The sequence below is a fragment of the Hippopotamus amphibius genome, chromosome 6, assembly GCF_030028045.1.
Source record: "Hippopotamus amphibius kiboko isolate mHipAmp2 chromosome 6, mHipAmp2.hap2, whole genome shotgun sequence".
NCBI lineage: Eukaryota > Metazoa > Chordata > Mammalia > Artiodactyla > Hippopotamidae > Hippopotamus > Hippopotamus amphibius.
This window is the reverse complement of record NC_080191.1, coordinates 39,346-109,617: the sequence shown is the minus strand read 5'-3', so window position 1 is coordinate 109,617 and position 70,272 is coordinate 39,346. Positions and strand designations below refer to the sequence as shown.

The 70,272-nt window shown below is 45.1% G+C and overlaps 3 protein-coding genes across 13 annotated transcripts; 1 reads left to right on the top strand and 2 right to left on the bottom strand.

Annotated features, from left to right (window-relative positions):
* Window positions 1-26,190: 26,190 nt before the first annotated feature.
* Window positions 26,191-42,015, bottom strand: PSMB1 (proteasome 20S subunit beta 1). Its single transcript, XM_057740332.1, has 6 exons — window positions 41,746-42,015; window positions 38,255-38,362; window positions 35,315-35,396; window positions 32,765-32,894; window positions 27,472-27,578; window positions 26,191-26,478 (listed from the first exon to the last, which is right to left on the bottom strand). Exons 1-6 carry the CDS (start codon window positions 41,856-41,858, stop codon window positions 26,293-26,295), a joined length of 726 nt encoding a protein of 241 aa, XP_057596315.1. The 5' UTR covers window positions 41,859-42,015; the 3' UTR covers window positions 26,191-26,292.
* On the top strand, window positions 41,986-57,151 carry TBP (TATA-box binding protein). 11 transcript variants are annotated; one of them, XM_057740327.1, is made up of 9 exons: window positions 41,986-42,283; window positions 46,255-46,307; window positions 46,796-46,975; window positions 48,545-48,930; window positions 51,250-51,337; window positions 53,198-53,289; window positions 54,308-54,475; window positions 55,673-55,767; window positions 56,465-57,151. In XM_057740327.1, exons 3-9 carry the CDS (start codon window positions 46,922-46,924, stop codon window positions 56,542-56,544), a joined length of 963 nt encoding a protein of 320 aa, XP_057596310.1. In that variant the 5' UTR covers window positions 41,986-42,283; window positions 46,255-46,307; window positions 46,796-46,921; the 3' UTR covers window positions 56,545-57,151. The 11 variants fall into 11 exon arrangements, with proteins under 11 accessions (XP_057596310.1, XP_057596301.1, XP_057596307.1 ...); XM_057740318.1 differs by having other exon boundaries at window positions 46,773-46,975; XM_057740324.1 differs by having other exon boundaries at window positions 46,770-46,975.
* Window positions 57,152-59,054: 1,903 nt separating this feature from the next.
* PDCD2 (programmed cell death 2) lies at window positions 59,055-67,445 on the bottom strand. Its single transcript, XM_057740317.1, has 6 exons — window positions 67,140-67,445; window positions 66,375-66,617; window positions 65,881-66,012; window positions 64,388-64,491; window positions 63,084-63,197; window positions 59,055-61,848 (listed from the first exon to the last, which is right to left on the bottom strand). The coding sequence occupies exons 1-6, from the start codon at window positions 67,420-67,422 to the stop codon at window positions 61,690-61,692; spliced, it is 1,035 nt and encodes a 344-aa protein (XP_057596300.1). The 5' UTR covers window positions 67,423-67,445; the 3' UTR covers window positions 59,055-61,689.
* Window positions 67,446-70,272: the final 2,827 nt, after the last annotated feature.

Genomic DNA, 70,272 nt, shown 5'->3' with positions numbered 1-70,272 from the left:
CCTGCTACTGGAAAGCACGGCCTCCTTGTCTCCACAAGACACAGTTTGTCTTCTCTCAGGAGGGAGTTGCGGGTGTGGCTGTAGCTGTGCAGAACCCTCGAGGGCCCAGGACCCTGGAAGAGTCTCGTCTGCTTTGAAACCCAGATACAGAGGGGGCTCCTTGTCAGGGGCCTTCCGGAGACTTCAACAGGTCCTCCCAGTTCCTGGGGAAATTCCCAGGCCCCTGTCTACTCGGCCTGGGGCAGCGTGGGGCTGGCCTCCCTTTCCCGGGTGATTAAACGGAGGTCTGCGAAGCTCTTCCTTTGCCCAAAATGACGCAGCTAACAAGTGGTGGGTCTAGAATTCCAACCCAGAATCCAAACCCAGGTCTGCGCTCAAGTAGACAGGCACTCGAACACACGTGCACACATGGACGAGGGCAGCCCAGAAGGCTGTCCAGGCACGCGGACCTTCACGCAGGTACAACGGCCACAGAGTGTCCAGGGTCGTGCCTGGGGGTTGGGGAAAGCAGCTCTGTGTCTAGTCCCATCACGCAGACGCCATGTAGCAGAGGAGCCCTAAGTCCCTAAAGATCACTCCTTACTGTTTAAAGAACAAGGAAGGTGGGGCCTGGAGACCCCAGGAGGCGGGCCTTTTCCAGAAGCCCAGAGGCTACCAGTGCCCTCTCCTGAGGTCTGCATGCCTGCAGGGCACCTGACGGTCCTGTGTTCTAATCCTGCAGCCCAGGCACGGCTGGACCACGGCTGGAAGCAGAAGCACCAGTCGTCTCACCGGGCCAGTCCTGGCGGGTGGAGTAGGGTTGTTTCTGGAAGGTCAGTCTAGAGCCTGGTCCTCTGCTTGTGTTGGTGATTCTGGAAGTGCCTGTCCCCAGTGTTACGTCCTCTTCTGCTTTAACCAGCTCAAACAGATGCGGATATCTGCAGCTAAACTCTGACCCAAAAAACCCTACGTCTGCCCCCAGTCGGGCCTAGCCTTGCCCTCTTTCTGGAGGTGAAGAAAGTTAGTGAATGTCTCACTGCTCAGGGAGTCCTCACCCCACCCTGCCCTTTATGGCAAGGACGTGCCACCCCTGAGCTGGGCCCGGAGAGCTCCCCTGTCATCCCAGGAGGGGACCTGCCAGGGCTTCTGCCCACAGCCCCGAGCAGAGCCGCCCACGCAGCCCTCAGACTCTGAGTGAGAAAAGGAGCTTATGGTCCAATGCCACCGAGCACTGGGTGCCTTGGTGCCCAGCGTTGTCTTAGCAGAGCCGTCTACTGCGCCCGAGGATGGTTTTGAGAGTAAAACGAGAGATTAGACGGTTTCGTGCGTCACACACACACGAGCACTATCGTTGAGACTCCATCGCTTGACCGTCTCCACCGGTGTCTGCGATGCAGCTGTTTGCTGGGAATTCCGTTCTCCCGGGTTCTTCTCTCCCCTCCGTCCACCTCAGGACCGTGTGCGGCTCTGATCACAGACGCTGTGCTTTGAGGGCAACTCCCTAGCATCCACCTACCTACCCGCTGGGTGCTGTTCTCCTGCCTTTGGTGGGGCAAGGCGCCACCAGGACAACGGCCGCAGACGGAACGGGAGCCGGGAGCCCGGAGAAGCCCTCCTGGGCCGCCATCTCCGCTCCTCCCTGCCCCGCGGCTCGTCCTGTGTGTCTGTTCACTGGCTCAGCTCTGCCAGCTGTGTTCCCAGCCGGCCCCGTGACATGCAGGGATCTCTTCCACACCAGCGAGTCCCGTGGCGCCCCTCCCCTCCAGACCCCGCTGTGCGATTTAATAAGCACAGACACCAGCGTCTTCCCCCCCTGCCCCCCTCCAAGCTGCCTTCCCTCCTTCCCAAGGGGAGCTGTCAAACGTGCCGCCGTGGCCCATTCCATCGCCTTCTAATTGACTTGGGGACGCACAGCCTCTCCAGTCTGCACAGGTGGGGCTTCCCTCCCCTTTGGCACACTGCCCTCAGGCCCAATGCAAACATAGTAATTTTGCTCTCTCCATCTCGTCCTTTTAAATTTCCTCCACAGCCTCCCCGGGAATAAGGAGACTCAGAGGGTTGGGATCAGAAGAACTGAGCAAACCCAGGTGCCCCTGAATCTCCCTGAGTCTCAGTTTTCTCATCCACGAAACGGGGGGTGGGTCCCTCCCAGGAGGTGCGGCTGAGCCAGAGGAGGCTGTAGAGAGGCCGTACCTACCACCAGCAGGTGCTGGAAGCCTCTGCTTCCTCCCCTTCCTCCCTGTGTGCGTCTCTGCCCCTGTCTCTCTGCCTCCCTCTGTCTCTCTCTCGCTGTCTCTGTCTGTGTCTCTCTCTGTCTCTTTCTCTGCTTCCACCCCTAACGGTCACGCCCCGGCTACCTGGCCCTGGAAGACCAGAAGACCCACACAGGGGTCCCTGCAGTGCTCACTGACCTTCTTAAGTCACTCCTAGTTCAAGGGCAGTGTTTGAATCTGCCCTTGGCCCAAGAGGCAGAAGGCCCAGGGGGCTCATGGGGAACCGAGAGGACGGCCAGCCTCTCTGCAGGACTTGGAACTGGAGGCAGACAGGCAGCAGGGACGGAGCAGCTGGCAGCTGACACCAAAGCCAAAAGCACACAGAGAGCAGGTCACGGGAGGAGTCGGCGCAAGAGCCGGGCGGGGAGGGGCCCCCTCGGAGGGGCCGTGGGGTCCCCGTCTCCCCTCTCGAGGGGCCGCACATCCTGGGGCCGCACGTCTTCCTTCCCTGTCCTGCCCCCCCCCGGATCCGAAGGCCGCGTCTCCCCCCTTCCATCCACAAGAGTCCCGGCGGCCCCGTGAGAGGGTCGGACTGGGACACGGCCGGGATGGCCCTTCCGTGTCTGGGGTTTTTCTTCTCTTCAGCCAGGCCTTCGCGGGGCCAAGCGTCCCACCGACCTGCTGAGCCTCCGCCTTCCTCGCCATCCCCAGTCCTTGGCTCTCCCAGGATGGCCTCTCCCTCCAAGGGGCCACGCACGTTGGCCTGAGGGACTCCTCCGGACGTTGAGAGGAGCCCGGCGGCCGTGGGGAAGGTGCGGCTGGACGCCGGCTCTCCCCCTGCTCTGCCCAGAGGCCGGTCGGCCGGGACCCCAGGCAGGTGGGGCCCCCAGCGCTGACGGTCTGCGTACGTTGTCTTCGCCGACTTCTCATCTAGAACCGAGTCAGAGGAGATGCAAAAGCACCAGGAGGCGACCCTGGACGAGCAGGGTTTTCCTCACGTGTCGGCCCTTCCGCGGTAACAGCCGTCGTGACAGCGCAGGCCCGCCGGCCACGCGTGACGGCAGCTGTGTTTCCAGGGTACGTCACTCAGCCCTGCGCGTGGACACCCCCCCCCCCCCGTCCCTTTACAGACGTGGAGACTGGGACGCAGGCAGGGCCGCGCTGGGCGGCCCCCCCGAGCCCGAGCTCCCTCAGGCGCCGCCCTGTGCGGTTTTCGGGGGGGCTGTCCGAAACGAAGAGCCTGCAAGCGTTCAGGCGTCGGGGTCCGAAGCCAGCTCTCCCCCTTTCCGGCTGCCATGACGGCGGGAAAGGACGCGGCCTCCCGGAGTCCCAGCTCCCCGCCCGCCTGACGACGCGGGGCTGCCGGCAGGGCTGCGAGGTTTGGATTCTGCGGCAGAAGACGCGGGCCCGCGGCTCAGCGCCGAGGCTCCGGGCTGGGAGGGGCTGCTGGGGGCGCCGAGGCCCGCTCCTCAGGCGGCCGTTCGCCCGCGGCCCCCGGGCTGCTGCCCCGCTGCCTCTGCCCCGTCGACGTGCCTGACGGTTCCGGAAGCCCCCCCCCGTCGACCCGTTTGCGTCCAGGGCGACTCTCCAGCTTGCGCCTGCCGTCCCCCGTGTGGCCGCACGTGCGCGACACAGAATCACAGAGTCCCCTCAGAACCCGTGTTCTCTAAGGGGCGGCGGGCGGGGGCGGGGCCCGGGCGCGCGGGGGCGGGGCCGCTGCTGCACGTGCTCGGCGTCCTGAGTGCCAGGCGCTGCAGCGTCGCGCTCCCGGCCGCGCTCCCTGGGGGACAAGATGACGCCCGAGACACCGCGCGAGGGGCCACAGCAGGACACGAGGGCAGAGGCGGGGGGGCTGCAGAGAGAGCGGAGGGGGCCCCGGCCTGCGAGCAAGCCCCGCACGCAGGGCGCGCCCCAGGCTGGAGGTGCCCATGGGTCCCCCCCGCTCTTAGGAAGCCTGCGCCTCCGCCCGCGTGTGTGCCGCCCCCTGCCCTGCCTTTCTGACCCCGGTTCCCGGGGCACCTGCTGTTTACCACAGGGCAGGGGAAGGACGAGGCTCCTCCAGAGCGGGGCGCGGGCGCCCAGAGACCAGCGCTGCTCTGGACGCAGAGTTCAGCGGCGAAAAGACTATCTGGACACGGTCCCCTGACCCCCACACCACAGAGCGGGAACGTGTCGGCTTCCAGCGGTGTCTGGCCGACAGAGCTTCCCGGGTTGCGGCCCCTCGGGAGGCACGGGCACCCCCAGAAGGGGAGAGAGCAGCACCCACCCCTCACCGTCAAGCCTTTCTCGGCCGCGCCTCCTGTCAGCACCACGTTTGTGAGCGTCTAGATTCAAGAAAAACAGGGCGCTGGATGAGATCTCTAGTAGGCAGGGTCTTAGGCAAACTTTTTCCCTTTCAAACAAAGTGAGTCTATTCGAGACTGTGAAAGACAGTAAACAGGGCTGGACACATGGCCTGTCGAGGCTGAAGGAAATGAAGCTCTCTTCACGCGGGAAGGCTGTGGGGATCTCACCCTGGAAAGCAGGACAGAGCCAGCGCCTGGAGGGGAGGCGCTCGTGCGCTGACCTGTCACGTGCTCGTGTGTGCGGTGTGTGGTGTGTGTGGTATGCGGTGTGTGCGGAGTGTGTGGTGTGTGGTGTGTGTGTGGTGTGTGGTGTGTGTGCAGTGTGTGGTGTGTGTGGTGTATGTGGTGTATGTGGTGTGTGCAGTGTGTGCGGTGTGTGGTGTGTGTGGTATGCGGTGTGTGGTGTGTGTGGTGTGTGGTGTATGTGGTGTGTGGTGTGTGTGGTGTGTGGTGTATGTGGTGTGTGGTGTGTGTGGTGTGTGCGGTGTGTGGTGTGTGTGGTGTGTGCAGTGTGTGCAGTGTGTGGTGTGTGTGGAGTGTGTGGTGTGTGCGATGTGTGGTGTGTGCGGAGTGTGTGGTGTGTGTGGTGTGTGGTGTATGTGGTGTGTGGAGTGTGTGGTGTGTGCGGTGTGTGGTGTGTGTGGTGTGTGTGGTGTGTGTGGTGTGTGGTGTGTGTGGTGTGTGCGGAGTGTGTGGCGTGTGGTGTGTGTGGTGTGTGCGGTGTGTGGTGTGTGCGGTGTGTGGTGTGTGTGGCGTGTGGTGTGTGTGGTGTGTGGTGTGTGTGGTGTCTGGTGTGTGTGGTGTGTGCAGAGTGTGTGGTGTGTGGTGTGTGTGGTGTGTGCGATGTGTGGTGTGTGTGGTGTGTGTGGTGTGTGTGGTGTGTGGTGTGTGTGGTGTCTGGTGTGTGTGGTGTGTGCGGAGTGTGGTGTGTGGTGTGTGTGGTGTGTGCGATGTGTGGTGTGTGTAGTGTGTGTGGTGTGTGTGGTGTGTGGTGTGTGTGGTGTCTGGTGTGTGTGGTGTGTGTGGTGTGTGGTGTGTGTGGTGTGTGTGGTGTGTGCGGTGTGTGGTGTGTGGTGTGTGTGGTGTGTGCGGAGTGTGTGGTGTGTGCGGTGTGTGGTGTGTGTGGTGTGTGGTGTGTGCGGAGTGTGTGGTGTGTGTGGTGTGTGTGGTGTGTGCGGTCTGTGCGGTGTGTGGTGTGTGCAGTGTGTGTGGGGTGTGTGATGTGTGTGATGCCGTGCTGTGTGGCTCGCTTGCCTTTGTTCCCGGGAGGTTGTGCATCTCCGGTCTTCTCCTCCCTTGGAACTTTGTAGCAAGTAGGCAAGTTCACAAGTATGAAATGCACGGGAAATGAGGATTGACTGTATACATATGTACACACACACGTAGTCTTGGGGCCTGTACGTGTGACGTGGGCACCGACACAGGCTGCACTCACGTGGTCAGCCGTGTACTGTGCTGCTCTCGTGTGCCTGTCTGCTCCCAGCACTGGGACCGAAGGCCTGAGGGACACGGAGTTGCTGCTCCCAGAGGGTTTGCTCTAATGGCAGAGACTAAGTGAACTCTCGAGAAGTGAATAAATAATTGCAGATTATGTTAATTACTAGAAACAAAATAATCGGTTTGCTCTGCAAAAGAGTAAATACTCCGACAGGGTAAACGAGAGAGATGACAGCTGACACCTGACGAGCCGAGGGAAGCTTTTGCACCCGAGACGAAGCCTGTCTGGGGAGGGGACCAGGCGCGGAGGCTGGCGGCCTGGAGACACGGAGGGCCTGCAGCGGCCGGCAGAGCCGCAGGCCTGGGACGTGCTCAGTTCTGCGGAGGAGAATGGGGCTGGGGGAAGTGGTTACGTGAGTTCCGACTCTTCACGTAATTGTGGATTTTTAGGGAAAAGATTTATTCACGTAGCATAATATAATAACAAAAATTTTAAATAACAAAAGCTAGCATAGCCAAGTTTCTTCAAGAGTGGCCTCCAGAGCCCTACGAAACACCCACAATCAGAATTTGGATGAAGAAGGAGAAAGGGTACAGGAGTCCGAGGAGCAGCTAAGGAAACAGGAGAAGACTCCAGAGAATGCGGCGTCTCAAAGCCGAGACAAACAGGAGTCCAAGCAAGAGCATTCCTTGTCAGGTTTGGCCCAGGTCCTCCGTGGTGCCTGGACAGGAGCACTTCAACGTGTCAGCGTGCAGGCGGGCACGTGGAGGGGAGGATCCGAGAAGTGCTTACTTCAAAATGTTTGGGGGAAGTTTGAGTACACGGAGAATCAGAGTAATGGAATAGTGGCTGCAGGGAAACTAGGGGGCCGGGGAGGTTCCTTGTTTCTTACGTGGGCGCCCCTAAAGCACATCAGTTTACCAGGGAGGGCGACAACGTCCTGACGAAAGAGCCGCAGTTCACAGCAGAGGCGGGCGCCGTGGAGCGCAGTGAGAGGGAGCGCGGTCAGGACCTCCTGTGAAACAACGCATCTCCGTGAGGAGGAGGGGCCTTCTCCAGCTGCACCTGGATGCAATAGAGAAAGGTGCAGATAGGAGTGTAGGTTTGGGAGGAGGGTACGATGATGCTGTAACAGGTTTCCAGTCAAATATGGGTGAGGCCATCAGGGCAATACGCACCGGAAGACGGAGTTGCAGATACAAGCAGGGGTCACGTATCCCGGGCTCTCTGTGTTACTCCTTTCAACTACCTGTGAAACTAAAATTACCTCAAAGTAAAAAATTTAATTTTAAAATAAGGCTACTATAATGTATGATTCCATTTATATGATATTCTGGAAAAGGCAAAAATAAATGAAAGGAAAAGAGATCTGTGATTGCCAAGGGCTGGGGGTGGAGGGGTCGTGGGGGATTTTGTGGGGTGAAGCAACCGTTCTACACCTGGATCGTGGTGGTGCTAGTTACCAACTGTGCGCATTCATCAAAACACATAGAATTACACCTAAAAGAGTTAAGTTTTTTGTTTGTCTGGTTTTGTTATCGAGGTATCGTTGATTTACAATGTTGTGCTAGTTTCAGAAGTATAGCAAAGTGATTCAATTATACATATATATATGTACTCTTTTTCAGATTCTTTTGCCTTATAGGTTATTATAAGATATTGAGTAGAATTCCCTGTGCTATACAGTATATACTTGTTGTTTACCTATTTTATGTATAATAGTATCTGTTCATCCCAAACTCCTAATTTATCTCCCCCCAAAAGAGTTAATTTTATTTCTTGAATATAAACATTTTTAAAGTGAAAAGAAAAAGCAATAAGTAATTTTAAGGAGGGAAGTGGTATGGTCAGATGTGCATTGTTGAAGATTACTTCTGTTGTCTGTGCAGAGTGGAAGGGGCAAGGTTTAAAGACATGAAGGCCGGGAGATCGGCGAGCAGACCCCAGGAACCATCCGGGTTCAGGTCAAGCAGGATCTGAACTAGGGATGAGGTAGCAATGGAACCAGGGTGGAGAAAGTGGTCTCAATACGTCCTAGGACCATGTCAGGGCTGGGAATAGAAAGATAGACGTGGTCTTCCCAAGAAAATGGATTTTTTTCATAGGGGTGTGTGTGTGAATTCTCTCATCCAGCCAATCTGTATACAAAAAGTCATGTGCTTGTGAGAACTGATTTTATGAGATGCTGAAGAAGAGGGAGCCAGGACTAGGATTTTATAATTTTAGTTCAATTACGAGCATATTAAACACCAATTAAAAATAAAATTTTTTCATTAAAATCTTTAATTACAAGCTAACCGGTGGGGGCCTTGGGTAAGAAATCACAGAAAGATGGAGACTAGGGGATGGAGTCAGCCACCCCTCCCTCTTTGCAGAAATTAGCTAGAAATATTTCATCTGCTTGGGAATCGGTCTGCGAGAGGCGACCTCCCCTGCAGCCAGGGCCCCGCAGCAGCATCGCCCAAGCACCTTCCTCGCTCACATGGGACAAGCTTCTCCTTCAGCATGAAAATGCTACACGATCTTCACACAGAGCGAGTCCCAGGTGGCCCTCAGGAGGGCCCGTGAGGGACTCCTGGGAGAACGGGAGGGCACGCACATCCGCTGTGGAACTGGGAATCCAGAGCTCTTGGGCAGGACCAGCTTGTGTAGTGCATTCCGCATAGAGGGCATCCCGAGAACTGTGGGAAACACAATGTGGAGAAGAATCATGAAGTGAAAAACTGGGAAGAAACAAGTGCTTTGCAGCTTTGCTGCAGGTCCCAGGAGCATTCAGAAATCACACCGCAGACAGCCATTTTCCTGCAACTTCTTTGTCTTCACAGGCTGAGAATAACATCTATTTATTTTTCTTAATTTTTTTGCTTACTTAAAAATTAGTCTACATTAGCAAAAAGGAAGGAAAAAAACTCAAACCCACTATCAACATTAACCACCTTCAATATCTTTTCAGTTTTCTGTATGTGTATTGTTTTCCTGTACATTTTATATTTTTACAAAATTCAATCAAACCAAACATGCTGTTTTTACCTCAATTTAAGAATGCAGTTTAAGATTGTGAGGCACCATGTCAGAACAGTGGTCCCGCTCACAGTGTGAACGTGAGTGGGAATTCCTGGTGGGCCAGTGATTGGGGTGCAAGTTCTCACTGCTGGGGCCCAGTTCAACCCCTGGTCAGGGAGCTAAGATCCTCAAAAAAGAAAGAAAAGAGAAAAAAAAATTGAATATAGTGTGAATTTGTGAATCTGAGTTACTGAAACTTGAATAGCTGCAGATGTGATCTTATTCGTGTGGCCCATGTTTTGGATATTCTGTGATGGTTCTGCATTTAAATAATAGTCCACATTTTTTTAAAAAAAGAATACATCATAAAATATGATTTAATATTTGTAACTTTATAAGACTTCTCATTTAAAACTGTTCACAAATCTGAGATCCATCTGTGGTTGACAACAGTTTGGGGGTCTGAAAATACAGTCACCATATCATGCCGGGTCATTTACAAAATTTTGCATCCATAGAGTTTTGACTGCAGAATGGCAGAAGGTGAGAGGAGCTGGTCCCAAATTAGGGCTGTTTGCAGGAAGCTGACCCCAAGGGACCTTAGGGAGTGGCCAGGGACTGGAGGACAGCCCACAGAAGGCCAACAGGGGTGTACGCCAGGCAGCAGGGGACGGGATCCGGGAAAGGCACTGGTCAGCTGCAAAGCACCGTACCCTGACCTTCTGCGGCAGCTGCCGCCTCGGAAGCTCAGAGACAAATGCTTAACTTGGAGATCAGGCTCCCACTGGGATGGGAGGAGGTGCTAGCTCAGCGGTTCCTCAAACTTCCTACCACCAAGAATTCTTTTCATCTTCTCTACACCACCCCCATTGACCCACCCTGTGTTGGGAAGGTTTTTCTTACAAAATTGCATTTAGGAGCAATGAATTCTTCAAGAATCAAAGACATTTATGGCTTCCAGCCAAAGTTTTATTCAAGAAAGCACTGGGTTTGTTTAATTAATTGTTTTAACAAGAATTTTTTCAGCAGTAATGGTAGCCGTGGATGTAGAGCCCTCTAGGGTGACCATGGGAAGTCACCACGCAGTGAGGCTCACCCTCCTCAGGACGGCGGCGGGGGTGAAGGGCGGCTTTCCAGAGGCACCCCTGAGCCAGAATTTAAAGGATTTGAAGAAGAAGGAGGACAAGTAAGAGTTTCCAGGCAGGTAGGTGGAGGTTGGGCTGTGGACCCTCCAGAGAAGGGAAAGAGCCTGAGGCTTAAACACAACACCTGATTTCCCTGAGGACTGACCGGCCTCCGGCTCTGGGCGGGGCCCTCAGGCACAGCGCTCCGCCTGCCCCTCCTTGGGACGAGGCACTCACATTTCACACACGTCACAGGTGAGGCTATCTGAGGCCACGTGGCTGGGAAGTGATGGGACTGGGTCCCCGGGCTCACAGCCACCAACGCCTCAAGTGTCTTTGGGCAACAGCAAGCAGCTTGTGGTGGCCAGAAAGGAAGGGTGGGAAGACAGGAGAGGTGACTGGGACCTGAGGGCCCTGGAGCGGGCTCAGCTGCGCCACGGAGATTTCCCCTGCTGCTCTGGTGCCGGTGGGCAGGGGCCAGAGTGCAGTGTAGACCCGAGCAGAGGAGCCGCCCACAGCACCCCCTCACAGTCGTCCTGCAAACACAGGGAAAGCAGAGTATCTCCTTGGGTCTTGGGCCTTGTTTCACATTCACGTCCAATTCATGTTAGATTTTCCAAAATATCATCGCCGGACACCCCTCTCACCGGGCGTCCTGTAAGCGCCCAGGGGCTCGTTGCACCCTCTGGGCTCCTCTTGGCATCCAAGTCCGCCTTGGCTGCTGAATGAGCCCGGCTCTGGCTCTGGGTGGAAAGTCACATAAATTTGCTTCCTATCTGTAACTTCTCTTAAAGCCTTCCTTAATTCAAGCTCCTGGCACACACGTGCGTCGCAGCTGTAAAGGAAGGAGAATACCTGTGAGCTCGCCATGGCCATCTGCCACATTTGCAGGGAATACTGTCCCTATAGAAGCTGATTTGGGAATGTAGTCATGGAGGAAACTGAGATAAATCAGTGTGTCCTTTTCTGGACAATTCCTTGAGATGGAATCTACTCCAAAAGGCAAGACACTTAGTTTCTGCCCAGAAACTGAGGTCGCTTGGGCAACATGTAGTCCCCAAAGTATTCCACCCCAAGGTGACCGTGACAATGAGTTGGCATCACCGACGTGGCTGGACCTCCCTGCAGCACGTTCGCAGGTGGATGTGACAAGTCACGTGCCACCAAATTCCCGGCCACGGAGGCAAGCGGGCACCCTTGAAACTTAAAGATAGCTTTCGTTTAAGGAAAATAAGAGAGAATGTGCCTCAGGAATAATCGTTTGAATTCAATTGCTCTTCAGATTGGCACAAACACAGCCTATAAATAGGCTTACAAAGGCTTTACATAGACTGCGGATGATTGATTCACGGCCGGCTGTTAAGGGAAGCTCAAGACGACTGGGCTATTTTGAGGCCAGGCTCTGGGAGACACCCTCGCGCTCCCACACACCATTCCCTTGGCGCTTTCAGAGAGAAGCCGCACCTGTGCCGCCCGCCGTCTGACGCTCCTTTTAAGGTCGTCAGGGGTCTGAGCCCTGTGGGCAGGGAGCAGGCGGGCAGCTGGAGCGTGAGGAGTCATCGCTGCGAATCCCTGACTCTGAAGTTTCTAAAAGGGAACCTGACCACCTGGGCCTCCCAGGAGAGGTACCAGTCACACGGACCCTCTGCCCCGGTGCCCAGAGGATCCAACTGCACAAGCTGGGACAGACCCTTGGCTGGCAGGTTCCGGAGGCCCTCTCCCCAAAACAGTCCCAACAGGAACAATAAAGATAAAGGCACGAGCGAAGTAAGCCAGAAAGAGAAAAACAAATGCCGTGTGCTAACTCATATATATGGAATCTCAAAAAATGGTACTGATGAACCCAGTGACAGGTTAAGGTTAAAGATGCAGATGCAGAGAATGGACTGGAGGACACGGGGTTGGGGTAGGGAGGGCGGGTGAAGGGGAAGCTGGGACGAAATCACAGAGTAGCGTAGACATATATACACTACCAACGGCCAAATAGATAAGCTGGTGGAAAGCTGCTGTATAACAAAGGGAGATCAACTCCTTGATGGGTGATGCCTTAGAGGGCCAGGACAGGCAGGGTGGGAAGGAGTCGCAGGAGGGAGGGGATATGGGGATGTATGTATAAATAAAGCGGATTCACTTTGGTGTGCCTCAAAAAAAAAAGATAAAGGCAGCGGTGACAACGAGATTCCTACTGTTCTTACAATGCATTCTTACTATTACCCTTAGGCTAAAATGTAAACAAAAGTGTTGACTACAGGCAGGCACAGGAGACAGTGTTGGACTCGGGGCTAAACTGTAAGAGGGTTCACAAGAGTAAGCAAAACTCCCTCAGTGAGTGCGCCAGACAGTCTGGAAAAGTTTGTCATTGGAGAAAGCAAGTGATATTTACATTATTAACACAGAACAGGGAAACATGATAGAAACCCTGTTTAAAAACAAAAAACAAAAAAACCTTGGAAGAAAATGCACTGCCTTAAAGGGGAAGCTGAGATGTTTGTTGTACAAGCGCTTCCTGGGTGGCCCAGGGCGTGGGCTGGGTGGGTGAGCTCCCCTTCCTGGAACTGTTGTGCACAGGTCAGGTGCCCCCCGCCCGGCAGGTGGAAAGGAACATCTGAGCTGCACCAGCAGGAGGCTTAAAGCCCTGCCTGGTCTGAGTTTGGGACCTATGAGTGAAGGAAGGCTGTGGCTTTTTTAGAAACTGAAGTTTATCTTATAACGGCATAAACTAAAACAATCAATGATACTCAGATATGTGTCATATCACGGTGGATTATTGTTTAACTAATAGAAATAGGTCAAATTTGCAGATCTAAGCAGTGGTAAGACATATAAACTTAGATTGCTCTGTTGATGAAAAATTGAACTGAATCTGATGAAGCTTCTGAATCTACCTACCCGTTTGTAGGAAAGACACGTACGGAAACTGCAGGAACACAGTCAGCAGCGTCCAGAACCTGGGAAACTGCAGCACAAGTGCCCCGGCTTCTCTGACAACGAGCTTCAAAGTGCTGAGAAAGAGATGGACACAGAGAGAGAGAGAGATGGGCGAGAGGGAGATTGATCGATTGGGCTCCAGGTGTGGACCGACTGTAAACAGACATTTGTGAGACAGTCGAAAAGATGTGAACATAGACTGGATATTTGTTTGAGAAATTATAGTTAATCTTTAAGAATATGATTATGAAACTGTGATTATATTTTAAAATGTGATCATTATCTGTTAGAGAGCTGAAATGGTTACAGACAAAGTTATAGGATTTCCATGATCTGCTTCCAAATAATGTGGCGTGTGGGGGGTTGGGGAGAGGAGGGAATGAAGGAAGGGTGGCCACGAGTAGTGACGGACGTGGGTGAGGGGTGCACAGGGTTTCATCACACTGGTCTCCCAGCTTCTCTTGTATGTATTTGAAATGTTACATACTAAACACATGAGTGAATGAGGCCTTGGAGGGGTCCGAGGAAACAACCGCTTGTACCTTGTCGTAAACCAAAGCGTGCTGGCTCTGCGGAGCAGCGCCCCCCAGCCTTCCCGGCGCCAGGGACCAGGTTCGTGGAAGACAGTTCTTCCACGGACGGGAGCGCAGGATGGACGGTTCAGGCCGTGTTGCGTGTGACGGGGAGCGACAGGCGATCTGCTCGTGTGCCCACCCGCCGCTCGCCTCCTGCCATGTGCCCTGCTTCCTGACAGGCCTAGGACCGCACTGGCACTGGCCCGCAGCCCGGGGGGCTGGGGACCTCTGCTGTGTTGGACAAACAAAGATAAGTCCTTCCCCTCTGGAGAATTCCCTAAGCCAGGCAGCAGCACCCACACCCACATCAAATAGAAGGCCCTGAACAGGAGGCACCAGGGTACCAGGAGGGCTCAAAACTGGCTGTGCATTTTGAGCACATGGAGATCTCATATCAAAGTGTTCTCCAGTGTAAAATCACAAACGTATTTCTCTCGTGGAATTATGAGGGATGTGGGACAATACACGTTTATTAGGGAGTTAGAGAAATGCCCCCCCCCAAAACGACACCAAATTTCCTACAACCCGTCATTTTTCCCCTCCGATGTGTGAAAACGGTAAGAAAGAATGTATTTGTTTCTTGGGTTTGAAGCGTTGGTATTTGACATGACTCCAAACTTCCAATGGAATAAAAAAGGCATCGGTGATTTTCCCTGGAGTTTTTCCTGAATTTTTCTGTGGGGGACCTATTGCCTCTACGCATGTGTGACCACGTCGTTCTGAGGGAAACTCTACCCCCTTCAATATCCCTTTCTCTATTAGAATTTTGTACTGTGTGCTAAAGGTTAAAGCTTCTTTCACCTTCACGAAGCCTGAGGGAAGTCAGAATGCTCTGTGATTTTCTCCAGACAACCCAGAGACTTTGTACACGTCTTTCTAAAAAGGCTAGGGTTTCTGTTTCGTACTTCAGCAGATAAACAAGGCTAGTGTTCTGGCCACGCTGTCCCCTAACTGCCCAACAGCTCTCAAATATAGCAGGTCTGTGCGCTGCAGGCAGCCCCATCCTTGCCTCATCCACCCACCCCCAAAATATCTGTGGTTTATGAAAACAGCACCATGAAAACAACAGTTTTTCGATCAGACATATCTATTGATGTCCACATGACTGGTTAAAACTGACATACTCTGTCAAACAACCTCATTGTTTTTACCAACTCAAACCAAATTACCAGTAGATTTTTTTCATGAAGTTGATTACTGGATTGCATCCACACTCAATATAAAATATTTTGAGGAGGTTGGCAAAAATGGAAGAGGAGTTATTCAATGTAGACGTCTAAATTTACAAAACTTTGACCTAAAACTTCTTTTTAATGATAGAAGGTCATTATGGAGGTCTATAAAATAAAGAAAATCACCCACATTGGGCCATTCCACAGTATTAATTTGGATGTCTTCCTCCTGCATTATTATAGCCATATTTCCACACACCTATAGTCATGGTGCACAGGCGATTTTCGTTCTGTGCATTTCATTTAATGTTCTGCCCTAATATTCGGCCACGTTACCGCCAGGGCTTCACGGGAACTCATTTTCAGGGCTGCAGAATTCCAGTGCAGTCAGTACTTCGTACGTGGCTCAGTCATCCCCGATTGTTGATTTATAAGGAATTTAAAACAAAAATAGCCTCCTTGTAACGAGGTTTTTGTTTATCCAGATGTGCTGCAGGTCAGGACCCCCCCAGTAACAGCCCACATGGGCTGCTTTCCAGCCCTTTTCTCAAAGGGAACCAGGAACACGGCACAAGAGGAAGCTGAGGCCTCAACACATGACTCCTGTGTGGGGATCTCAGCCTCCCTCTGAGGCACAACACAGGAATCAGGAAGTGCTTGGCTGTTCTTTGGAAGAATCACCAGCACAGTCTTGCTTCTGCGCTGCTGGGGGAGGCTCCTTCCCGACCCCTGCTCTGCTCCTTCCCCTTCAGGGCTCTCTAGAACCTACATTTCCTCTGTGTTGACCATCTCCCTTCCCCCAACATAAGGTGAGCTTCTCCAGAGCATGGGTGTCTGCTCAGGGCTGCGTCCCAGGTGTGGCACAGAGATGGTGCTCAACTGGTATTCGGGGGAACAAATGAGCCTTGCAAACTCATCCCCGAGACCCTCATATCCCTGGCTTTTCTTTGTTCTCAGGTCCCATCTCACAGGGTTCATATTCTTTTCAGAGCTTGCAGAAAGGAACGTGACCAACCACTAGGGCTCTTTGACATTACCCAGGGTCCCCTGTCCCTGACCCTGTTCCTTTCTCCCTGTTCACCCCTTCGCCTTCCCTCTGAGAAGTTTCACAAGGATCCCACAGATGGGGAATGCGATGACATTTAAGGCTTTCAGAGCCTTAGAGTCCGGGAGCAAGGTGGCGGGCAGTTCTCCTGGAGGTCTTCCCCAAGCCTACAAGCTCCCAGAGATTCGTACACAGCACCCCTCCCAGGAGGCAGTGATAACAGAGCTGGTACAGTCTGAGATGACCTCCTGAGAAGCTAACCAACATCTCAGGGTTTGTAGGTGGACATTCTTAGCCTCCTAAATGAAGAGGAGACAGCAGCCTTGTCACAAGCAGACTAGCAGCATCTTCACCCTCTAGGCCAAGGTCATGGTTCCCTACAGTCAATTCACAGAGTAAATGAGACGATCAGAACGGGAAGAAAGCAGAATCCAGTAGAGCTTTTGAAATAGTTAAAAATAAATGTTAGGAAAGGAAACCAAAATTACATAGGTTCTCTTAACAAATCTATTACAAGTGTTAATATTTGAAAGACAGCCTTGAATTGACATATTTGGTCAGATCCTATATTACAGTATATTTCAGCCTTTGGCTTAGAAAATGTGATCATTATAATGGCAGACTTTCCTTTTTCCTTTTTAAACTTTTTCCAGTTAGGGCAGGTCAGCCTCGGGGTTACTAGATTTCAATTCTGAGCAAAAGAGAAGAAAGGCAAAGTTACCTGTGATATGCAAGGAAAACACATGCACCCCTTGTCGGCGGCAAGGGAAGGCAGTATCGGCCAGTTCCTATTAAACCAAAAGGCATTAAGTTAAAGGCAAGAAAAGCAAGTATTTTCTTGCATTTTCTTGGGGGTGTAGTTACTACTTGAAGTAAGCAACCTACCCACTGGGATTTAGAGCTTCATTAAATGCAGATTGTGCTCATGGCTTTGGGGATATTTTCTGCTATGAGTGCCTACACAAAATCTTCAGCCAAGAGTCTCAGTGGCATTTGTAGACTTGGGTCCTTAGAACATCATAACATCACAGTTCATTTGAAAGGAATATACTGAAGTAGAAGTAAAAGGATTTGCTGGTAGCAGAAAACAAAGAAAACCCAGAGAGAGAGCCCAGTAGAATAAAATGAATACTTAGTCTTAATTTCAATTCTGCCACCAGCCAGATGCCTGAGCAAATCCCACAAGTATCCCTGTTTCCAAAGAAATTCTGTGTTTTCATGTTTTTCTCCCCTCCCTTCTCTTTCTCCCTCCCTCTCCTCCCACCCATACACATACCCAGGACCTCCAGTATAGATAACTACCTACGAACTTTTGGGTTTATCTCTGCCAGTATAGATTACTAACAGTCTTGCTGGGTTTATCTCCTGTCCTTTCCACTTTGATATGAGGATGAGGGGGATTTAGCACATAGCAAGGCAACCCTTCTTCCAGGTTATGAAACAGGATTTACCATCAGGCTCAGGGCTCTCACAGCGAGCAGTCTGCACTGGGAGAACTAGGGCAGCACCCACGTCCGCACAGGACACCAGGTCCCCAGCGGAAGGGTGGCCAGCCGGACGAGACAACACTGCCATCTGGTGGCCATGCAGAGAGCGGCTCGCAGACCTGACCTCCGTAAAGAGTGAGGGTCTGACAGCCTCCCTGGACCTCCGCCACAGCTCTGCCAAACCCACAGCTTCTAGCAGGCCCCTCCAGCAGCGTCTCACTGCATAAAGAAGGTTGTAGGTCTGCTTGAGGACAAAGTGTGTGAGACCACACGCTAGGTCACCTATACTTTCCAAGTCAGCCCCATGGATATCAATCCACACCCCATGTTGGTTTTTCGTTGTTTTTTGTTTTCCCAGGCTGGTTTTTTTTTGTTTGTTTGTTTAAGAACTTTTATTGAGATACAGTTAACATACAATAAACTGCATATATTTAGAGTGTACAATTTGGTATTCCAATCTCCCAATTCATTCCCCCCTAACCCTCCCCGCTTTCCCCACTTGGTGTCCATATGTTTGTTCTCTACATCTGTCTCTATTTCTGCCTTGCAAACTGGTTGATTTGTACCATTTTTCTATAGTCCACATATATGTGTTAATATACAATATTTGTTTTTCTCTTTCTGACTCACTTCACTCTGTATGACAGTCTCTAGGTCCATCCACGTCTCTACAAATGTCCCAGTTTCCTTGCTTTTTACAGCTGAGTAATATTCCATTGTATATATGTACCACATCTTCTTTATCCATTCATCTGTGGATGGACATTTAGGTTGCTTCCATGTCCTGGCTATTGTAAATAGTGCTGCAATGAACATTGGGGTGCATGTGTCTTTGTGAATGATGGTGTTCTCTGGGTATTTGCCCAGGAGTGGGATTGCTGGGTCATATGGTAGTTCTATTTTTAATTTTTCAAGGAACCTCCATACTGTTCTCCATAGTGGCTGTATCAATGTACATTCCTACCAACAGTGCAAGACCGTTCCCTTTTCTCCACACCCTTTCCAGCATTTACTGTTTGTAGATTTTCTGATGATGCCCATTCTGACCGGTGTGAGGTGATACCTCATTGTCATTTTGATTTGCATTTCTCTAATCATTAGTGATGTTGAGCAGCTTTCCATGTGCCTCTTGGCCATCCAGATGTCTTCTTTGGAGAAATGCCTGTTTAGGTCTTCTGCCCATTTTCTGATTGGGTTGCTTGTGTTTTTGATATTGAGCTGGATGAACTGTTTATATATTTTGGAGATTAATCCTTTGATGATTCGTTTGCAAATATTTTCTCCCATTCTGAGGGTTGTCTTTTCGTCTTGCTTATAGTTTCCTTTGCTGTGCAGAAGCTTTGAAGTTTCATTAGGTCTCACTTATTTATTTTTGTTTTTATTTCCATTACTCTAGGGGGTGGATCAAAAAAGATCTTGCTGTTATTTACGTCAAAGAGTGTTCTTCCTATGTTTTCCTCTAGCAGTTTCTTAGTGTCCGGCCTTACATTTAGGTCTTTAATCCATTTTGTGTTTATTTTTGTGTATGCTGTTAGGGAGTGTTCTAATTTCATTCTTTTTCATGTAGCTGTCTGGTTTTCCCAGCACCATTTATTGAAGAGGCTGCCTTTCCTCCATTGTATATCCTTGCCTCCTTTGTCATAGATTAGTTGACCGTAGTTTATCTCTGGGCTTTCTATCCTGTTCCATTGATCCATATTTCTGTTTTTGTGCCAGTACCATACTGTCTTGATCACTGTAGCCTTGTAGTATAGCCTGAAGTCAGGAAGCCTGATTCCCCCAACTCTGTCTTTCCTTCTCAAGATTGCTTTGGCTATTCGGTGTCTTTTGCGTTTCCATACAAATCGTAAAATTTCTTGTTCTAGTTCTGTGAAAAATGCCATTGGTAATTTGATTGGGATTGCATTGAATCTGTAAATTGCTTTGGGTAGTATAGTCATTTTCACAATGTTGATTCTTCCAATCCAAGAACATGGTATGTCCCTCCATCTGTTTGTGTCGTCTTTGATTTCTTTCATGAGTGTCTTATAGTTTTCTGAGTACAGGTCTTTTACCTCCTTGGTTAGGTTTATTCGTAGGTATTTTATTCTTTTTGTTGCAATAGTGAATGGGATTGTTTCCTTCATTTCTCTTTCTGATCTTTCATTGTTTGTGTATAAAAATGCAAGAGATTTCTATGTGTTAATTTTGTATCCTGCAACTTTACCAAATTCATTGATTAGCTCAAGTAGTTTTCTGGTGGCATCTTTAGTATTTTCTATGTATAATATCATGTCATCTGCAAACAGTGACAGTTTTACTTCTTCTTTTCCAATTTGGATTCCTTGTATTTCTTTTTCTTCTCTGATTGCTGTGGCAAGGACTTCCATAACTATGTTGAATAGTAGTGGCGAGAGTGGACATCCTTGTCTTGTTCCTGATCTTAGAGGGAATGCTTTCAGTTTTTCACCATTGAGAATGATGTTTGCTGTGGGTTTGTCATACATGGCCTTTATTATGTTGAGGTAGGTTCCCTCTAGGCCCACCTTCTGGACAGTTTTTATCATAAATGGGTGTTGAATTTTGTCAAAAGCTTTTTATGCATCTATTGAGATGATCATGCGGTTTTTATTCTTCAATTTGTTAATATGGTGTATCACAAGGATTGATTTGCATATATTGAAGAATCCTTGTATTTCAGGGATAAACCCCACTCAATCATGGTGTATGATCCTTTTAATGTGTTGTTGGATTCTGTTGGCTAGTATTTGGTTGAGGATTTTTGCATCTAAATTCATCAGTGATATTGGGCTGTAGTTTTCTTTTTTTGCAGTATCTTTGTCTGGTTTTGGTATCAGGGTGATGGTGGCTTCAGAAAATGAGTTCGGGAGTGTTCCTTCCTCTGCAATGTTTTGGAAGAGTTTGAGAAGGATGGGTGTTAGCTCTTCTCTAAACATTTTATAAAATTCACTTGTGAATCCATCTGGTCCTGGACTTTTGTTTGTTGGGAGATTTTTAATCACAGTTTCAATTTCATTACTTGTGATTGGTCTGTTCATATTTTCTATGTCTTCCTGAATCAGTCTTGGAAGGTTATACTTTTGTAAGAATCTGTCCATTTCATCCAGGTTGTCCATTTTATTGGCATATAGTTGCTTGTAGTAGTCTCTTATGGTGCTTTTTATTTCTGTGGTGTCTGTTGTAACTTCTCCTGTTTCCTTTCTAATTTTATTGATTTGAGTCCTCTCCCTCTTTTTCTTGATGAGTCTTGCTAGAGGTTTATCGATTTTATTTATCTTCTCAAAGAACCAGCTTTTAGTTTTGTTGATTTTTGCTATTGTTTTCTTTGTTTCTATGTTATTTATTTCTGCTCTGATCTTTATGATTTCTCTGCATCTACCAACTTTGGGTTTTGTCTGCTCTTCTTTCTCTAGTTTCTTTAGGTGTAAGGTTAGATTATTTATTTGGGATTTTTCTTGTTTCTTGAGGCAGGATTGTATTGCTATAAACGTCCCTCTTAGAACTGCCTTTGCTGCATCCCGTAAGTTTTGAATCATTGTGTTTTCATTGTCATTTGTCTCTAGGTATTTTTTGATTTCCTCTTTGATTTCTTCAGTGAGCTCTTGGTTATTTGGTAGCATATTGTTTAGCCTCCATGTGTTTGTGGTTTTTTACAGTTTTTTTCCTATAATTGATTTCTAATCTCATAGGGTTGTGGTCGGGAAAAGATGCTTGATATGATTTCAATTTTCTTGAATTTACCAAATCTTGATTTATGACCCAAAATGTGGTCTATCCTGGAGAATGTTCTATGTGCACTGGAGAGGAATGTGTAATCTGCTGTTTTTGGATGTAATGTCCTGTAGATATCTAGTAAATCAAGCTGATTTATTGTGTGATTTAAAGCTTGTGTTTCCTTATTAATTTTCTGTGTGGATGATCTGTTCATTGGTGTAAGTGGGGTGTTCAAGTCCCCCACTATGATTGTATTACTGTCGATTTCCTCTTTCATAGTTGTTAGCATTTGCCTTAGGTATTGAGGTGCTCCTATATTGGGTGCATACATATTTATAATTATCTCTTCTTCTTGGATGGATCCCTCGATCTTTATGTAGTGTCCTTTCTTGTCTCTTGTAACATTTTTTATTTTAAAGTCTATTTTATCTGATATGAGTATTGCTACTCCAGCTTTCTTTTGATTTCCATTTGCATGGAATATCTTTTTCCATCCCCTCACTTTCAGTCTGTATGTGTCCCTAGGTCTGAAGTGAGTCTCTTGGAGACAGCATATATATGGGTCTTGTTTTTGTATCCATTCAGCCAGTCTGTCTTTTGGTTGGGGCATTTAGTCCATTTACATTCAAGGTAATTATCGATATGTATGTTCCTATTACCATTTTCTTAAAAGATTTTGAAAAGATTTTCCCATTATAGAAAAACCATTTTTCAAAGATGATTACAGACTCCAAGGAGCCACTCAGTCTGGGGAGAGCCACGTGGGCAGCTAATCTCATGCCAGAGGAGAGAGGAGAACAGATGCCTTCAGGAGAGAGACGCTGGGCACCTGCTCAGAGAAGGGGATGGTGGTTGGGGCGGTCAGGGCCTCTTCCTCAGCTGACATACCCAGAGTCACAACAGACACACTGTGAGCCCCTCCCTGTGCAAGAGAGAAAACAAGCCCCAGGATGTTAATAGACAATTCTCTCTAGACCCTCTGTCCTAACAGGCAGAACACAAGGGGGAAGTTCTTGTACCCCCTCTCTCCTTGCCTTTGGGCTCCCCACAGTCCAAACTGCATGTCGACATAGCCGTCACCTCCTCTGCGGGGCAGGAACCCAAATGTCCTTCCCATGTTCAGATGCACCTGCTGCTGCCAGGTCAGGAGGAGGGCTGGCCAGTGAGAAGATGAGGCAACAGCCGTCTTCCTCTTGTGCCCATCTGGTGGGTGTGGTGGTGCCTTCAGCTCCTGCCAGACCCCCTCTAGCTTCTCCCAGCTGCTGTGCTGTGCTGGGTGAGTGTTTAGCTCAGTCCCTTGCAGCCGCTGCTGAAGTGGGAGATCTGGAGGCAGTGAGGCTGGTGAGAATGTCCTCATACTCCAGTTCATAGTTTCCAGTCTGGCCCTGTGTTCTCTTCACACTCACTGTCCCTTCCCAACAGTGTAGGCTGCACTGTGGACTTCAGGCTCCAGCACCAAGCACACATAGATCATCTAACCAGCTCCCTTTAATTGCACAAGGTCAAACCTGTCATCAGTCCCTCATTATAGCTCTCCTAGGGGTTATTACTCTGGCCCTGTCTGAAGAGGAGTTAAGGGAGTTTTCAAATTGTGTGTCACCTAGGTATTTGTTTTCTAATGCAAATTTTCACGTCCCAGTCCAGAAACTAGGACAATATGTCTGGGGTGGGTCCAGGAATTAATTTTTAACAAGTGCTCTACGTAATTTTCATACAGGGGACCCACTAGTCACACCTTGAAAGTCACAAATAGAGGGAATGGGAGACCCTGGAGTCAGGAAACATGTTACTGAAGGGCTCTCCTACGTGACAGGTACAGAAAGGCAGGGGGAAACCTGTCAGGGTAATAACTGAGACATTTTAGTAATAAAGACCATTTTCCTACTAAGTGGTTCATATTCCTCTCAAGTAGGCTTGCAAAGCCACTGTCTCATAGCCTGATTTGTCTTCACAATTAGAGCAGGAAATGTGGCTGCACAAGAGTAGCCCCTGCCTGTCACAGGTTGAGCTCTGAGCCAGAACTACCCCATTTGGGCAGCCCTGTCAAGCACACTGTAAAAAACCATCTCTGCTCTGCTAATTAAAGAAACAGCAAACATCTACACAGCATTCCAATTCAGTGTGTGTAAATCAAGCCATGACTAAAACCTCCAAAGAAGTAAGTGCTCTTTCTCTCCAACAATTTCTAATATTATGATTCTTTCAATTCTGTGCTGCAGGCAAGAATGTAACTCATCTACAAAGGAAAGTCTCAGCATAATGGCAGCTTTCTAATCAGAACTTGAAAGGCTAGCCAACTGTACAAGTAAATTACACCTACAATCTACCAAAGTGCTAAAAGTCTGCCTTTCTCAGGTGAGCACTTTTTTTTTTATTAACGGTTGTTTTTTTTAATTAATCAATTTATTTAATTGTGTTGGGTCTTTTTTTGCTGTGCACGGGCTTTCTTTGGTTGCTGTGAGTGGGGGCTACTCTTCATTGTGGTGCGCGGGCTCCTCATTGCCGTGGCTTCTCTTGTTGTGGAGCACGGGCTTTGGGTGCGTGGGCTTCAGTAGTTGCAGCACACGGGCTCAATAGTTGTGGCTCATGGGCTCTAAAGCACAGGCTCAATAGTTGCAGTGCACGGGCTTAGTTGCTCCGCGACATGTGGGATCTTCCTGGAGCAGGGATCGAACCCATGTCCCCTGCATTGGCAGGTGGATTCTTAACCACTGCGCCACCTAGGAAGCCCCAGGTGAGCACTTGTGATTGAATGATCTATAAAAGCCACTCAAACACCTGAAGTCAGAGGTAGCCCTAGAAGGGTCCACATCTAGCACATTGTGGACAAGGCCTTCAAATGAGACCAAATTCACAGTCTAGAGGAATATTATGCTAAAATAATCTGTAACTGATGGTGGGGGGAAAAACGGTCCTAGAAACCTTGGGAGGTAAGGACCTTATGGAAAAATTTTAGGGACTTCCCTGGTGGCAAAGTGGTTAAGACTCCATGCTCCCAATGCAAGGGGCCTGCGTTTCATACCTGATCAGGGAACCAGATCCCACATACATGCTGCAACTAAGGGTTTGCATGCCACAACTAAGGAGCATGCCTGCCGCAACTAAGACCCAATGCAACAAAATAAATCATTAAAAAAATAATAATAAATTTATTTATTGGCTGCACTGGGTCTTCATTGCTGTGTGCGGGCTTTCTCTAGTTTCAGCAAGTGTGGGCTACCCTTTATTGCAATGCACGGGCTTCTCATTGCAGTGGCTTCTCTTGTGGAGCACAGGCTCTAGGCACGTGGGCTTCAGCAGTTGTGGCTCTCGGGCTCTAGAGTGCAGCCTCAATAGTTGTGGCACACAGGCTTAGTTGCTCCCCTGAATGTGGGATCTTTCTGGATCAGGGATCAAACCCATGTCCCCTGCATTGACAGGCAGATGCTTAACCACTGTGCCACAAGGGAAGTCCCAAATAAAATAAATTAAAAAAAAAAAATTTTAGGCCACAAAATTATATAATTTTAAGTAGTGAAAAACTGAATTCCAAATCAACAGAAAATCCTTTGAAACAAAAAATAAAATACACCTATAGCTTATATAATTGTAACGGTTAATGTCAAGTTGACTAGCTCACAGGGTGCCCAGATATTTGGCTAAAAATTACCTCTGGGTGTCTGTGAGCGTTTCTGGATGAGATCAGCATCTGAACTGGACTGAGTAAGGAGGCTGCCCCCCCACCCCCCCGCCCCCCAGTTCGGGTGGGCATCATCCAATTGTTCTCGCACTCGGCTGAGCCGGGACTGCAGTCTTCTCCTGTCCTTGGGGACAGCGTCTCACACCATGGGTTCTTCTGGCCTCAGGCCTTCAGACTCAGACTAGAATTTAAGCCCCCACCTCTCGTGGGTCTCAAGGCTACAGACGACAGGTAACGGGACTCTCAGCCCCCATAACCATGTGAGCCAGTTACTAATAATAAATCTCTATCTATATCCCACTGATTCTGTTTCTGGATAATTGACAGAATAAAGAGGACAAATGTGTACTTTGAATGGGATAGTCTAGTTTTCAGTTGTGACGCTGTAAAAGAAATATGAAGGAGGTGTCACCACTGCATCCCTGGTGCCTGTGACAGCGTATTAAACAAATATTTCTTGAACAAACTTAAAAATATGTACCCTCTAGGGGGTTCTGATCACTTAAATTCTTAACGGAAGGCCAACAGTAAAATTCCGTTTTTGTTAGGTCACAAAACAACATCAAGAAAATTACTCCAACATCATATATAATGGAGTTAAAGTATATTTAATAGTTATAAAACAAAAACTTTAGCTCTTATCAAAATTTAGGTATCAATTTTAACATTCATATAGTGTTTATAAAAACTTTTCCAGGGCTTCCTAGGTGGCGCAGTGGTTGAGAATCCGCCTGCCAACGCAGGGGACACGGGTTTGATCCCTGCTCCAGGAAGATCCCACATGCTGCAGAGCAACTAAGCCCGTGTGCCACAACTATTGAGCCTGCACTTTAGAGCCTGTGAGCCACAACTATTGAGCCCATGTGCTGCAACTACTGAAGCCCACACGCCTAGAGCCTGTGCTCTGCAACAAGAGAAGCCACGGCAATGAGGAGTCCACGCACCACAACAAAGAGTAGCCCCAACTAAAGAAAGCCCGCGCACAGCAGAAAAGACCCGAAGTAGCCAATAAGATAAATTAAATAAATAAATTAAAAAAATTTTTTTCCAGATTTCTGGCTAAAGCCCATTTAAAGGGCTATTTGCTTTTACAATTTTCTTCTGTTCTGCTTGATTTAAAGATTTTCCTCCAAAACAGCCATTCCAGACTGCTCAGCCAATCCCAGGGATGATAACATACTCTATGTGTATTCATTAATGTCTTAATAAAACTGAGACGGTTTAAAGGCAATCTGCCTTTCAAGGCAAGCTGGGCGGACTAAATAAATTTCAAACACTCTCTTTATAAGATGGGCTGACTACCATAAGATGATAAGCTGATCAAAAGAGGAGACTTTTCCATACAGATGTGAACTAAAAGATTTCGTATCCTTAAAATACAAAAGTAGCTCTGGATGACAAAAAAATAAGGGAAGAATGAAGAAAATGAAAGTAAAAAGAAATCCTGCTTCCTAGTTATGTCCTGGAAGAAGACAAATTCTAACAAAATAAGTGCTTGGGGTTTTATTTTTTAATAAAACAAATCAGTCCAACAGTTCCAAGGTACAAACTTAACCAGTTTTGAACTCATCAGCGACAAGGGCACAGAACTCAGTCCTTCCGCAGAGGCACGGTCTCCTCCCTGATGCCCTCCTTGGTCACGATGCAGATCCTGAGTGCGTCCCCGGTGTACACGTCCCTCTCAGCAGCAGAAATGAAGACATCTTTCACAAGCCGCATAGCTCTGTCCAAGGACAGTGGGACATGCTCCACATTCTGCATGTTCTTGAAACCAACCTGGTGGGACAGGAAACTTGGATGGGGCATCACGTGACCATACAAAGGCTGACCATACAAAGGTGGTCTGGTCTCCCCCAAAGCTTTCACGAGTCTCAGGATTCAAAATAAACACATCACACAAACTGAAAATACCCACTGAGACAACGCCCCTGGCTCCTGAGCAGCACGGTAGAGGGGTGGACATCTGTAAACAGAGTATCATTTGTGCTGAAAGTAAGTAGGAAACAGAGCCAGGAGAGCCCCAAGCTGCCATAAGGAAATCTCCTGGGAGAAGAGAAGAAAGGCTTCAGCAGAAAATACATCTGAGTAGAGAAGTGCTTAAGGATAAAGTGGAGTTACAGGACGGAGTAAGATTCCAGACGGAGACTGTGGTATCTCCAAAGGCATGGAGATGGGCAGGCATGTCATTTCAAGGATCTGAGTGGAATATGGAGTACGGGAGATGAGGCAGATGAGTCATGAGCAGAAGTAACTACATACAACACATTTCAGGTAAGCAAAGAGGATGAAAGATGGAAGTAAGCTTAAAGGCAAAAAGGATGTTAGGAGATAAACACAAAGATCCAGGCAAGACGCCACTCAGGCCTGGATGTCGCCAGCAGTAACAGAAAAGGGGGCAAATTAAAAATACACTTGCAAGTTAGAATACAAAGTGAGGTGACAGAAATGGTGAGACGGTGGGGGGGGGGGGGGGGAATGCATTTTCATGATCTTCAGGTAAACACTGCAACAGGAGAACTGAAATCATGGACCAACCATTGTAGACAGGAACGCCTTCGAAGTCATGAGAACAAGCAAGAAGCTGGAGCTGCGGACGTCAGTGGCCGCAGGAGAAGCAGCAGAACAGAGACAAGAAGGCTGGGTGGGGCAGCCGCGAGCACCAAGAAAGCCTTGGTTTCTCCACTCCCCGAAGCTACCGAAGAGAACATGGAGGAAGGCACGGGGTGGTAACGCCCCCCCGCCCCCCAACACTGCATGCAGTCTCGTTACCTGGTTGTCAAGCAGGGGCTGCAGCATGGCACTGGCTGAGCCTCCAGCCTTGAAGGAGTCTCTCTGGTAGGACCCCACCGGGTCAAAGCTGTACACAGCTCCCTTCCCTTAAAGAAGAAAACGGTCTCCGTAAGGATGTACCATGACCATACTCCCAAATCATCGTAAACATGAATCTAATCAAGGTGCTATAATTTCCGAAGAAGCACCGTCTGCTCCTCCCCTCCCCTCAGGAGGCGATCGGAGGCCCCTCTGCTCTCTCCTGCCCACTCTGGCGTCTGCCACCAGGAGCTTCACGCTCTCTTCAAGCTACCATCACCGATTACCATGCCATAGCTCCCAGTATGTACGTGGTCTCACAGGTGCACTGGGTGACAGTCACAGGTCCTGCTCTAAGTTCTGCACCAAACTCCTCACAACATTCCTAAAAAACTAACTGGCGTAGCTGCAGTACAGACACGCGTTTAAGATTTTCCTAGTGCTAAATGTGAGCAGAAGCATGAAAAACGTACTGTGTTTTTAAACTAATAGTGAGCACACTCTTTAGCATCAGTACCATAAAAAATCAATTTAAGAAATTCCAGAAAAACACACACATCACATGCAAAAGGTTAGTTTTGCCTAAGATGTAATCACTTGCTCTGTACTACCAGAATGAATAATTACTGTAATTTTTTTTTTTTTGGTAAGAAAAACAGAATCTGCGTGCACCCATTCTTACAACAGTTACAGAGAACTGTCAGGAGATGGATAAGTGGCTTCTCAGGCTCTGAGTGAACACAAGCTGTCATGGCACTTTCTGATAGGCCATCTAGCGGCAGAGTCTGTCAAACTGTAGAAGTATGTACCCTATGAGCCAGCAATAACTTCACTTACAGAATTAAGACTTATGTACAAGTAATGCTTACTTAAACACACAAAGCAATACGTACAAGATCATTTTCGTATCTCTTGAAGAGCGAAAAGTTACAAGCAGCCTAAAATCCATTAGCAGAAAACGCTATGTCCACATAGCAATGTACAGACTAGGAAGAAGAAGACTGGGCTGTGGGGGACAGACACGGGACAATATAAAATCCAGAGCACACTCCTATTTTTGTTTAAAGGCTTTAAGTAAACTCTACACACATTTGCATAAGCACACAAAAAGATACGGAAAGATTAATAAACTGTCCTCATTCATCTTGGTGGGATCAGAGACAAGAAAAGAAGGCAATCACTTTACGTGCGTCGGTACTGAGTTTATTACAAAGAATACGTGTCACTGTAATTGTTAAAAAGGGCCTTTAAAAACAACTGTGTTCTGAGTGTGAGAAATCATGGATCATTTATAAGGATGAGTTAAAAGTGATATAACTGATTTTTAAAACACATTATACCAGACCTGAAACACTCCACTAGTTGCCTTGTGAGACAGCTGCAAAACAAGGATAACCTTCTCACTACCCGTGGACCACTGCCACTGGTAGCTAAATCTCTCCCACCACAGAATTACGGACATAACCCTAAGCTGGCTGGGAAGGCAGCATCGGAAAGAACCTGGAGAACTGTTCTGCTGGAAGAAAGCTTGGAACAAGAAATAAGATCTTGGGAGCAAGTTCACTAACTTCAACACATAAAGAAGGGAGACTTCCCTGGTGGCGCAGTGATTAAGAATTCGCCTGCCAATGCAGGGGACACGGGTTCGATCCCTGGTCTGGAAAGAGCCCACGTGCTGCAGAGTAACTAAGACCATGCGCCACAAAGCTACTGAGCCTGCGCTCTAGAGCCTGGGAGCCACAACTACTGAGCCCACGTACCACAACTACTGAAGCCTGCGTACCTAGAGCCCACGCTCCACAACAAGAGAAGCCACCACGCTGAGAAGCCCGTGCATCACAACGAAGAGTAGCCCCTGCCTGCCGCAACTAGAGAAAGCCTGCACGTAGCAACAAATGCAGCCATAAACAAAGAAACAAACAAACATAAAGAAGGCCTATGAGGTATAAAGCCAAAAGCACAACCGTATCTCTCATGAGGCCAACAGACCACAGTAAAATGAGGCTCAAAAGATTTACCCAAAGGTAAACCAATCTCAGAAAACCACACACAACAGCTTTGGGGAAAATGAAAGGGTGGAATATGCTCAAGATCACAGCTTCAAAGACCCCTCAGAAAAAGCAAGAGACATTTTTAACACGAGCGCAGGAGGCATGAATCTTGACTGTGGATATAAAGTGATTTTCCTCATCAAAATACTTTTTAAAAAGTACAATGATTTCAAAGTAAGAAATAAAATCAGACAAGTCCTAGAAAAAAACTCAGGTAAGCCTTGGATGGGGAAGGTCTTTCTAACAAAGACAGACACTCAATACCATAAATAAAAGATTGACAGATCTGTATGAAACTACAGAACTTCTGTGTAGCCACAGACATCCCCCAAAAGGTAAGAGACTCTTGCGCGGCATCTACCACATACATTACAGAGGCGTAGCACAGTTTTTCTTATGAATTAGAATGAAAAAGAGTAACCTACGAGTAACGGAAGAAGCAAAGATTAAGATATGGGCGAGTCTCCAGAGAAGAAATGAAAAAGGCAATAAACACAAAGACCCCCAAATCTCAATAAACATTACACACAAATCAAAACAACAAAGTACTTACTAGGCAAAGACCGTTAAAAATGTGTTAAAATTCTGATACTGGTTAAGATGCAAAAACAAAACAAATCAAAAGAACCCCAAAACAAAACACAAACAAAAAAAGGTACTCACACCCATGCTGGTAGAGTGCAGGAGAACCCTTTCTGAATACAGATATTCTCTGACCCAGAAAGTCAACTTCTAGGAATTTTTTCCAGGGAGATAAACATGGTTGGAGAAGTATACAAAACTGCAGTTGTCATCTTGTTTACATTAAGGAAACTGGAAACAACCTAAATGACCCTTAGAGGACTGGTGGGGAAACCATGGTGCAGCTCCATCCTGTCAGCCAGCCATGAAATCCTTACGCATGTCTTTATCCACCAGCATACACCTACCTCCGTGATGATACATCCACTGTACTGTCACGGAAAACGTACAAACTACGCCCTACTTATGCAGTGTGCAAGCACGTACGCACACCAAGATATCCAAGAAGCAGATTCGCCAGAAGTTGAACAGTAACAATCTCTAGGGACAGGCTTTTGGGGGGGGGGGGGTTACTACTTTAGCGTCATGTCTCCCAGTACTATCTGACTACTTCTTTAAGCACTGTTGTTTTCATTACAGAAAAAACTAAAGCCCTCACTAACTTGTGGGAAAAATGTTTAAAAGAGGGCATCCCTGCACCTGGAGAGTTAAAGGCACAGAGGTCCGAGTAGAGAGCTGGGGACTATATAAAGCCAGCTACTGACCCCAGTGTCCTGAGGGTCTCCATCAGCAATACAGCCCCACTTCTACCAACACAGAAGACAAGAAATAAAATCTCAAGACACTGGCAGAGGCTCTGGACGTGAAGGCAGCAGGCTCAGGCACGCACGGGTAAAACGAAGGCACAAAAGCAGAAGTGTAAGCGAAAAGCTGATGCCCACTCCAGTGCAGACCTTTGCGACCAGATTCTGATGATCACGCTTTGGGACGAATGCGCAGCCAAAATTCAAAAGATATTTCAAAGAAGCCTCCAACATAGAAGGCGGCACTCAAAATAAGATGAAAAAAGCGATCTGATAAAATGCAGAGAACACGAGAAAACTTCAAAGGAAGTACAAAAAAAAATTTATAAAAAAATAAAAATAAAAAAAACAAAAGCAAAGACTTGAAAAGGTCCCCTGATTCCCTTATTGAGAAATTTCTCCAGAGATGCACACCACCAAACAGGAAATAAAGCAAGAAAGAGGAAAGCACGGGTGAAAGAGCTGAAGACTGTCCTGGAGAACAGAAAAAGGAGGCAAAGGACTGCTTTACTATGCACATAAATTCTTGTAAGGAGTAAAAATCAAATCAAATCAGACACGATTAGAGGGGGAAAAAAGAAGAATAAAGGTTAGAAACGCCTAAGAATACCACCAAAACAAGCAAGAGTGTCATCATGTGGAAGTCAAACAGACCCAAACCTCAGCTCTGCCATTCAGCACACACAAGGCTTCTCAAATCAGTTTGATGCTTAGAAAACTCAAAGGACACTGTCTGGCCTGCTGAAATGCAATGGGAGCTATTATTAATACTGCTAAAATCTGAATTTAGTAACCTGGCATTCAAGTCAGACATAACTGAAGTCAAAAAAGGCACCAGAAGTGTCCAGCATGCTGGGTTAGGCAAGCTAAGCTGTGCCTAGAATTTCATTACCCAGGTTAAGCGTAATTAATTTCTATTTGCCATTTCTGTGCTTTATGTTTTCTCTTAGTTTTCAAACAAGTTTGAAAGCCTGAAAAAACTGTGTCAACCTCATTTGTCTACATATAAACCATGGTGGGTAAAATGGTCAGAATGCTCCCAGAGGTCACGTAAGGGGATAGAGCTGAGAGAGGGAGGGAGAACAGAGAAAAAACCTGCGCATCAGAAATGGACAGGACTAAAAACCAGAGAGAGGAGATGAGAAGAACCTGACTCCTTCCTACCCAGGAATCTTCCCTCTCAGAAAAACAGAAGTATTTCCCCGATGCTCTCCTCAGTCAGACATTTCTGTACTTCCTTTTACAGGGGACGACTCCGAACGGCAGCACAAATCTGTCCTGGGAGACTGTATTTGGTTTTTGGAAGCAACTAAAAGTCAATTCAAATCCGTCCTGGTGAAAAGCCCTGCTGCCCTTGCTGGGTAACACAGCTTTGAGTCAAAAAGAGGATGGAAATGTTAAGGAACAAGCCTGATTCTCCCTGGCCCTCTTTGTGTGACTCTGACAGAATACCAAGCGGTGTTTCAAAATGATCCACAAACACTGGTGGAAATGCCTTTCTTTAACATATCCCTTTCAAAAAAAACCTTTTGAAGTCAAGTATGCTTGTCTTACTTAGAATCATACTTAGGTCAAGGCTCTCCAAGTCAGGTTTCTTTCTGTAAGGTTAAAATGCTAAATATTTACTACTGAACTCATGGAAAGATCTTGGGAAAATAGTAAAACAACTGACAGCCCAACATTCACTTAATACAGCACCTGCTGTGTGTCTTTGGATAATCATTTATTTCCCTTTTAGTTTCAAGTTTCTTCACTGCTTTAATTATGAGAAAATGAAGTTGCCAGGCAAGAGGGTGTCTGGTTCTTTTCAAATCTGGACGGAAATACACACACCTAAGAAATGCCACCCTTCATCATGCAGGAGGAAAAATACCCTACCTTCTTCATCGAGTCCCCCGATGATGTTGTACACATAGTAGGGGAAAAAGCGCCTGGAATACAGGATTGTAGACAGCATCGCAGCAATCGCCCCCGTAGTCATGGCCTTGTTATTGGAATGTTTATACATCTGCAATTATTAACAAAAGTAACAGGCATGTAGAGGCACACTACATTAAAGACTATGAGAATGAACAGTAACTTGAAAAGAAAGCAAGCCTATCTTGGTGAAATGGGAAAGGAGACCTGTTTCTTTCATGATCAAACAACACAATAATACCAAAATAATATACTTTATTCTGTCCCATCATTTTGGGGGCTACAAACATTTCTAAGGGAAAGAACACTGTTTGCCCTTGGCTCTCTGGGTTACACTACTTTACTTCCGTGCCATCCTTATCTAAGGCACTGCTAACTCAAGGGCAACGAAACACAAACAGAGCAGAGAAGACAACCTGGAGAGGATGTGCCGAATCAGCTCTCCACTCTGCAGACAGACAGTGGTCAGGAAAGTACAGCCCATGGGCCAAATCCAGCCCACCACTTGTTTCTATACTTCTATTGGAACACAGTTTTGTTCATTCATTACATACTGTCTACGTCTGCTTTTGCACAAGGGCAGAGTTGAACAGTTGCCACAGAAACCAAATGGCTCATGAAGTTGAAAATATTTACTATGCTGACTCTTAATCAGACTCAGATGTAAGTCCCTCTCTTTGCCAAGTAGGTATCTGTGAGACATGAGGGCAGCACCCCTACTCTGCGTGAGTCCAGTACAGTGGTCTTGATCCTTAGAGCATTTACTATAGAGAATCGAAGTAACCAAAACAGCATCTTATACAATGATTTACTACATCCTTGGGAACCCTAAATTACCCAATAAGATAAATTTAAGTTCACCAATTTCTTTGTCAGCCCATAGCAAACATCTCTAAAGAGAAACCTAAGAAGTACTATAAAATCAAACAATGACAATTAATATACTGAAGAAACATGAGAAATCCGCTACTTCGATAAACTGGTGTACAGAAACATTTTTCCAAGGTTATAAAGAAAATTCTTAATTTCATTTCAAAACCAAGCACCAACATTTATTCACCTCACTATTTAGACAATAATATAAGAATATAAAAGAAAATAATACAGAAGAAAAATTTCAAGGACTGTTCACTGAGTTGAACTCACTGTTACTTATTTTATTAATAAAACACTACTCTCCGCGTCATGTTTATTTTTGTCCTCTAAATGCCATTTATAAAATACGCATTAGGAATCATATAAATGTGTCAATAAATAAAAGTCACTACAGCTTTCAATATAAATAGATTCTAAATAAATGTTAACACAACTGATACACACTGAATGAAATCATTCCTACACATTCAAAACACAAGTATCAGTTAAACAAATTCATTACATACTCCAGGGACATCATTCAATCTTAAGGGTTACTCAGAAATAAACAAAGCAGAACGCAATCAATTCCACTAACTTTTTCATGTGCCAGCTGGACTTAGCAACCGCTAAACTAAAAGTTATGACATATAGCCTATAGAGATTAAATTAAAAAACGAAGAGCATATAATATTGATACTGTAAATATCAATAGCAATTTAAAAAATGTCACCAGGCTGTATAATTGATTAAGAAACAGACCTCCATTTCTGAATACTGACAGACGGTGACTGAGAATCCCACTCCACCCCTGTACTGTTACCAACTAAGAAGAGAGTAGTTACAGGTTATTATTACAGATGAAATCTGTTTTAGTACAGTCTAAATTACTCCTATCCTATTGTCCCTGAAACTAGTTGAAGCAAACACTGCTAACACTTACAGGCCATAATAAAACCCTTTGCTCTTATCAAGTCAGTATTCCTCTGTTCTGCACGCCTCCCCAGCGCCCACAAAAGACATGCAGGCAGTGAGTGTTAGCTCCTTCAAAAACTGCAAACCAGGTTAGTCTGTCTCATTTTCTTACCTTTTCCTAATACTACCCTTTTCTTCTCTTCCACCCCCAACCACCTTGTGCCAAATCTCCTTCCTCAGCTGGCTATCAGCTAAAGCCTGTTAAGGGCTTAGGTGATAACGGTGTAGGTTGTGCCTCTAGTCCCAAGAGCTGGCTTGTTCCTTTTTTTCCTGCTCATGCTAAGAGTGTAGTGCTGTAAAGAGAGCGTGTCAGCTGATGGTATTCCAAACCAAGCTGCGGTCTAAAAGCTTGCCTCCTTTGCAGAAATTGATTTGTTTCATTTCTGAAGGAAGAGTATCTTCAGAAGAAACCCCTCCCAGTCTACCTCAAAAAGGGTAGATAATCCTTTACTTTATATTGTACATATATTTTAACAAAAGGAACTTGCTGTAGTTTCACATTAGGCTACTCTGATGATGCTGCATTAATAGTATCACTTCATTCCTAGGGTTGGTTACAGTTTCACTTGCTGAACTAGTTCTTCTCCAGCTATTCTGAGCAACAGTCATGGTGTATGCTTAGAAGAATCTAAAGAACTGTTATTAGCTTTCAATAGTGTAGACATGTACAGAAGCATCTACCTTTAGTCTTGCTTCAATGATCTTTGTCAGGGTAAGACAATCTCCATGGAAACCGCTACATCCAATGACTGTTTTGTCTGTTCTGTAAACAAAAACCACATTTCAGGAAACTGAGTTGGTTTCACAGTAAAGGAAAACATGTCTTGGGTAATTTTAAATTTAAAACTCCCAATCCCATTATTCACCTAATGGTAATGGGACAACTGTTTAGTTAGCTCTTTTTTTTTTTTGGGGGGGGGGGTTTGGGGGGCAGGGTGGAGAGTCCTGTATCACAACATCTCACTCCTTACACCAAATGAATTACAGGTGGATAAAAGACTTAAAGAATAAATGAAACTATGGATGGACTGAGAAAAATATGACTGAATTTTTTTTTATAATCTTAGGTTGAGGGCAGCCGATTTACACAAGATACAACCCAATGTCTACACAGAAGTTTCATAAATTTGATTACATAAAAAATAAAACCTCTATAAAAATATGATACAGTTAAAAAAAAAAAAAAAAAGGAACTGGGAGTGGCCCAGGTTCAATCCCTGGTTGGGGAACTGAGATCCCATAAGCCACTTGGTGCAGCCAAAAAGAAAAAAAAAAAGAACTAAGAAAATATATTTGTAGTGCATATGACCAGACCAAAGTCTAATTTTAATTTCTACAAGGAATTCCTAGAAGTATGAAAAGCATTAACAGCACAATGGCTCTCGGGGATACAATGCACAGCACGATGACTACAGCTAATAACACTGTACTGCACACTCCGAAGTTGCTAAGAGAGTAGGCCTGAAAAGTTCTCATCACAAGAAAAAAATAATGCTATAACTATGTGCGGTGATAGATACTAACCAGACTAATTGTGAGCGTTTTGCAATATATATAAATACAAGAATATCTGGAATCATGTTGTACACCTCAAACTATTATATGTTAAAAAAAAACGCACAATGGAAAGATGGGTAAGTTACATGAAAGTCGCATAAAAAGAGACACAAGTCACCATAAATATACAAAAGAACTTTCATGCCACTTAGAAATTCAAATCTAAACAAGAGATGATTTCAACCTATTACACTAATAACGCCTAATGCTGGTGAGGCTGTGGAAAATGGGTACTCTCAGATACTGGGAAAGGGTGTACACTGATCCAAATTTTTAGAAGGACCATTTGACATTATCCAGTAAGAACTTAAGTGCATACCACTTTCACTCTATAATTCCACTGCTAGAAATTCATCCAGTCAATATACTTATGCAAGTTCGCAAAGACATGCTCTAGGTTCACTTGTCTGAAAGCATACTTATTATTTTAATGGCTCTCCAAGACAAAACAAACAAAAACAACCCAAAGGCCGACAGGAGAGAAAATGGTAAAATTTTCGTACATCTATTTCTCAAAAATTAAAATCCCTAAGTCTTGACATCTGTAAGGAAACCTGAACCAACCTCATCAAGAAATAATTAGCAGAGGTCACATGATACCTTTCCTTTCAGAAATATAAGAAACAAAACATACTTGTCCAACTGGGGAGACCACTGACACCTCCAGGGGCATCACCAGCATTTCCTGACCCAGCCTACAACCAACCTCACTGCACTGAGCCAAAGACTCCCAGTACACCACAAGGCTTCACTGCTTGTACTACCAAGAAAGGTTGACAATACCAAGTGGGTAGGACAAAATCTGAGCTTCAAAATGCTTTTGCCAAATATCCAGGTACATAAACGAAAAAGAGTTTTAATGCAAAGAATAAAGAATAAATGTAAGTCTCAAACAGGTGGGGAAGAGACAGGCTTGGCTCTAGGTCAGCCCCAAAGAGCATGGGATCAGGGGCACGCAGGCACTTCAACTGCATATATGGTCTAGTGCCTAAGATGCATGAGAGGAACAAAGGAAGTCATTAATGTTCTCTCTATATATATACCTGAAGTATTTCATTAAAAAAAGAATGGGTATTCACTCAGGCAGCACACAAACTGAAACAGAACATTACAACGATGAACAGAATCTTGCACAAGGACAGTATCTATAAAATTATGTATTTAAATTTTGTCTATGACATTTACTACTTTCAAATCATAAAAGTTACATCTTAGAAGAAAAAATTACAGCATGGGTGCACTACAAATCAGAGAAGAGAAAGGGATATCCAAAGACGGAAGTGGACAGAAAGGGAACGGAGAAAACAAAGACAAGCTTACTGCTCTTTGGTTAAGATGTGGGTAGCCCACACCCTGTAGCACCGCAAGGCCCACCCAAAGGACCCGAACCTCATTAGTCCACTGCTGCTACAATTCAGGGTTAAGAGGCTCTTGTGGACTAAGTTAGGAGTAACTACCATTTTTAACTGTGTCCAAAAATGTTAAATACAAACCACTGCTAACATGCAAGATGCATTTAGGTAATTTATGAAGACGTCCCCCTCAGTACATGACTTTATTTTCTTATGTTTTAGAAAAAACATCAGCACCTCATTAAAACTGTGAGCCATGGATATAACTGCTTATAATATGGTTAAATTGAATGTTTCAGGTTTCTTTTTGAAAGGTGCAGATTAGAAAAAAAAAAAAATCAACATATTAATGGATGCATAGAAGGATGAAAATATATATGATAAAGTAATAATAAAATGCTAAAATATAGGTGATAGTATATGAGTGTTTACTACAAAATTATCCTACTTCTGTTGTACATTTGAAATTTTTCATAAGATGCTGAGGTAAAAAATATTCAAGTTACCAAAAACACTGTTGGTACCTAGATATGCAATTATCATGGAGACTACATACTGAATTATTAGAAAACAATTTCCTAATAAAAATGTAAGCTAAGCGCCAAAAAGGCAATCTAAAAATTCCTGAAACAAACCATTTAGAAGTTGAATCTCTTGCTGCATTAAAGCATCACAAGGCGCTGAGAACATGTCCTTAGAAATATTTACTTACAATTTGTAACATTTGGGGCTGTCCCGTGTGTGAATTGAAAACCCTTCACTCAATCGAGTATCGGAAGCAACAATTGAAAAATCTTCTCCAGCAATTGCCAATACGGTACTGAGGGAAAAAGAAAGACAAAAAAAAATTAATGAATTCTCCTGGATGGTAGTAACACCTTTCTCAATATAAGAATGCTCCATAGCATATCCTGGAATAAAATCCACTAGATGTAAGCAAGTGCAGGACTCAGACGGAAGAGGAAAGATCAGGAAAAAGGGTCTCTGGCTACACGTCACCTGGGAGAAAAATTATTAAGTTCTCCGTAAAAAGTACAAGCCTGAATCCGAGCAAAGGTTCCTTAGCATACAGTAACAGAACAAAAGTCACTAACTTATCACCATCATCAAAAAACTAAATATCTACTGATATAATAAAACAGCCAAAGGCCATGGCCCTGCCCACTGGGGGTGTGTGTTAGGTGCAGACAGTGGTACCACAAGACAAGCTATTTGAGCTCAGGGAAGAGGGGCTTAGTATTTTTCTTTCTTTCTTTTTAGTTTATTTTTTTATTTTTTGGCCATACCGAGTGGCATGTGGGATTTTAGTTTCCCAACCAGGGATCAAACCCCCGCCCCCCTGCACTGGAGGCACGTAGTCTTAGCCACTGGACCACCAGGGAAGTCCAGGGGCTTAATGTTTTACATATCTTTATATCTAAGTCCTTCCGTAACGTTTTGCATGCAGGAAGACACCCAAATATCTGTTGGAAAATGGACCAACAAAGAACAAACTTTTCCCTTTGTGGCTGTGTGGCTCATGATAGCAGTCTAGTGGAGGCCTAGAGCATGAACTCTAAAAGCAGACTGTCTGGGTTCTAAGCCTGGCTCTGCCACTTAACAGATATGAGAGAGAGAGACGTGGGTAAGTTGCTTAACTTCTCAAGGCCTCAATGTCCTCATACTTGTATCAGAGATCATAACAGTAGCTACCTTATTTGTGTGTTACAAGATTAAATGAGTTAATAACTGTTAACCCCTTATACCAGTGCCTGAAACATAACTGGTTCTCCAGTAAGCATCAGCTATCATCCTTGTGGCGTAAGCATGAGGCAGCAGAGTGTGGTCACCGAGAACCTGGACTCTGGAGGTACCTGAAGCTTGTCCCCGCCACTTAATAGCTCTGTGACCTTGGACAAATTATCCAAGTTCAAGTTGATGACATCAGCATTTCCTGTGTTAAAGGTTGACTGTGAGAGTTAAATGACATAATCCACATAAAGCACCTAGCACTGTGCCTCACAGAACATAATCACTCAGAAAACTTTAGCCATTATTTTTACTGAGGTAGGATGGCACTAAAGCTCTCAAGTAGAAAAGGATGGCATTCCATATAATATGCACAGTGAATAAAGGAAAACAGGTAATAATGAAAATAAAACATTCAAACAACTTATTCAGGTGCTCCTTTCTGTGTACGCATGTGGAGTGACACAAGGCTTATGTGACGGACAGAGATCCAATGGCAGAAAACCCCACGTGCAAAAACGAAGATTCTGGAATTTTTGTGAGGAACCAAAGGTTATATGAGCAGAATGAGAAAAGTTCCATTTGCAAAATGGAGTTTTAAGAAGACTATATGTGAAATAGGATGGAAACTCTTTCACTAAGAGTAAAGCAGTAGGAAGACAGCAATGAACATGAAGAAACAGTTAAATCCAAAATACAGAAGCGCACAAACTGTGTAAGTTTTTGTAACTACCAAAATGTGTTTGAGGCTGGAAGACCCAATTCTGACATCCAAGCTTCTAAACTGTGATGAGCAGCATGACGACATAACTATAAGCCATCTAAGAAGTGACAGAGAAGAATAATTAGCTTGCTTTTTGTTTTAATATCTTGTGAGAGCAGAAAATCCATGTGGAAATGTTTTACTTAAGAAGCCAGAACCGAGGGACCCATGAAAGGTAAAACTGGAGAAACAGATTTGGGAGTATCTTCCCATAAGTGAGACATGTGAGAGTACTCAGTGACAAATGTGGAGGCTAATCACTTGGGGTTTAACCACATTTACTTAGAAAAGAAAAAAACACAGGACTAAGTCTTACTTTGTAGAAGCAAACGCTGCCCAAGAGCCAGCAGCAGTAAACATGAAAGAAAAAGAACGCTGTCTGAGAAAAGGTAATTTAATAATCAGAAAGCCTGAAGCAACTGACTTTAGGGCAATAACTGGATTACAAAGATTAGAAAGTGAGTAACAAATACTGAATACCTTATAAGTCTTATACAGAATCTGCAGATGCCTCATGAAATGGGTCTTAAAACTCATTTTGTGATACAACTACTTCATTAGTTGTCACAGGAAATACATAAAAGTGCAATGATGGAAGCATACATAAACTCCATGGCAACACAGCTATGAATTCAAGTCCTAGGGGCTCAACTTCACATCAGCTCTGTGACTAAAAAAATTTAACTTCTAAGGGCCCAGGTTCATTTGTAAAATTGAGGCACGTACCATCCAACACTCAGTCATCATGAGGATTAAAAAAGATAACTGCTTTCAATTTACAAAATGCTCCTCTTTTGATCCCCTCCTCCAAACTATGAATAGCAAAGGAAGATGAGGAAATCTGGGTTCAAGAAGCTCAAAGGTACCCAAAGACCACATTGCTCTTTACTGACAGAAACAGGCTAAAATCACAGCCTTTCACCCTCTTTGCACTATCTGCATTAAACCCAAAAATCTGCGTTAAAATTTCATATCCGTAAGGACCTGATTAGTTAACCTGGTTATCTTAAAGGACCACCTGTTTGTTCGAATTGCGGAGGTATGTTTTAAAGAATAAAGTTGGTTGGTAAACTATACACAGTGCTTAAACATACAGCTCTTCATTTTTAGGCGTCTTAAACAGAGTCTCTTTCCACAACCCTAATTCTTTCAGGGTACTATTAAGTAAAAGTATTAAGATGAAACATAGTAATTAAAAAAAAAAGACAACCTGAATGCAACATGCAAGAATACGCATATTCAAAGGTCCCCCTTATGAGTATTTTTTTCCCTGAACTTCCGCTAACCCTTAAAAATAAGCACTGATCTACGAAACTTAAGTCTGGCCAACTAATCCTGTTATTTAAAACGACAGAAAATGATGAAGCAGTTTGATTTAGCTGCAGACACACCCACGGCTAACGACACGGCCAGTCGATCCTAACTCCTTAACCGCAGATGCTCAAACGTGGCCCTCGCCTGCTGGCCCGAGAAAGACGTTTTAACGCTCTTGCGAGCGGAGGCCAGGAGTCACTTCCTATCTACCGTCTACGCACACCCGGCCCTCCACAGCGAGACCCGGGGAGGCTGGCCTGTGAGGCGAAGCCCTGGGGAAGAAGGTCGAACCCAGCAACCACGGACAGGGAGGCCTGCGGCTGGCGGGGCAGCCACGCCGACAGCTTAGGCAGGGACACCGCGGGGGAACCAGAGAGCGGCAGCTCTCCGGGCTTTACCCTCCGTTGAAGGCGTAGGGCGAAAAGCGCAGCTGCAAAGGGCCCGCGGCGCTGCGAGGTTCCATGGCCAGGTCTCTGCCCGGGCCCGAGGACGCAGCTACGGAGGACCACATCCCGCTGCTCCGCTCCTGCTGCCTCACGGCGAGATGGCGGCCCGGCCGGAAACGCGGCCACTTCCGGCTTCCGCGGCACCGCCTCCGGCCGCTCTATCTCGCGCCAGTCGTTGGTCCTAGAGGCCGGCGCCTTCGCCCTCAGGGCGGTAGCGGGCTCCGGCTCTTCCGAGAGAGGACAGCGACGGAAAGGCTTTCTCTCCCAAGGAAACATTCCAAGTCACTCCTGACGGGTAAAAGTGTTGAAGTCTGACCTTACAACGAAATCGGCAACATTATGGAGCCACAGAAACCCGCAGACCCTCCTGGAGTGTGAACGGGTATAGCCGTCTCTCGGACAGGGATCGGCGCGACGCGGCCGAGCCGAGAGCGCACGCGCGTCACGAGCCGGCGGCCTCCCCCGAGGCGCACGCCCAGCCAGACGGCGGGTAAGGGTGTCCCCAAAGCGGCGCTCCTCACCGCCCCACCCTGGGAATGAGCTCAGTGTCCCTACGCGGCCGGATGGATGGAGCAGCTGCGGGCTGTGTCACAGCAGAAGGCAGCCCGCTTCCGCTGGAGCGAAGGCGCACCCGCGGGGCTGAGCCCCGTCAGCCGAGCGAGAGCGCAACGGTGTCTCCCCGGCCGTTGGGCGCGGGTGGGTGGCGGTTGTGGTGCTGGCAAGACGGGATTTCTTTGCTTGATTTAATACCGTCTGTTAGTCTGTACGTCTTTATATGAGCATCATATTTTAGCATGTACAAATGTTATGTAAAGAAGCAAGCAAGCAGCTGGCTAATATAGGATGGACTCCCTGGTACATACATGCAATTCTGGAAGCAGGAAAGATTTTTGGAAAGTATATTTTAAAATTAAACCTTTCCATACTTTGCTGCAAACAGAGGATAAAACAGGATTTTCTTTGATGGTTATGGACAGAAAAGTATGGTATTTATTCAGGTACTGTCCTGGACCCAAAAATTCTATAACACATTTCCTGTCCTTAAGAACCTCACAACCTCATTGGTGATATGAAGTACAAAGGAAGCAAACTGAGCGTTAGAGCAGGTGATTACGCCCAAATGACCCACAGGAGAGGTACTCCGGGGTCCAACTACCTATAGTCTCTTTGTGACAAATGGGAAAAGACTGCATAAACCAAGCTGCCTTTGTTTTTCTTAGAATTCTACATGTTTGAGGACAGCTAACACGCTTACCGTGTGCCAGGCACTGTGCGTGCATTTCCTTAACCCATCTCAGAGTGTCCTTAGAGCACAAGCGCTATTATTATTCCATGCTACAGACGAAGAAACTGAGGCGGAGAGGTCGCGTAGCTTGCTAAATGTTACACCTCTAGTCGGTTTAAACAGTCAACATTTAAAAATCAATATCTTGCCTACATCCAGCAACGACCAATCAGAAAATACTCTGGCGGAGGGGCCTCGCCCGGAAGCCAGAAGAGCTCCGCCCCGCCCCTCGTTTCCCTTAAGCCGAGTACCCAGGGGATCACAGGAAGTGACGCGCCGCCCACACTTCCCATGGCTGCCGCTGCTCCGCGGGCCGTCGGCCGAAGCCGAGGGCGGAACGGGCGGACGTGACGTTATCTACACGCGCCAGGCGGTCTGTAGGGTCAGGAAGGGTCGCGGTGTCGGGCGCCGGGGCGGATCGCGGCTTCCCTTCGTTTTCGCGGACCGTTGGTTGTCTCTGCCGTGACTGCAGGTAGCAGCCGTTTTCGCTTTCCTCCGAGCACCCGCGCAGAGGCGACCCCGGACGCAGGGCCCTGGGGCGGTGGTGGGAGGAGGCGCGGAACGGACGGGAAGGGCGCGCGGGGGCCGTGCCCCGGGCTCGTGCTGCCGCGGCTCCGGCCCGCGCCTGCCGCAGGTCCCGCCGGGCCCCCTCCGCCGCCGCGGTGGTGAGAAGGCGGCTGCCCGCCATGCGGGCGCGGGGGGCCGGGCCGGGGCGGGCCCGCGCGGCCGGGGCCCGGAGTCTCTCTGTCCTGCCGCCCGTGGGTTCCGGACACGGAGAGGCCGCTCGCGCTGTTTGCGCGCCTCGGCGCTGCTGCCGGCGGGGCGCTTTCATAGTAGAGTCGCGCTCGAGACGTTTCAGCGTGTCGTCGGGGGCCGCAGACTTCAGGCGCGCTGGAGCCCGAGATACAGACGCGCGCCGCTCTGCTGGCACGGCCTCCTCCCCCAGGCCCTGGGTGGCGTGGTTTTCGCGTGTAAGGTTCTAGGTGCGCGTCTCTGCAAAGGCTGTGCTTGGTTGAGATGTGCAGTCACTAGGCGGCTGTGCAGTTAGTTGATTCTTTTCCCTTACCCGTGATTGCCTCCAAAAAATACCGAATTTGACGCTTCCATTACCCAGAGATGAGATTCTGCGCACAACTCTCTTTTCTGAGGATACGGTGGTGCAGCGATAACCGCGCCGTCTTAATGACACGGGGAAGCAGAGATAGTTCCATCACTGGGAGTGAGGAGAAGCTCCGAACAGTGGTGACGTTAGCCTCAACCTAGTTCCTCGGATTTCTTCTCTAGACGCAGTTTGCAAAAAGGGGTCTGGAGCCACCAGTTTCTGGACGGATCTGTAGTCGTATTAACGAGTGGTTTAAATCCTGCCCTCGTCATGTCTTGTCTCAACCATAGCGGTGACTTTTCAACCGAACTTCCAGCCTCCAGTTTTATCTCTCGGAATTCATCCACACTCTTGCCAAAGTAGATGTACTCACGGCGCACTTCAAAACCTTGTCACGGCTAGTATTGCTTATGTAAAAATGTCTTAAAATCCTGATAATGTGACCCCATTTACATTTGCTGTCTCATCCCCTGCGGGAACATTCTATTTAGTAGTCATGCTAAATTTGTTGCTTGCGTACTGCATGCTCTTTCAGTTTTTGTCTCTTTGTGCTTCATCTTTCTTCTGCCTGAAATGCTATATGTAAATTCCTACTCACCTTGCTAGATCCCATTCAGCTGGTCCCTGCTTTGTGAATTGCTCTTCACAACACTTGGCAGTTACCTTGTCTTCTTTTCGGTAGCATGTATGCCTTCATTCATGATCACGTACTACGTGCCAGGCCCTGTACTAAGTATAGAGTTTGCAGAGACGTATATTGCTGGTTTCTTCACTCAGCGGGCTTAGCATAGTGCATATCTGCTATTATGGCACTTAAGTTTTGCAGTGATTATTTGCATACCCTTCAAATTGAACTCTTTGATGCCAGGAACTGTATATATCCTCTTTGTTTTTATATTTGCAGCACTTCTGTTGTTGTAATAGGATAACAGTGTCCAAAAGAGCATAATTTTCTTATATGTCTGATGTTTTCTGAAGCAGAGTTTTCTCTTTTTTTTGGTCTTTTCCATTGATGAATACATAGCATATATAATCTTTGGAGTCCTTTGTCCTTTCAAAGTCATTGTCAGATTCTTTGAGTGCTTATTTTGTACCAGTACATGTGTCTTTGACGCTTAACTTGTAACTTTAAAATCCGTAAGTTCTGTGTGAGACTGTCCATCATTAGATGATGATGTTTAAAGTGAAATCTACTAATAATAGTAACGTTTATCCTGCACTTACCTGCTTGCTGTGTGATAACTAGATGCTATTCTTTTTTTTTTTTTTTTTTGGCTGCGTCGGGTCTTAGTTGCTGCACGCGGGATCTTCCTTGAGGCATGCAGGATCTTTCGTTGCATTGCGTGGGCTTCTCTCTGGTTGTGGCATGTGGGTTTTCTCTCTCTAGTTGAGGCGTGTGGGCTCAGTAGTTGTGGCATTCGGGCTTAGTTGCCTCGCGGCATGTGGGATCTTAGTTCGCCGACCAGAGATCAAACCCATGTCCCCTGCAATGCTGGACAGATTCTTTACCGCTAGACCATTGGAGAAGCCCCTGGATGCTAGTCTTGAGGTGTTAATCAGTCCTGTTTGAATTGGTCAGTTCTCACAGCAACCCTGAGCACAGTAGGAGTCCATCTGAACTAAACAATAAGAGGTCTTTTCATCAGTCACTCAGCTCTTTAGACTAATAGGAATTTCAGATGTGTGGCCAGTAAAGGGATGATGTAAGGAAAGCCAGATACAGACATAGTTTGTGTTTATGTGTTCTGAAAAGATAAAGTTATTACATATATAAAAACTTGATGTTTATTTTATTTTTATGTCTGTACAGCTTCTGTCACAGTGTTTTAAAGTAGTTGCTCAAGAAATGATCACATTAAAGTGTATTGGGTCTAATTCAAAATTTATTAAACTTGAATTTAGCCTAATAGCACTGTGTGTGCATAATAAATATTTCTACTCAGATATGACAGTTTCCTTAGGAATTCATTTTCCCTGGGTGTTTTTCCCCCAAAGTTTTTAATGTTGATTATGTACCTTAATTTTTAACATTTTGGACTATAAACACATAAAAAAACTTTTGTCCTGTTGGCAGTTTTGCATGCAGTCACGGGAAACGTGGAAGGAATAAGACTTCAGCTTCGTAAGGTAAAAAGAAATGTATTCCAAAATAGCTTCATTGTTTTTTTTGTTTGTTTGTTTGTTTGTTTTAATTTATTGGTTGTGTTGGGTCTTCATTGCTGCGTGTGGGCTTTCTCAAGTTGTGGCCAGCAGGGGCTACTGTTCTTGCAGTGTGCAGGCTTCTCATTGTGGTGGTTTCTTTTGTTGTGGAGCACGGGCTCTAGGCATGCAGGCTTCAGTAGCTGTGACTCGAGGGCTCTAGAGCACAGGCTCAGAAGTTGTGGTGCATGGATTTAGTTGCTCCACGGCATGTGGGATCTTCCCAGACCAGGAATCCAACCCGTGTCCCCCTGCATTGGCAGGTGGATTCTTAACCACTGTGCCACCAGGGAAGTCCTTTTGTTTGTTTTTTGTTTAACCATGAAACTGGTTTATAAGACTGTGTAGCTTACCTGTATTCTCACATTAAACTTCAAACTTTTTTCAAAGCAGCATCACTGTGTCTTGGTGTGCAGAAGCTATCCCAGAGGGTTGAAGGAGCCGCTGAGAAGAGTGTGCTGGGGATGCTCTCAGAAGAGACTGAACGCTGAGGCAATTTCCAGTCCAGAGGTTTGTAATTTTCCAAGAAGAAAGTGAACATCATGGATCAGAACAACAGCCTCCCACCTTATGCCCAGGGCCTGGCCTCCCCTCAGGTAATACAACTGGAGGGAGGGTGCACGCAGGACAGAATTTGCATTGTTAGAGACAGTGTAAAAGGGAAGGAAGGGAATTTAACCATCTGCTGTTGAAAATGGATTTATATTTTTTAAGCCTTCTTTATTTCATTGAGAAGTTCTCTTAGGCCTTGAATAGGCACAATAGTGTTTAATTTGGGGAGTTTGGAAGCTAAAATGTATATTTGCCTATAAAACTTAATCTTTTGATAAACACTTATGAAAGTGATCCAAATGATTATAGGGTGTTTGATTTTGGAGGTAACTCTAACCAAGTTATTTTCTAGTTTTATCTTTTCCTTTTTACGTTTACGATTCCCAACGATGTATCTACTTTCACAATCTTTAAATGACTTCTGTTGAGGTATAATTTATGTACTTAAATAAAAACACCCATTTTAAGTGTCTGTTTTGATAAGTGTATGCACCTGTGAAAGTTATGGAACATTTCAGTTACCCTAAAAATCCCTTCCTGCCCCGTTGCAGTCACTCCTCTAGCCTAGGCAACTACTGATCTGCTTTCCAGAATAAGAGAGTTTTGCCTACTCTAGGATATCATGCAGATGGCATCATACCAGTATGTCCTTTTTTTTGTGTCTGTCTTCTTTGCCCAACATACTGTTTGTATATCAGCAAATTCCTTTTTGTTGCTAAGTAGCACTCTGCTGTGTGGATGTACCACAGCTTGTCTGTTTTCCGGTTGCTGACGTTAGGGTTGTTTCCAGGTTGGGGCCGTTATGAGTGAAGGTGCTGTACGTTTGCATATATTCTCCGTGTCTGCTGTGTTTTTATTTCTCTTGGGTAAATATTCAGGAGTGGGATTGCCAGGTCATTATGTAAGTGTATGTTTAACTTTATAAGAAAGTGCCAAGCGTGTTCTAAAGTTCCACCAGCGGTGTGTGAGAGTTCTAGGTGCTCCACATCCTCACCAACACTTGGGCTTTTGTACTTTGGCCATTCTGAAAGTAAAAGCATTTTCCTGTTGACTTATGATCTTGAGCATCTTGTCAGGTTCTCATGTATGTATCTTCGCTTGTAAAATGTTCCACGTATCTTCGCCTGTTCTTCATTGGTCTGTTTGCTCATCTTTTATTGAATTTTGATTGTTCTTTATTCTGGATACAAATTCTTTCTCAGATATATGTATGGTAGATGTTTTCTCCTAGTCTATGGCTTAATTTTTAACTTTCTTGATGGTATCTTTCAAAGAGTAGACGTTCTCAATTTTTTTCAAAGTCTTAGAGCATTGTTACCCTCTAGAGCCTGAAGGATCAAGCAGCTTCTTTAAACTCTCAAGTGTTGTAAGTAATAGAGTTGGATTTCACACCAGGTCTACTTCCACATCCTAAGCTCTTACCAGCTGTGTTATGGTGAAGAAGAAAGTGATGTGTGTAAGAACAGCACGTTCCTCCCCATTACTGCTTAATAACCCCATCTGTGCTCGGAAGGTGCCTGTCTTTGCACATCTCAGCTGCTGTTTTACCAGCCACGTCCTACAGACACTCGACAGTAGCCAGCCTAACCCATTGTTGTCCTCACTTTCCACAGGGTGCCATGACTCCTGGAATCCCTATCTTTAGTCCAATGATGCCTTATGGCACGGGACTGACTCCACAGCCTATTCAGAACAGCAACAGTCTGTCTATTTTGGAGGAGCAGCAAAGGCAGCAGCAGCAGCAGCAGCAACAGCAGCAGCAGCAGCAGCAGCAGCAGCAGCAGCAGCAGGCGGCAGTGGCTGCGGTTCAGCAGTCAGCGTCCCAGCAGGCAACCCAAGGGGCCTCGGGCCAGACACCACAGCTCTTCCACTCACAGACTCTCACGACCGCACCCTTGCCGGGCACCACTCCCCTGTATCCCTCCCCCATGACCCCCATGACCCCCATCACCCCTGCCACGCCAGCCTCGGAGAGCTCTGGGATCGTGCCGCAGCTGCAGTGAGTATTGTTGTGTGTCCTGTCTCTGCCCCGAGGGGTCCCCTGGAACTGCCTGCTGTTCTTTGTTCTCAGGGGGATTGATTTATTTGTGTGCACTGATGGTGGGGATGCATCTAGACGTGCTTTCTCTCTCACTCGAGAAAGGGAAGGAAAGCTATCTTCGTGAGTCAGTGCCCCCAGTAAAAGGCTCTCATAACATCTGCAGAAATTTAGTAGCTGTGCTTATGTGCTTGGGCCAGTGAAGTCCCATATGGATTGCATTATTGTTATTGTAGACATTTCTCTGTAGCTGATTTACCAAATCAAGCTTTATGTAGTCTCCTTCCTTTGTGATATTTTAAGTCTTTGGGAAGATTAATTACTTACTCACAGAATCATCATAATTCATAGTGGTCCTTGTTTTTCTTCATTGGTTATTATAAGGGCTGCATGTAAATTTTTGAAGAACTGTGTCCGTCCCACAAGCTGAGGATTAGGGCTGTTCTTGCCCTAAATGTATTTTTCTACCTAACTGAAGTGGGTCCTGTGTGTAACAGAATTGGGGGGTGGGGAGACAAGTAGGGGAAATTTCTCCTTCATGAAAAACAAATATTCTCACATATCTGTCAGTGAGAGCTTTTGCCTTTACGAAGTTTATGGCCACATGAAGGGTTATTTGTACTAACTACGTCACCCAGTTTTCTTGTAAGTCATTCCTGATCATTTTTAGAACTAAGTAATGTTTAATCATGGATCCTGACTGTTATCCAGAGACCTAAATCTTGGTGCCTCGGGTGTTTGATCTGAAACAATGTAAAAAACAAAATAATTTTAATCTTCATGATTTTAGAAAGATAAGCACTTGTTGGTTCACCTGTACAAACACCACACCCTGTTGTCTTGCACACTTACCTGGCTTCTGTGTGCATTTAAGTTTGCACCTTTGGTCTCAATTGTAAATTACACCGAGTTCAGATGGGTGTTTGTTTCTTGCCAGCACCTTAATATTTCTGGTATTCCAAAAAGTGTCCCAGAAAATTCCCAAGATTGTGGAAATTAATAACATACTTTTAAATAGCCAGTGGATCAAAGGTCACAGGGGCGATTAGAAAATACTTAGAAACAAACGAAAACGAAAATATAACATACTAAAACATAACGGATGCAGCAAGTGTTGTGCTAGGGGTGAAATTTATTTATAAATGCACTATAAATGATCACATTAAAAAACAAGAAATATTTCAAGTCAATAACTTAACATTACAACTAGAAAAAGAACAAACTAGATCCAAAGCTAGCAGAAGGAAGGAAATAGTAAAGATTAGAGCACAGAGAAATGAAATAGAGAAAAGAAAAACAGTAGAGAAAATCAGTGAAACTAAAGGTTGGTTCTTTGAAAAAATCAAAGTTAGATAGACTAACAAAAAAAAGTGAAGACTCAAATTACTAAAATCAGAAAAGAAAGTAGGGATGTTACTGCTGATTCTACAGAAATAAAATAGGTTATAATAAAGTTGTATGAACTTGTGTATCTAAACTTGATTGGAAGGAAATAGGGGATGTGGAGATGAAAACGTTGGTTGCGGTGATCGTCCTGATTGGCCTTACAGTTTATGTTGAAGAAGACACCCAGCTTCTCTTCAGCATGACTGTGAGCCATCGAGTTTTCAAAGCTATCGCTTTGTGACTGTGCAGAAAGAGCCAGCAGCAGCCATGAGCTGGAACAGTTGGAGATGGATTTGCAATCTGGGATCAGTATTCACAGGACAGTGATGTGACAGCCTCTTTATAAGTTATTCATACAATTATATATGAATGTTAAAAAATGAAAAGGGTTCATTGGACCCAGATAATAAATGATGATGTTTGTTTTTCTTGATTTACTGAGGGTTAATCAGAGGATAGGTCAGGTGTTCTTCCTTTGTTCCTCAAAGATAACTGAATTTTTCCTCTTCCAAAAGATACTCATTTTGAGAGAAGTGAGAGAGTCATACCTCACTTAGGAGCCATGGGTATACAGAGCAAGTTACCCCCTATTTAAGCCTTAGCTTCTTCATCGGAAAATGGCAATATTAATAGTTATTACTTCATAGTGTAAGTATTGAGAGTATCTGTGTAAAATGTTGGCATGGTGTTTGGTACCTGGCACTTAATAAATGTCAGCAATTTTTTAAAATTTTAATTTAAAATTTTAGAATTTTAATTTAAAAAATTAATAGTTTAAACAAACTTAATTTTATTATATTTCATTAAATTAGTTCTAGTGAAAGAATATGATTTCTTGATAATCATCTACCATTAACAGTAAATAATCATGTTTTCTTTTCAAATTTCTTACAGAAATATCGTATCTACCGTGAATCTTGGTTGTAAGCTTGACCTAAAGACCATTGCACTTCGTGCCCGAAATGCTGAATATAATCCCAAGGTCAGAACAATCTTAATTTATTTCAAACTATAATAATACAGAATTTTCTTCCAGAGGTCTCTAGATCAAAAAGAATATGTTGTGTTTAAGTTTGCTGACACCAACAAAACAAGAATGTAAAGCAAAATATGTAGCATTTTTACTGAATAGCCACAGAGTAAGAGACTCTGGGAACACAGCAGTCCACAAGATAAAGTTTGATATACCCATTGTGAGGGGATCATCTGAAGTTACAGAACAAAATATATTGTATGATCCCATTTATGTTTTGGAAACTGTATAGAATAGAATACCATGCTACCTGGAATTTACCTCAAAATAATCCAGTTAGAGAATTGGGAAAGGGGCATATGCATGAAACAAGATTAGCCAAAAGTTAATCATTGTAAAAGTTGGTTAATAAGTATAAGGAAGTTTATTATATTTTTCTACCTTTGTATATCTGCTGAGATTTTATAATAAAAAGATTATGGGGGAAAAATACCTGCAAGTTTTCTGATTTTAGGATAGCAGCCTAACGCATATGGCAAATCCATGAGTGCAGCATTATAAGAATTAATCTTTTGTCTGTCATAATTTTATTAAGTTGAATACATAACTTCACATAATTTTTTCTAATGAAACGATATTAGTTATCCACCCAATAAAACCAGTAGAGGGAATTAAGGAAACGCACCAAAATTAGGCATTTCCTAGGACTTGTATAAACTAGAATTTAACGTTAGCATTTTCACATGGTGGTAAAATCAGAGGGAAGACATACAGTATTTTTTTTTTTTAATATTTATTATATTTCAACCCATTTCAGTTATCCTTATTGATCCTCAAACTATCCCCTCTTTGGCCTGCAGGAGACTCTTGAACTTGACAGCTGACACCATTTGATATGATCCTAGTAGTCTTTTTTTTTTTTTTTTAAATTAATTTTTGGCTGCATTGGGTCTTCGTTGCTGCTCACGAGCCTTCTCTAGTTGTGGAGAGTGGGGGCTACTCTTCGCTGTGGTGCACGGGCGTCTCATTGCGGTGGCTTCTCTTGTTGTGGAGCACGGGCTCTAGGCGCGCAGGCCTCAGTAGTTGTAGCACTTGGGCTCAGTAGTTGTGGCTCACGGGCTTAGTTGCTCTGTGGCATGTGGGATCTTCCTGGAGCAGGGATTGAACCTGTGTCCCCTGTATTGGCAGGTGAATTCTTAACCACTGCGCCACCAGGGAAGTCCCCGTACAGTAGTTTTGAAACTAAAATTGTGAAAGCAGTCTGATTTGTCAGAGTCATCTTGATTAGAAACATATGGATTTTTTCATATGTAATTAGATAGCAGATATTAAAATTTTAGAGTTATTTTGAAAGTAATTTTTTGCTTTATATCATGTAACCTAGTAACTGAGGCCATTGTGTTTGTATAAATACCAATACATCAATACCGTTTCTAAAAGTCTATTGGAAACAGGAGGTCACGTCACTATGCGTTGATATGCTTGAAACCTGATTTATTCCTGGTGCAGGTGGAAAAGGTATATCAGTTGATTTGCCTTAAAAAATCATTAATAAAACAGAAAATGTGTAGTTAAAAATATTTTTGCAAATATTACTTACCTTCAATTGTTGGGATGTGTATGACACATCACAGAGATCTTGGTCCAACCGCCTTGGTAGTTTACGTGTTTGCTCCCTGTGCAAAAGCGTGTGTGCCACGTGACGCTGTAAGGGAGTCCTCTATGGAAACACATGACAGATAGCTTCATAGCTGTCCAAGTACCAGGTCCTTCTTACTATTTGGCATGTTCTTTGTCACTGTCTAGTTCTCCTGACAGAAGTCAGCAGCCTGACATGACCTTATTAACTGTTGTCTCTGGCTCTTGTAGCGGTTTGCTGCTGTGATCATGAGAATAAGAGAGCCTCGGACCACTGCACTGATATTCAGTTCTGGGAAGATGGTGTGCACGGGAGCCAAGAGGTGGGTTTAAAGGAGTTCATTGTCTTGGTCTGTATGTTATGAAAGAAATGGCTGTGTCTCATAGTTTCTGGATGTTAGGCTAATAATAAAATGTTATTATTGCTTTCTTATTAAAATAGTTGATTCTCATCACTTTTAGACAGCAGTACTTCATTTTCTTAAAATCAAGCATTAGTTTAGGGTGTATGTTATCATTTTATCTCCATACAATTCAGCATGTATGCGTGCCTAATTTTTGTCATTTGTGACCCTGCACTTGAGAGCCTTTTGTCGACGATGATATTATTGCTTTCATTCTGCTTTTGTTACATAAGCCCTGCACTGCTAAGTCACAGTTTTATCCAACAAATGAGTTCTAGGAATGGATAAAGAAGGACTTGACATAAAAGAAGACTATTGTATACAGTCTTTGAGTATAAATCTCATCAGTATTTTCCTACCCAAATGACGCTTATTAGTTTTCATCTCAGTAGGAATTTGTGGGCTAAAATACAACAAAATAATAATGGTGATGACGATATTATATTTCTTATGTATAAAATCTGGGGCTGTCAGGACTTCCCTGATGGTCCAGTGGCTAAGATTCTGCTCTCCCAGTGCAAGGGGCCTGGGTTCGATCCCTAGTCAGGGAACTAGATTCTACATGCCGCAACTAAGAGTTCGAATGCCGCAATAAAGCTTCCGCACGCCGCAACGAAGATCCTGCGTGCTGCAACTAAGACCTGGCACAGACAAATAAATAAATAAATAGCTATTTTTAAAAAAAAATCTAGGGCTATCAGTACTTTGGTGAATTGAAAAGGTATTCATTTTGGTAGGCCTGAGTTTTCTGTCAGGGACACGGGAATACTTTATAAATAAAACTGTTAATGTCTGTTGAGCTATTCTTTATTGGAAGGGGTGAGCAGTTTATACCTTTTAAATTATCTTTCCTAATTTGGACTTTTTATAAGTTATTCATCTAAATAATTATTTTAGCTGTCTTTGAGTATGAATATCTCACTTTTTCTTTCCCTAGTGAAGAACAGTCCAGACTAGCAGCAAGAAAATATGCCAGGGTTGTACAGAAGTTGGGTTTTCCAGCTAAGTTCTTGGACTTCAAGATTCAGAACATGGTGGGGAGCTGTGATGTGAAGTTCCCTATAAGGTTAGAAGGCCTTGTGCTTACCCACCAGCAGTTCAGTAGGTGAGTCTGAAATGGATTATGATTGCCTTTGGCAGCAATTAATTTATAATCTATTTAAACATTGTTCATGATAAAACCTATGCAGAATAATTAGTATGTAAGAACAAATGATATACTTGTAGGTATATCTATTGTTGAAGTTTCTTCCTGATGTCTTTGATAACACCCTACTATTCTCACCAGCCTCCTACTTTCCTGTCATTTCACTTAATGACACCTAAAACTCGCCTTTACTGGGATGAAATTGATTCCCCTTCTGTATGTTTCATCATTTGAATACATTTTAAATGGGTGAATAAAATCCACAACCTCTTGAGGTGTGGAAAAAACACTTGTTTCTTTTCCCCCAGTTGCTTGAATCTTTTGTCCTAGTCAACATTTATTTTCTCTGCTACTTCCTGATGAAAACTTCCAAGGCAGGTGGTCCTTGCCCACCTCTCCAGCCTCTCTGCTTGCAGCACCCCCGAGGCTAATCGTGCCCTTCTTGCACCAGGGCCCTTGCAATCCCACTTTCATACCTGGCACACTCTTGTTTCACTTTTCACTTAGGAAACTCCCACTGGCATTTCACATATGCACCCCAGCATCTCAAGCCTGTCTTGAATTTTCCACTAGGTTAAACAGTCACACATCCTGTCTTCAATCTAACTAAGAAAATAAGATTACTAGGATTAGAATAAAACATACCAATAGCGCATTTAGTCAGACAGCATAGTCAGGGAAAGGTTCAGTCTCCAGCCAGTATCTTTTCTATTACTTCGGTTAAATTGCCCGATCAAAGTTAACAGCTAGAGGATATTTCAGTTTAAGGAGATGAGATGTGAATGATTAGAAGGTAAACTATGTGACTGTCAGATATTATAAGTAAATGACTATTGGGCTCTTATAAGTTGGTATAAACTTATCCAGAATGAAACTTGATAAAGGTCAGAGACTACAGAACATACATATAAAGCTCTTGTTCTTATGTCAGGAAATCCAGATTCGTTAGAAATAAAGTTGGTCTTCAAGTGCCAGTTACAAGCCGGTCTCGCTGGCCTTAAGTATGCTCTCCTGTGATGCTCCTCTAAGAACTGGGCTGCCCTTCCTCATTAGTTTGCTGCTTACCCAGTACTTTCCCGTGTTCAGGTCCTCATTTTTTTCTAAAGGCGTGAGCAGCTGGTAATTTGTAAACTGTTTTTGCCATTTTCCTTCTAGTTATGAGCCAGAGTTATTTCCTGGTTTAATCTACAGAATGATCAAACCAAGAATTGTTCTCCTTATTTTTGTTTCTGGAAAAGTTGTATTAACAGGTAAGTTACAACAGGAAGTAGTGTTTGAAGTTTTGAAGCTGTCAAGAATGGCATTTTCTCAGTGCTAAGAAGTAATATCACAGTGTCAGGACAGTTGACTAGTGACTTATAAAGCAGCTGTGCCCCCTTTTTCTCTTCCCCGACCCTCTGATGGGAAACATACCCACCGGAGGGAGTGAACCGAGGGAAGTCAGACCATAGCCCTGCTGGGTCTTCAGCTGAAGCATGACCTTGGTGGGGAGAGGGGGGAGGTGAGGATGACACTGCGTAACAGATGGTGTATTAAGTTGGGTACCACTGCCTAAAACTTTGGGGTTCATCAGCATTATCATTTTGTGACAACAAAGGAAGATTCAAGAGTTTGGTTGAAGGCAGCAACTGGGAGAATAAAATTCAGCCGCTCTCACTGCTGCCCTGCTGGGTTCTGACCCAATGCAGAGACCAACACCAGTCATACGGGCAGACTATGGGGAAGGAAGCTGGATTCACCTAGGCTGTTGCTTTTGTAATTTTTTTTTAAAACGCCAACTTAAGAAAATACCATCTTAAAAACAAAAATAGAATGGTGATAAGGGATTCCATTAATGTTTTAATGCCTCCATCTGTCTTACTGGGTGTGGAGAGAATTGTGCTTGTGATTTTGTTATGCTAAGAAATGCCATTTTAGATGCTTCTCTACTCCAATTTGTCTTCATAGGTGCTAAAGTCAGAGCAGAAATTTATGAAGCCTTTGAGAACATCTACCCTATTCTAAAGGGTTTCAGGAAGACAACGTAATGGCTGTCGTGTACTCCTGCCTCCCCCACCCACTTGTTTTTGTAAAACAAATCAGTTTTGGTACATTTAGTGGCGTTGTGGACGGCCCCATGTGGTGAGAGGATGGACGTTCGCTTGTAGGTTGCAGCGCCAGGTGACGCTCTCCTGCATGTGTACCCCATATGGATGCCAGGAAGGGGTATTATTTCTGCACAGAGAACACGAAGCATTACTGTAAATTGCTCGAACTGTGCTGCTATTCGGGTAGCGCTGCCCGTTTATTTATATTTAGATTTTAAATACTTACTGCTGTTGACAGGTTGGTTTAAGGGACAAAACTTTAAGTGTTAAAGCCACCTCAACAATTGATTGGACTTCATTTTGTTTAATTTCTTCCCCATAAACCACAGTTTTTATATTTCTACCAGAAAAGTAAAAATCTTTTTTAAAAGCGTTGTTTTCTAATTTGTAACTCCTAGGGGTTATTTTTGTGCCACATTCCGCCTTTTCAGTATTGCAGGACAGAATAGAAATGTATTAATGAAAACAAATGGCTGTACATATTTTTCTTCCTTCAGAGTACTCTGTACAATAAATGCTGTTTATAAAAGTGTTAGATTGCTGTTATGAGTTTCTAAGATTCATGTGATCATACTGGTAAAAAAGTCATATTTTAGATATAATGCCTGAAACCATTTCAGTGTGTTTACTTGCTTGCTTGTTTCAGTCAACATTTCACTGTATGTTGCAATGAAAATGGAAAAACTGTCCGAAACTTCATGTGTTTAATATGTCCCATGTATTGAGCACCTCTCGTTTCCCAGATACATTCCCTTAATTCTCACAAAATCTGCAGTTCAGTTTTGTTCCTCTTTCGTGAGTGAGGTGGGGTAGGCCCAGCTGAGAATCTGCCCAGGGTTACAGAGCAGCTAAGTGGCAAACATGGGCTGTAAGCCAAAGGCCTTCAGTGTTAGAGCTGGAAGAGTCCACACTGGTGGGGTGTGTATCTGTTTTTCTCATGAATATCAGGTGTAAGTTGCTGGGTTTCATTGTTAAGGTGTGTTTTTCTTTTTAACTGTAAAAATATTTTTTTAGACAGCACAGAAGTACATAGCCAGAAGAAAAGTTTCTTCCTTCCTCTCACTTCTCTTTCCCCAGGTTAACTACCAGATTGGTGGGTATCTCCCCAGTCCTCTTCTGTTCAGATTCTTTCCTTTGGGGGTGCTTTTGTTACCATATTGAAAAAATAGTGATGCATGTTTGATTTTATAGCTTCCTTTTTTTTTAGTCACTATATCACACACATATTTCCATGACAAACATAATTCCATGACATGGAATCTGATGGTGTCACATCACGTCTTATATACCTTTATGTATTTAACCATTTCCTTAATTATAGTCATTTACATTATCTGCGGTGTTTTGCTATTATAAACAGTGCTGCAGGGAACATCCTTTATGTGTACTTGTGGTTAAGGACAGGTATTTCTGTAGTTAACATTCCTAGAAGAGGAGTCACTGTGTTAAGAGCATGTATACATTCTAGGTTTTGATAGATCCATAGGAGATTCCAGTTCAGAGAGAACACGGTGTATGAAGTGCCTTCTTCTTGCATTTTCCAGTCATTAGTGATGTTGGCAATGATGAATTGGGAAGACATCATTCCAATATGATTTGCTATCCAAGAAAGAACTGTCTTCCCATGTGTAGGTCTTAAGTTCTTCAGTAAAGTTTCATAATTTTTTTCATACAGGGCTTTTACATTACATAAAAGTTAATTCCTAAGTATTTTAGTTTGTTATTAACGGCATTTTTCATAAGACTTTAAAATTATTGTTGATATATTTATTTCTAATTACTTTACTGAATTCTTATAAAACTTACAGCTGTAAAATGTAGCACACACAGGAAACCTAACAAATGTATAGCATAAGGTATCATTCACAGGCAGATCCCCCAGCAGCCACCACCCAGAACCTTGCCAGCCATCCCAGAAGTTGCTCCTTATGTTCCAGTCTCGCCATTCCCCCCATAACCATTATCCTTTTACAGTAATTACCTAAACAACAATATAGGTTAGCCTTCCATTTTAATAAATTGATTTTTTATGTCTGTTTTATTCCTTAAGTTCCCCCATCATCTCATTTAAGGAAATTTATAGGCTGTTTGGCTAGTAGTTTCTTATATTCTGTCTCACTATTTGCAGTCAGGATGGTGCAGTCAGCATGTTCCTCTGTTCTCTGTGTTTCCTGCAGGTGGTGGCTGCATCTAAAGGCTTGATCCCCTTGTAAAGACTGTTTAAGTAGTGTTTGTTAGGAATTGAATGTCTGCGTGCCTTCTTCTCATCCACTAATTCATTAGTGGGTTGCAAAAGATGAAATTCTAATCACTTCATTTTCATTATTTGTTGGAATACTTTTTTATATAGTGATATACTTCACACAGCAGGATAAGTGCTTGCTTCTTTCCCTTTAAAAGTTTTTAAGATAAAATACCTCATGAGTTCATACTAATACATCCAATCCAGATTCAGACTACAGGGCTTTTATTTGGTCAGTTCTATATTACATATTTTATGCTGAGAACCAGCTTCTCTAGTGGTGCAGTGGTTAAGAATCTGCCTGCCAATGCAGGGGACACGGGTTTGAGCCCTGGTCCGGGAATATCCCACATGCCTCGAAGCAACTAAGCCCATGCACCACAACTACTGAGCCTGTGCTCTAGAGCCTGCTAGCCACGGAGCCACAACTACTGAGCCCATGAGCCGCAACTACTAAAGCCTGGATGCCTATAGCCGGTGCTCCGCAACAAGAGAAGCCGCTGCAATAAGAAGCCTGCGCACCACAATGAAGAGTATCCCAGCTCTCTCTGCAACTACAGAAACCCACACACAAGAACAAAGACCCAACACAGCCAATTAAATACATAAAGACAGTAATGGAAAAAAAAAAAGACACATGGGATGATGAGTTAGGATAACAGAACACTAGCACCTATGTTAGCAAAAACACTGAAACATTTTCTCTTTGCTATGATCTCTGAATTGTCAAAGGATGATGAGACCAGCACTCAGTATCTGAGATAAGAGGACAGGTGATGCATTGCTCTACAGGAGGGTGAGCTGGCTGGTCAGGCAGTGTCTGGGCCAAGCAGAGTTTTGAGGAGAAAGTGGAATGCATGGGCTGGCAATAGTGATGTCTTCAGCAGGAGCAGTTGCTGGGTGAGATGTCATGCATTGATGTCAATCATTGTATGGTTGATGTGAAGGTTTTTAGATGTCTTCACATTTCTTATGTGAGGCAACTGTGTTGCTTTATTTCTTATCTAAACACTTTATTTTGTTTATTTTCAATTAGTTGTCTCTGGACATGGTTGCCAAGTCAGTGTCGTGATCTGGAAGTCTGTCTCCAAGTGCAAATGCCCTGTGAATTGTCATCTCCAGACCCTGACAGGGATACACAAATAAAGGATAGCTTGGCTGGTTACCAAGATGCCTGCAGAAATGTCTACATCATCTCGGGATGTCTCCAAACCCTAATGAATTTCCTTAAAAAGTCCTTAGCAGTCAGGATGCTGTCCTACTTTGGCAAATTAACTTCTGAATTACTTATAGTTTGGGCTATGAAGGTCTCACTAGTCCAGTTTTCCAGAAGCCACTGAGCTTCCCGCCAAGTGTGTGACGCTTGCCTGTTGTGTCTCTCGGCAGCCACAGGCTGTATCACCTTAGTTATGAGTGACTCACACTCACGGATGTAGTACTCCTAGCTTCAAGACTAGAAGACATTCTCTCCCTGTTTGAAAGCTGTATTTAAAAGTAGCCTAGTAATCTACCCATGGGAGAATACTGCATGGGAACCCCATACTGCAGTTTCCCACACTGCTCTGTGTAACTGTATTTTATATACACACATCTTTATATGAATTTCTCACACACAGAGACACAATATGAGACTTCCTGATATAAGAGTACAGTGAAACAGCCAAGAGGTCAGTGACATTAGCAAGTTATATTACCTCCAAAAGGATGTGTTTATGGCTGCAGTGCATTTCAGGGTTAGCAGGGGTGTTCCCACAATTGGCTGGTCTTCAAGCCATGATCTCTAGGTTTGCCTCCGTGCTGGCAGTGATCTCAAGGTAAGTGTCAGTCGCGGGGGCTGGAAGGAGCCTGAGCGTGGCTACTGGCACTGACTGAGGAACCACCTGTGTCAGCAGAGGCATCACAGACAGAACGTCCCTCACTTGAAAGCTACCTCAGGGCCTTCCCTCGGGCTGACCCAGGGAAATGCCAGTGGCTGATTCCGCATCCTTATTTGGTTTACTTGCCATGTGGGCAATGCTATGAGAAGGGCAGATGGAAAGAGAAGACCATCGCTTTTGCCTTTCAGTCTCTGGTCTGTAACCCATGCCACTGGCTGACCACGGTCAGTTTTGAAGTAGAGCTTCTCTTCAAAGTCAGGTTTTCTGATCACAAATCTACAGGTTTTTCTGATCCTGCCAACTCTGCTGCTTCAGAATTACTGGGTATCCCATTCATTGTACTCACCCTACTAATTAGTGGGGTTCCGTACCTTCTCATGTTCTGGCCTTCCATGTAAACGGGAGCCTGTGACAGTCACTTGATTATTATACAAGTCTCTTGGGGTCTTACTCAAATATTTTTCTCTATAACTGCAAATTTTAAGGGGAAAATGCTCTCAGTGATAATGGTTTGATTTAATTAGGCACACAACCCATTTTTATTACAGAAAGTAATATACATCTAAGTGAACGATTATGTCACTTAGTCCCCCTGTTCAGTTAACCAGTTCACACCTAGTGTGTACCGTTCCACATTTTTTTGGTGCACATACATGTAAATATTTTTATAAAAATATCATACTATGAATACCATCTATAATGGTATCCTGGTGTCTATATCTTACTTGATGTGCATATAGGTCTGTATCATTTAGACTGCGTAGCCTCCTGCTGGAAAGATACACCAGAATTTACTTAATTCCCTGCCACTGGACATTTTTGTCTAATATTTAGACAACGTAAAGAACACCTAAAACAACATCTTTGTATATCTCTGGTATAATTATTTCCTTAGGATAAAATCCTAGAAATGGAATTGCAAGGTCTAAGAAATGATGACTATTTTAAGGCTTTACACCTTTGTCTTTAGGCTGCATCTGTTATATCTTGCTTCCAAACAAATTCCTCAGTGTAGCCAGTGCCCAGTCCACAGCTTTCCGCACAGGTGAAGATGGCCAAGACCCCCCAGTCGATACTCCTGCCCAGTCTGTCGGCCTTCAGGTAGTTGAGCAGCTGAGGCATGACCTGAGAAGAGGATGGCACAGTCAGAGCCCTCCTTGGAGGTGAGGAGCGCAGTCGGCTTTCAGCAGACCAGACCTTCCCTGCCAGGGATCCTAGTCTCTCAATCTCCACACTCTACTGCAAGATTACAGACATCACACTGTTAACATATTTAACAACCTAAAGATACTTTGCAACTCTATGTTTCTTTAAAGCCCCTCTCTACCTGATGTCTCTTTTTCACTTAAGAGAGAAGTTCCCAAGTATAAGATCAGCTGACCTATCTGACCTGGCTCTTAACCTATTTTTTTATTAATAAAATATGCCACAAAATACGGATGACGCTTCTATTTGGGCAACTTTTATTTTGGGTTATTTACAACCTGAATAGCAGATGCTGTTACTATGACTCTAAAGAAGCACTAACCTAGTAGAATACAAAAAGGAAATCTGTTGATCTATTTGTGTAGAGGAGAAAGGGGTCTTAGGAGTCAGTGGTCTCATGGGAAACAGTAAGAGGCAGCACTGCGACTACTGTTATCAAATTGCTTTACACAACCACCGTCAGTTCATCCTGGGCATCAGTCAAGAGCTCTGGCACTAAGAACCAGTTCTGGATCATTCCCCAAATTCCTTTTTTATCCTAAGAAACAAACATCACTTTATAAGGTTAGTGAATCCACAGTGCAGCAGCATTTCCGCCCAAACCAAATGGATTTAGATGCCTTTCTTGGAAAAAAATGTTATCTTAATGATTACATTCATTTTGTTCTCCTAAGAAATCCACAAACCAAGACTGAACAGAGTAAGGGTTCTAAAACACTCCTCTCGCAAAGGACAGTCAAAGATTATAAGATATATTATTTTAAATTACAAAGGTAACAAGAGAGGCACTAAAAATGATATAACCACAATGGGAAGTGGGGGATGGTCTAGATGGCTTAAGTGACTACATTTAAATCCCCACTACTGCAGAAGTCAGTCAACAGACAGTCTAAAAACTAGTAAACTGATAAATCTCATAAAAGGCATGCTATTTAGCGACAGAAAGAACTACCAGATAAACCAGTAAAAGATAATTGTCCCTCCTTGGAACAAGCCCTAAGATAAGGCAGGAAACTACTAATTATCATTATAGGACATCTTCCACAATACCACAGGGACCCATGCACATATATTGCTTTGGCAAAGTCTTTTAATGTTTAAAATTATAAATCAGGGTCATTATATACTAAAATAGTCCTTATTTCAGATCATACCTGGAATTCAAATATTCTCTTGGCACCACAGGGGCAATCTGGAATATCCTTTTCTTGAGGGATGTTTTCACCAGAGATCCAGATGGGGGCAATCGCTCTGCCATATCTGAGGATCTAAAATCAATCAGGAGTGGTTCAAATCACCAGCATCTCATGTGATCTGGGGATCACGTAGAGACACTGTACCTACTCCTACCACGTTACTGTCCCCTCCCCCACTGGGCACCATTAATGCCTTTCTCAGTGTCATCAAAGGGACTGTTTCAGCTTAAGTGATTCAGCATATCAAAATAACTTTTCTTAGAATACAATATGATTAGAATCTGTATCCTATGACTATCTTGTGAAGGAACTAATAGTAATCCTATTTCCCGGTACCAGGTTGTAAACCTAAAATGCAGCCCACAGTCTGTGCTTATCTTCACATAGATACAAAGAACCTTAGTTTACAATCTTTACGACCTAGATCTATCCTTTCTATAAGCCCCTGGATATTTATTTGCTCTAGTGACTGGCTGATGGGAATTTAGCTGTCTTCTTCAGTGATTTACGTTTATAGTGAGGGAAGTTAAGGGGAATAAAGTTAATAGAAGGAAAGAGGCCAAGGGAAACATTTGCTGAACACTTACTGTGAGTCTATGATCTATCTTACTCCTCGAAACCACTCTCTTTTTTTTTTTCCTTTCATATTGTAGATACAATTACATCAGAAGGTCAATATGAAGACTTCCTAGGTGGCACAGTGGTTAAGAATGTGCCTGCCAATGCAGGTGACACGGGTTTGATCCCTGCTGCAGGAAGATCCCACATGCCGCAGAGCAACTAAGCCCGTGCGCCACAACTATTGAGGCCATGTGCCACAACTACTGAAGTCCATGCACCTAGAGCCCATGCTCCACAAGAGAAGCCACTGCAATGAGGAGCCCATGTACCACAATGAAGAGTAGCCCCCGCTCACTGCAACTAGAGAAAGCCAGTGTAGCAACAAAGACCAAATGCAGCCAATAAATAAGTAAAGAAATTTAAAAAAAAGGGGGGCAGGGTCAACATGTAATTCAAGGAGCTAGAATTCTTCATAACACTAAAACCCATTATTCTTTTTAACAAACCACACTGGTCTTTGTGCTAATGTGTCAGGTTGGTTTCTTAGTTCCCCATCCAGGGACTGAACTTGGGCCCCAAGCAGTGGAAGCGCAGAGTCCTAACCACTGGACTGCCAGGGAATTCCCTACTCAGGGTTTATACCCCTTAAAACACCACCTAAAAAGAACACAAGAAGGAGCTATATATGAATTCTGTTTTACCTGTTCTGGTTCAAAGGATATTTTACTTTTAAACTTCTGGAAAATTCTATCTTCCCTAGATTCATGTTTTGCCATGGAATCCAATTCTTCCTCAGGTGTTTCACCTGAAAAATCATCAACACAGCTATTACAGCAACAGGAATAATCCCCATGTCCTGACATTAAACACACGCTGAGGGAGGCCAGTTTTAAGCAACCAACTTAGTGTTAAATCAGACAGTGAAGGCCAGATGTTTCCACAGGCTTTCCCTATTTTAATTCATCAATGTTTGTGCTTTAAGACCATCTGACTTTCCGGGTTACTCCATGATGCATTATTACTATGCTGACTCCTAGTAAGACCTTCTCCTTAAAATTTCAAAAGAACAGATCCCAAGTCCCAGGATCAGGACTGCTGTGCCTAGCACATGAAAGGACACCCACTGTCCTTCACCGATCTAGACTCTTATTTCTAACCTCTTCATGTCTCATCTCTCCTTTCCCAGCTGCTGCACTCACTCAGTCATCACATGCTCACTGGACGCACCAGCTCACTCCTTCACTCACCTCTGGAATCCCAGCTATCTAAAGCACTGCCGTCCCCAGAAGGAACAAGTCTCTGTAACTCAGAGGATATTTCTGATATCCTGAATGTGAACTGCAAGCCAGTAAGCTGACATTCTAATCTAAAACCTAGATTCTAAGATCTACATTTTGTGGTGGTTAAGAGCTCAAGTTCTAGAGTCAACAAGATGTGAGCTCAAACTGCAGTTCTAAAACTTAGCAACTTTGGTCAGTTACATGACAAAACAAGTTATACACAGAACCTAAAATTCCTCATTGCAAAATGGGGTAGAATTTCTAATATACCGTTCTGATGTCAAGATTTTAGCAAAATCATGTACAAAAGGCCCATGGTACAGAGCAAGTGTTGGATAAGTGTTGGCTACCACTCGGTCTCAGCACAGGCACTGCTCTAGAGTGTGATAACCTTGAGGTAACTGACAAAATCAAGGAACTGAAACTTGCCAGATAAGAGAGGGCCCCTGCCACGCACCAAGCACTGCAAGCCACTCTCATGTACACCATCTCGATGTGAGCAACAAATCTTGGGGCCAGATAAACTCTCCAAGTTTCCAGCATCTTGTGCAGCCCCACTCAGCTGACCACCTGGATACTTCCTCTGACATGTCTTTTTAGGAACCAGAATGTGCCTTATGGCAGGCCTTCAGTGTCCCCTGAAATGGGTGAGAACACGTCCCTTGAAGCTGGAATATTGGGACACTCCACTTCTCTCTACTTCAACGAGATTCACTATTCTTTCTCCCCTTTTACTCCCCACCCTTCTTCATATACATATATACATATATATATATATATATTCTTTCTTTTAGATTTCTTTCCCATTTAGGTCACCACAGAACATTGAGTAGAGTTCCCTGTGCCATACAGTAAGTTCTCATTAGTTACAATAGTGTATATTTAATAAATGAGTTTTGAAACTGATTTCTTACCCATGCTCCCTGTAATCTCTGATTCATCATCTTTTTCCACAACATCAGACATAATCTCATCTTCTGTTTCTATTACAATTTCAAATTCTGGAAAAAGAAAGTTGTGGTCTGGAACTGTACTGTCCAAATTATCTGAAACAAAATAAGGTAACTAGCATCATTAGTAATCACTGGTTTTGAAGGTCAAATAACTTCCTTATTTCTGAAGTCTAATGCATGTCATAACAGTTTTCCCTAGTAATTAACATATGTATCTCCAGCATTTTAGATTACAGGTCATAAATTAAAAAACTATATTAAAGCTAGGCTGGGATGTGAGTGGGCAAGACTTCACAACTCCTTCTTCAAAAAGCTGTTCACGTCACTAGTAAACCAAAACTTTGAAAAGTATTACACGTTCCTAACATAAACCTTTATCCTTAAAACGAAAAGACTCTGCCTGACAGACACTGAAACTGAGCTGAAATTTTAAAATTAGAAAAGAATTGACTTACCTGCTTGGGTACAAGCCTGCTTGTGCCCCAACCTCCAGTCCAGAGTCTGATGGTCCTTACTGCAGTAACGCGCCTTGTGACACCTGGAGCATGTTTTGGGGCCTAAACAACCACAAACTCTGCAGAGATGAGCCCCAGACTTGAGCTGGAGGCGCACGGATTCTCCCATCTCTGGTGGAGGGTTCTCAGAAGGCGGCTCATAGGAGTAGAAGTCATTTCTCCTGGGCAGCTGATTTCTAAAAACTAAGGGCAGGGGAGGAGAAACGTGGTAAATGTTTTAAGTAAACCAATGTAGCAATTCAAGTACTTATGACTTCACAGAGGACTGAAAAGACACTCATTTTTTAAGAAGACAGAAGAAAGTTTTTGCTTTCAAAGAGCTTATTTTCTGGAAAGGGAGAAAAAAAGAAAAGTGAAAACGAGAAACTTTTTTAAAGTCCACACAACTAAGCAGGTTCTTCGAGTTTATTCAATTAAACAGCAAAGAGTAACAGTTAAGTCAGGCCACAGAAATATGAAAAATCCGTTGGGACCCAGCTTTCCGAAAAATGACAACTTCTATGACCTGAACGTAACCTGGCGAAGCTGCTCCCAACCCCCTAACAGCGCGGGGACAGGAAGACGCGGACCCACGCGGCCCCGGGAACACCCGCGGGGAGCAGGGGCGGGGTGGGGGGAGCGGCGGGGGGAGGGGGGGCGGCGCGGCTTCCGGCCCCCTGCGCCCGCCGCAAGGCCTGCGCCTGCGCCCGGGGCCCCGCCGCTCACCGCGCAGGCCGGCGCAGCACGGCGGCGTCCGGCAGCAGAAGAGGAAGAGGCTGCGGTGGAAGGCGTCGGCGCGGCCGGGCAGGGGCGCGTACAGCTGCAGCAGGAAGGCCAGCGGGCGTCCGCACAGCGCGCACGCCAGCTCCGCGGGCCCCGGCAGCCCGACCGCGCCCAGCCACGCCGGCCGGCCGCCCACCTTACTGGGGAACTGCTCGCTGCGTAGCCGCCACGCCGGCGCCGCCTCCACGAAGCCCAGTTCAGCCGGCCCGGCGCTCACGGCCGCCATGGGCGCAGGGGGCGCGCCGCCGCCGGAAGCGGAAGCGGGAGTGGAAGTCAGCGCCCGACGCGCGGGGGACGGCGGGACGGCGGCGGTCGGATGGCCGCGGGGAGGGCGGGGCCGGGCGCGCTCCCGCGTGCCTGGCTTGCGGTCCGTCGCTGGGGCGGGGGCGCGGACGCGCGTGGCCCCCCGGTCTCTTCGAGGTCGCGGAGGGCGGGTTGGTGCGCCACCGGCAGCGGCACGCGGGCTCTGGGACGGTCTGGGCACGTCCCGCGGACACTGTCGGTCGTCGAGGCCGGGGCCGCATCTCCGCTCGCCCGGGGACGGTGACCCCGGTCGCCTCTCGGGTCCTGGAGGCGGGGCGGTAGCGTGGCGGGCGGATGCAGGGTGGAGATGCCGCCGCCGTGTCCCCGGCCCAGTGGGTCCAGGAGGGGATGGAGGGCGGCCTGAAGGGTGCAGTTAGGGAGAGGGTTCTGGATGAGCGGGAAGGGACACGCTTAGAGGTTAGGGCCTAGAGTTAAGGGTTCGGGCTGAGGGTTGAGTTTAGGGATGGGCTAAGGGCTAAGGGTTAGGGGTTCCGGTTGTAGAAAGAAAAAGCCGACATCTCGATGAAATAAGATTGGGAGACCAGGAGGGAGAGCTCTCATGCGTTAGCACAATAGCAGAGCCCTACAGTAAGATGACAGACTCTTTTCCTGGTAAGGACTTGGCCACTGAAAAGTTGTGTGCTCTGTTTACTGTGGCCTTGCCAGTGTCTTCCTCCTCTCTACACGAGTGTTCTCCTGGGAACACGCGTGTGCCTTGCCTTGGTTTGCAGACCACCAAGGTGTGAGTTTTCCAGATCCTGAACAAACCCACATTTGTTGGAGAAACATCTGGCTGGCTGTTTCAGGTCAATACCAGGAAAACTAACTCCAGAAATGGCCTAAGCCCTCCTCTATAGGGTCTTCAACTAAACACTGGAAGGTGTTGGGCGAGGGGGAAGCCAGTTAAGGGAGATCATCACACAATGCACCATAAATGAGGGTGTGGTGGTTATGCAGGTTTAAGTCCAGGCCTTGTCTCCAAGGGAAAATTTTCTGGAGATTCAGTTATCATATTCCTGGTACAGAGAGGGAGCCGCCCTTACAAATGGAGAGTTCTCTTAGAAACATAAATTCCCCTCATGGAGGGCAACACTACTCAGTTTTCTGAGGTTTCGTGTGCTTTTTCTTTCTTTTTTTAAATTTTAATTACTTAAACCAAAATATCCCTGATGCCAAAGAGGCCTGCTGTGTGGCATATCCTGCTCCTCCTCACATGGATCTTCTCAATTTGCTTATGCATTTACCTATTGTAGGAAATTTTGATTTCTTTAAATTTTTAGCTGTTATGAGTAGAGCTGCTGTGCATAACTGCATCCTTGTTGTTTGGATGTAGCATTTGAAAGCCGTTGTATAAATACTGGAGATGTGATTGTTGGGTTGAAGAGGAAAATTAGAAGTTTGCACTCAGCTAGAAATAACTTCATGCTTGCTCGGCTTCTGTAAACTCTGCTTGTTGCGCCAAGGTAAGAACAAGATGACCTAGCAATCAACTGTAACCTTAAGATGTTCTGATAAGTATGGAACTGTTCTGCTCCTACAAGTTTCTGTTTGGAAACCCCCTGCAGGTAACCCATAGCAACTCCTGTGTTTTGTAACTGCCTGTAACCTATAGTAACCAGGTGACCAATCAACCAGTGCCACCTGCAACCATGTGCCTGACCCCTATAAGAGTAAATCTCACCCGAACTTGGGGCCCTGGAACTTTAGAGCGTTAGCTCGTCTGGGACCGCCGGCTTAATAAACCTGAGTTCTCCAACCCGCCAAGTGTGGTGCTTGGTTTCTTGACAGACCGATTCGATTTCTGCAACAGGATCCTAAGTTGAGAGAAACAAAATTCGTATTTTATGGAAAGACAAGAAACATTTAAACATAAAAATTTCCTCTGCTCTTTGGCCTCCTCTCTCCTCCTCTTGATCATTATGCATCTGCATGGAGGAAACCTTCCCCGTCCGCAGGAACACCTGCTCAACCACAGAGCAACATGCTCCAGGCACCAATAGGACAACGTCTTAAAGCGTAACGGTCCTCGCGCTCGTGTGGTGTCACGTGACCTACGCAGATGATGCTTAGACCTGAATCATGTAAACTCAATAATATGTCAGTTGTTTTTTTGTTTTTTTTTGATTTTGCTTTGTTTTGCCATGCTGTGGCATGTGGGATCTTAGTTCCCCTACCAGGGATTGAACCTGCGCTCACTGCATTGGAAGTGCAGTCATAACCAGTGGACCATCAGGGACGTTCCAATAATATCTTGTTTGGTATACAGCCCTCTGGCTCAAAAACCTTCTGTGAATGTGCCTCGACTTCCAGTGGGCAGAACAGTTCTCAGAGCTTTCTGAGATGCTTTTCCTGCATTATAATTCTCAAATTTGGCTTGAATAAAATTTTTCATTTCTTTCTATGACCTGAGGCAGGAGATAGATGGGTCCCAGGCTGAGCAGCTGGAATTCTATCCCCTGTGGGCAGATACTCCAAGATAATATAGTGAAGGGCAGGGAGGAGCTGAGTCCTGGTGAGACCACGTATTTATCATTCTTGAGGTCAAGGAGCCTTTCTGGACTACACGTGAGCACAAAGTCCCCTGGGGAAGGGCAGCAAAGAGGGAGGGGGTGCCACCCCGTAATAGGGGGTGTCAGCCTTCCCGTAGGCCTCTATGTTAGAATCTGTCTTGGCTAAGAGATGCATGCACACAGGGGAGGGCCCCAAGTTATATCAAATACATACTCAGAGCCAGGCAAAGCAAGATAATTGTCCAGAGGAAACCTGGAAGAAA

Excerpts from the sequence above, each read along its gene's own strand:
- PSMB1 (XM_057740332.1), bottom strand. The coding sequence starts at position 41,858 with ATGTGGTCCTCCGTAGCTGCGTCCTCGGGCCCGGGCAGAGACCTGGCC. Across the intron at positions 35,397-38,254 it reads AGCCCCAAATGTTACAAATT|AACAGACAAAACAGTCATTG; the intron begins GTAAGTAAATAT and ends TTTTGTTTACAG. Across the intron at positions 26,479-27,471 it reads AGCCCCTGCTTGACAACCAG|GTTGGTTTCAAGAACATGCA; the intron begins GTAACGAGACTG and ends CTGTCCCACCAG.
- TBP (XM_057740328.1), top strand. The coding sequence starts at position 46,922 with ATGGATCAGAACAACAGCCTCCCACCTTATGCCCAGGGCCTGGCCTCC. Across the intron at positions 53,290-54,307 it reads GTGTGCACGGGAGCCAAGAG|TGAAGAACAGTCCAGACTAG; the intron begins GTGGGTTTAAAG and ends TTCTTTCCCTAG. Across the intron at positions 55,768-56,464 it reads TGGAAAAGTTGTATTAACAG|GTGCTAAAGTCAGAGCAGAA; the intron begins GTAAGTTACAAC and ends TTGTCTTCATAG.
- PDCD2 (XM_057740317.1), bottom strand. The coding sequence starts at position 67,422 with ATGGCGGCCGTGAGCGCCGGGCCGGCTGAACTGGGCTTCGTGGAGGCG. Across the intron at positions 64,492-65,880 it reads AGAGATTACAGGGAGCATGG|GTGAAACACCTGAGGAAGAA; the intron begins GTAAGAAATCAG and ends ATGATTTTTCAG. Across the intron at positions 63,198-64,387 it reads TATCCTTTGAACCAGAACAG|ATCCTCAGATATGGCAGAGC; the intron begins GTAAAACAGAAT and ends GATTGATTTTAG.